Source organism: Opisthocomus hoazin, chromosome 6 (genome assembly GCF_030867145.1).
Source record: "Opisthocomus hoazin isolate bOpiHoa1 chromosome 6, bOpiHoa1.hap1, whole genome shotgun sequence".
In the NCBI taxonomy this organism is placed as follows: Eukaryota; Metazoa; Chordata; class Aves; order Opisthocomiformes; family Opisthocomidae; genus Opisthocomus; species Opisthocomus hoazin.
In genome coordinates this window covers 61,057,921-61,114,226 of record NC_134419.1, presented here as the reverse complement: position 1 = coordinate 61,114,226, position 56,306 = coordinate 61,057,921, and the positions used below count along the sequence as shown (strand labels likewise).

General features: G+C 43.3%; 2 protein-coding genes across 2 annotated transcripts; one reads left to right on the top strand and one right to left on the bottom strand.

Moving 5' to 3' along the window:
* The first annotated feature begins 20,786 nt into the window (after positions 1-20,786).
* On the top strand, positions 20,787-29,522 carry ANKRD1 (ankyrin repeat domain 1). Its single transcript, XM_075423412.1, has 9 exons — positions 20,787-20,985; positions 22,556-22,735; positions 24,510-24,647; positions 24,738-24,845; positions 25,513-25,611; positions 26,748-26,846; positions 26,991-27,089; positions 27,243-27,341; positions 28,611-29,522. The coding sequence occupies exons 1-9, from the start codon at positions 20,959-20,961 to the stop codon at positions 28,719-28,721; spliced, it is 960 nt and encodes a 319-aa protein (XP_075279527.1). The 5' UTR covers positions 20,787-20,958; the 3' UTR covers positions 28,722-29,522.
* On the bottom strand, positions 29,473-50,325 carry RPP30 (ribonuclease P/MRP subunit p30). Its single transcript, XM_075423413.1, has 11 exons — positions 50,194-50,325; positions 49,251-49,306; positions 48,855-48,911; positions 48,105-48,179; positions 47,476-47,547; positions 41,684-41,773; positions 39,513-39,629; positions 35,926-35,955; positions 35,467-35,504; positions 34,267-34,346; positions 29,473-32,320 (listed from the first exon to the last, which is right to left on the bottom strand). Exons 1-11 carry the CDS (start codon positions 50,273-50,275, stop codon positions 32,205-32,207), a joined length of 813 nt encoding a protein of 270 aa, XP_075279528.1. The 5' UTR covers positions 50,276-50,325; the 3' UTR covers positions 29,473-32,204.
* Positions 50,326-56,306: the final 5,981 nt, after the last annotated feature.

Here is a 56,306-nt window from a genome sequence, read left to right as displayed (position 1 = left end):
AGCGCTTGGTAGTACTTTTCATAGTAAGTAGTATGTCCCAGAGCAGCTCCCATGCCTTGGTGGTTTCCTAGTTCAGTGTCCTACACGCCTCTGGCAGCCTGGGGGGAAGCTGGGATCAAGGAGGGAACATGCGGTATAAGGCTCTCCGGTTTACAGTAGGCTTTTAAGAGGAGTGGGGGTTGTTTGACAAATTTTAGAGTGGCCATCTGAAGGTTCAGGTTTTTTTCTGGTTGTTTTTTTCTTTTCTTCAAAGGAGCAACTAGAAGGCAGCAGAGAAAGACAGATTCATCAAAAAAAGCAAACATGGGATTTGTCCTCCACCTCACTGAAAGAACGGCTCCTGCAGAAGATCAGCAAGTGGTCCATCACACAAACTGAAGGTTTCTATTCACATCTTATCCCCTCTCACACTGCTCCTAAGGAAACACAGGTATCATACCCATCCTCTCTTCTTATTTATCTTCTGTTCTAGGCATTAGGGAGTGCTTAAAAGCATAGCAAGTAGCTTAGAGTTACAGATTCACAGAAGTTAGTGAAATTTTTACCTGACTTTTTTTTTGTGTGTATGTCAGTCACCTGGGGCAAAAGGCAGCTAGTTGAAGAACAGAATACAAACAAAACTTGAATATCTACACAACATCTCAGATCACACAGGCAATAATCTCAAAGCACAACTCCTTTGAGGCACCATTATATATGACAATTAAACACAAACACAGTGAACAGGCTACAGCATATTACTGTGAACAAAGCAAACAGATCTCCCTCAACCATAGCCCCAAATAAAGATCGCACTTACTTCAGTTCAGGGCTAAAGTACTATCACCCAGAGCTGCTCTGCTCCATCCCAGCTTGCTTTCCCACGTGGGGCTGGGCTGGTCTCCTCTCTTCTCTTGTTAGCTGCCTGCCAGGAGGTCAGCCGGCCGGTGGTCCTTAGCAGAAACACCTGCTAGTTCAGTACAGCTTGTCAGCAGTGTGCAGCAATGGCTGGGATTTAGAACAAAAGGATACAGTTAATGATTCTTTATAAAGTTAGTTGTAATTCTAACTATCCATGAGCTATAATGGGCTTTTTTATGTTGTCTTTCTGGTTGAAACCAGCTGCATTCACACTTGATCAATACCATCCTAGTATTCTAATAAACTGTTACACCGTTTCATGAAAATACAATAATATGCAAATAGCAGTGTTTCCAATTGCTTTAAGAAGATACGGTGTGAATGTGAATAAATTACATTCAATCATGCTGTCATAGAGAAGTGTCTTGTGATTTATAAGTACCTACCTTATGCAAATCAATGCCACACAATTCTGCAGCCCTGGGGACAGATGTCTTTTGTCATGATATGAACATGTATACTATTCCTCAAATGCTTCCAAACATGTGGGTGGGAGTTGGAGAATACAAATGACAAAAGAAACTAAAGGGTTTTACTTCAGGAACAGTTTAGAATGTTAGAATATGGTATCAGAGATTAGAGGTTACGGATTAGAGATTCCCTTTCACTGTCTTGTTAGAAAGGGTGTAAAAGAAATGGTGAAGGAATAGCAGAGGAACAGCAGAGAGCAATGTATATGTTTGCGTTTATTATAATTAATCACCATTCCTTTTATTTTTGGTATAATGTATTCATGATGAATCATGTTGTGAGTGTAAATGTAAGAAGTGTAATTGTGAATGGATTTAGTACAATCTTTTTATTACATTCATAAATGCAGACACAATGCTACCATCAGAGGGACTGGGAAGGATTCTTCTCATGTGCATACAAGCCAAAACCTCAGATCCGCCATAAGTTTAAACTCTGAACAAGTTCCTGCATTTGTTAATCCATTAGAGTAATTTCTTCCTTCCCAGCTGCATCATTTAATGTAAACTGCTTGTTTGTTGGCATCCGATTCAAACGGTCAGTTTGAGCTAAAACACTCCTTAAAAACATTTGATACTCTTCTTTAAAAGGTGTGAGTTTAGAAATCTAGATCAATTGGCTTCAACAGTTTTCTAAGATCGTTTCTTCAACAACAGAAACTCAAACTGAAACCCAAGTCAAACTCAGAGATTAAATTCTTGCCAATGTTAAGAAACCTTACCCTTTGCAAGGATTGCTTCACTGTGAAATGAAAGATTAAACTAGTACATGAAGAGAGGATGCACATCTGAGAAGAGCATCAGAGAGAGGGGAAGAGGCATTACTGACTCAAAGTTGTGCTAACTGTCAGTCTTCGCTTGGGACAGACACTGTTCTTCCGCTTTGCATCAGAAAAGGCTCGTTCAGCTATGGCAAAATTACACAAAAAGGACTTCTAACTCTCATCTCTCAATAACAATTGCACCTTAATCTATATGTGTGACTACAGGGAGACACAAAATATACATGCCAGTGTCAAGTTCTAAGCATTAAACTGCAGGGAAGAAGGAGGGTTTGTCAGCACCTGAGAAGCAGGATCCTGTACATCACTCTCCATATGGGGTGCACCCTAAGGTAGCAACAGCTCTCAGCTCCCATTGCAGTGCCTCTTTATACTGATTTTATACACATATATACACTCTAGTAAATCTCGTCATCAACACATCAGACCAAAATTGGTGCTCTCCTGGCTGAGCGTTACGCAGCTTGGCTTCGCTTGAACAGCAACACACCCTGAGATACAGGTACAGGAAGGGTATTTTCATCCGACTAGACTGTTAGTGAAACCAAACGCTACTTGGCTTTCCCTGCCACTCCCCTTTGTTGCTGGATTTATTTTGTGAGAACATTTGTCCTGTAAACAAGAAAGAAATAATGTGGTTGTTCTTGTCATTTAAAAACTGATCCCCGAAGCTTTTAAAGGTTGATAGTGTATAATGCAACGAGTTCTGTCCTTTCACAGGAGCAGAACTGGGCTCTAGTGTTTTTTCTACTACAAACAAGAGAAAGCAAGTGCTATTTCCTCCTCTTCTGTATGTGCCTTGGGCCCTGAGCTCAAATCTCTGACCATCAAATATAGACTTAGAGCTGGTGAAAGACATTCATATATAATTATCAGATGAACCAATTCTACTGATTTTGGATGGCAATATGCAATCAACCACTTCAAGAGGAAACCTCCCAATTATTTGGCTGCTGAACGTTAGGAAATCCCAGCCGTGCACACAACAGAATTGTTCCAGATACTTTCACAAAGTCCAGCACATCCAGGATGCGTCTGAATGTGATACGTGATCAGGTTAACTGTGACACCCACTTGTGTTTGGACTGAAGTGACCTGAAGGCACTGGGGCCCATGTGGCGTTAGAAGGATGCATTCGCTGCATCAGTCTGTGTCCCCAGCAGGGCTGATGTGTGGGACACATTGCACTTTCTGATCACTGGTCTGCACTGGCATCGCTACACACTGTCGTAGTTTCTCTGTGTGCTTTACAGCTCATCAGGCTGTTTGTGGCATCTCGCTGTATCTTAACAAAACTATGTCTAACAAAAATCAGATTTTTGTAAGATTTCCAAACTCTGGGATTTGGAAAACCGATTGATTCATGGAAATATGTTTCAGATTAGTTCCACAGTGTTAATCAGTAGAAAGGCATGTTTTTCCCAGAAGACTGATTCAGGATTACTTGAAGAAAAGCATTTCAGAATAACCCAGCAGAAACTTCACTTCGGTCAGCAGCACCTCAGCTCCCTTCATTCATCAACAGAATAAATCCTCCTCGTGTTTTCTCCAGATGATCCCAAACATCAGAACAAAAGACGTGCTGCGTTAGGAAGCACAGACCTGCAGGGACCTGGAACAGGACATGCCTGTCCGTTGTCCTGCTGTAACCTGGAATCAAACCCGATCTGAATGCAAGTCATAGACAGGGCTATCACAGTTACACTTCCGCTCTTGCAGTGGGACACCAGCAGCAGCTACCTGGTTCTGGTATAGCTATAATGTTAGAAAACAGTAACTTGATACAAAGCCGGCATCAGCGGGGGCCAGAGCTTACTGCTCCATGAGAGCAGTTCCTGGCCTAGGAGTATGGCTCCACACGATGTTAGGATGACAGCTTGGTATCCCAACTGCAGTGGGGAACACACAATTGTCCCCACGTGACATGAAAGATGACATTGTCCACAGCACACAATTTTAGCCATTAGATATTTGTTATGAATACCTAGCAGCTGCAGCTGGGAATAGTTTCTAGTGTGAAGGGCCTGCATTCCCTTTATAGACAGAGTAGAAGGGAGAGTCAGCAGCTGCTGAGGTTATTAGTCCTCAGCCAAAACTCTGCAAGCTTCTGACCCCACATGTTTTGCCTGGGCTCAGTGGCTCCACAAACGGGCAGCTGCAGAGGGTGCAGCGGTGGTGTCGCACGTGCTCTGACAGGCAAGTGTGTTCACAGCTCCGCGTTCAGCTCCTCGGAGCAGTGGAGTTTGTCTGCTTCTGATGCTGCTAGCTAGCGGTTACTTGACTCCTCTTTCTCACTTGGGACTATTATGACTAATAAATACCTCATGTAATTTTTTCAAAGATACTATTAGCAGCTATTCCCTATCATCCCTCATGCTCGAGCCATCTTAATGAGGTAGTAAGCATGCTAAGCTCGAAGAGTTCACTATACTAGCTCAGCTTAGCAATAACCTTGCAGGTAACTGTCCTTGCAAGCTGGGAAGGGATGGCTGGGGAAACTCATCTGTGCTTAGAACAAGCAGCATTTCATTAATTTTTTAAAGAAGCTCTTTTCATTTCTCTCCTGTGAGCAGAACTGGTATTAATAACATCTTCCAGTCAGATGGGAAGTCCTGTGGTTGAGTTTTTGTGTTTAGTTGACTTTGGACAAATATTGTCCTGAAAGAGAGGTGAAAAGCCTTGACACAGAGACAAGCTGTGCACTTCAACATGGTGATGTTTGTGGTCATTTTATTGCATCTAGCAATGCCTTCCATGTGAATGCTTTGATTCATGTGACAGTTCTTCCTGAGCCATCTCACTGGCTGACAGCACACAGCCAGCAGGACATAAGTGAGATAAATTTGCTGTGTGCTGATCAAAGAGAAGGTAAAATGGTTGTTTGTCATCTTAAGGGAACTGGGGCTACCAAGGTCAAGTCCAGTATAACTATGGCACAACCTCCTGCGAAGATGCTGACGGTAGCACCTATTTTGTGGTTAGTGGGTTTTCAAAAGGCATTGTAGACTAAATTAAGATTTAGGGATTTCTGCTTTTAACTGATGGCACTCTTACATAGCAGTAGAATAGCTCAAGGGCTTCTTTTGTTAGCATCGTCTGTTTTGGACATATTAGCTTCAGCCAGCTGGTTTTTAGCCAGTTTTTTAGCTGATTTTTAGTTTGAGGTAAGGGGGGGGGGAAGCTTCAAACTCATCTATCACATCTCAGGAGACTATGGCTTTTTATACCATAGCCTTCAACTCATGTAAGTTATGGACTGAAGAGCTGACTACCCGGAAAGAGAAATAGAGAGAATATTCTGAAATACAGATAATCCATGGGTAAAATTTACTAGTTCATTCCAAAAAACTTTGAATTATTTGCTTGAATGAAATGCTGGAAGTACAACAATTTAAAATTAGTTGAAACATCCAGTCAAATGTGTTTGTATATTATGGGTTTGAAGTAACTTTTAAACAAGATGTTTTTGACTGCTCTGACAAGTACAGAATTATAACTCCTTCTAACAGGTCTAAAGCCATTAGACATTCAGTATCTATAGCATAATAATGCAAAAACACCACACAGGTTATGCCTGGGATAACACTTCTCTCCGTGGTGAATAGTTCATTAGGTCTTGTTATGTTTAAATAACCTATATCCCATTAATTCACTTACTTACATTTTATAGACTCTATACATAGATTGAATCAATTTGTGCTTGTGGCTATTTCAGTCAAGACAAAATTGGCAAGTGCTTACGCTGTGATTAGCGCTATGTATTTCAAATGTCTGTCAGCAGGTGGTCAAAACCATCAGCTCACAAAGGAACTGGTCTGCTTCTGTTACTGCCTCTTGCACAAGGACATGACTTGTGATTTGCAACACAAAATTCATGATAGCCATAGAAACAATGCAATTCCCATGTGCAGAGAGGCTTGTCCCCTGCTTACCTCCCTCAGCTAGTGGCAAGCATGTGTATCCTATCCTTACACATTCTCAAGGCCTCTCTGGGCGTGGTTACACTGCCCGTTGGTGCAGCAAGCGTGGGGAAGGCCTGGGGTACGATGTGCTGCAAGGTGTTATGTCTCTGGGGCTGTATGAACACATCATGCAGTAATGAGGGTCCCCGTCTTAAGCTCCCAGCGTGCATGGCCAGTGTGGTGACTGCTGGAGGACCCCGCATCCACACGGGCAGGGAGCCCGTCTCCAGGGCACCCTGGTGTGGGGTGTGGCTTTGATCCCACCAAGGGAGGGACTGCAGGACTCCGAGTATACAAGCAGGGCAAATGTACCAAAAAGAACCCCCCCAGCACATTAAATAACTCATGTAAACAAATCCCAAGAGAGGCATGTTGTGGACTGTCTGAGAGTATGCTTGTAAAGGAAGACTACAAAAGAATTAGGAACTGACACCTGACAGAACAACAAACTTCTAGCAGGAATTGTTAAAAAAACATCTCTCAAAATAGATTCTATCTCTTAGCAGTTTTGGGGAGAACATGAGTCCAGATTTGAGTTCAGCCCAGAAGTAAACATATGATCATTTAATGATGAATAGTGCATGTTTTGACATCAAGACTCAACAGAACATAGCATAAGCTTGTATTAGTCCCCAGTCTGATGTCAAGAAGTCCTGTGATCACTGAAGTAACTGCTTTAAAGACAATGCATGCCTAAGACAAATTATGTATTAAGCTATTCATTGTTGGTGGTTTTTTTTCTTTTTTTTCAAAAAAAGATTATTTCTGCTGAGGCCAGATCTTCCATCCACTACCTCACTCTGTTTTCTCAAGCTCTATTTTCTTGTCAGCCATGTCCCATGTTGCCTGCTTTCATACGTGTGGAAAAGTCAACCAGTCACGCTCACCTCCTCATATAAGTGCCTGCGCTGAAAGAACAGGATGAGGCTGATAATCCAGAATATGTGGAGTGGCACTTGGCCTTTAAATCCAAAAAGGCAGTCTTTAACACAGAGCAAATGAGAAGTGATCTTTCTGCGAGACTTGAAGAACATCTCTTCCTCTGGCTCTTAACTGCTAATGTGATCTGAATCCACATGTAAGTGCTTTCCATGGAGAAGCCACCTGAGTGAAAAGCAGGTGAACAAGGTGAGTCACCTGCTGTCATGTGTTCCAGCCTTGACTAAGCCTCCACTGTCTAGCACTGACAAGACACAGGAACAATCACATGAGATAAAAGTGCCAAAGATGAAACCCAAGTTCAGATGCTATTTTTTTACAATATCGGGACACCACCACCTATTTCTTGAAGTTTTTATTGATTCACCTGCAATGATGCAATAACAGTTTAAAATAACTTCTTAAATGTAAGCACTGACTTGTCACTAGGATAGCAAGGAGACTTCACTGGATTTTGAAATCTGCTGTGTATACTTTGTCAGTCACCTGTATGTCGTATCTGTGGAAAGAATCTATGTTGCCATGGAAAGGGTGAAATAAGAAAAACTCCTGCACAGCAATGCTTCTTTAAGCTAAGCCAACGTGCACATCTTTGCATGGTGATTCACAGTGGGAACCTGAGAAGCAAGGAGAGGTCAGAGTCCAAAACAACACATCGGTCTGCCCAACACCGATGTCCTAGGGATAGCTATGCACATCATGACTAGTCTAATATGGTGCAGTAGTTTAGCTCAGTCACAGATTGCTCGACAATTCCTCTGTTCAGTTATATATCTGTAGATTTATGCTTTAAAAAGAATCTATAGACACCACATGGACTGATTGCACCCGTCACTTTGTTATGAACATGAAGGTGCACTCAGGCCAAGAACCTGCAAGTTACCTGATTCTGTTTCCAAGTTGACACCCAAGTCCCTTGTGATTTCTGACAGCTAAACAATTGTTACAACCCACTGTGCTTGGTTTTGTTTTCAGTAAGAAACGGGTACATTAGTCTCTGAATGTGTCATGTATCGTTTTCAGACGTGTACGTTTCACTGGAGTACTTCTGTGCCAAGTCAATGGCTTTGGGACAGTCCATCAATGCAAAATGCCTTACGTGTGTAAGGAGGACCGGCACGTCACTTGCAAGTGCAGAACAGCTACGGGATTGCTTCAGAATTGCCCAGCCCACTTGCACTGGTATTTACAGGTGGCAGAGGTTACACCATTTTCCAGCTCTTGGTCTGAGGTAAAAACTTTCCCATTTAATCTTTTTTTTTTTTTTTAAATAAAAATGTCACACAGATGTCAATGAAACACTGTCACTCTGCAGAAGCTGCTACCACATGTCCCTGCTATTATTCTTAGACAACAACCACCAAGAAAATGTTTATCTTTTCCCCACATTCTAAAAGCTCCATTAATATAGACAACTGAGATCTTCCAGGGTAGCAAATAATCATATTAGTTAATGAACGTGTGAAACAAAATGCAAAGAAAGCATACACTTGAAGGGCCTGTTCCTGTGTATGGGAGTGCCTGTAGCTCCAATGGAAACAAGTGGGAGATGCACATACAAACAAAGGGAGAATACATTCACGATGCTGGATGGAAAAAGGCCAGCCTGGAACAGAGTGGAATGCACAGAGGGATTTAAAGCAGGATTACAGATGCCTGTGGCAACTGCTCTCCATAAATTAGAGTTAGATCAAAGAAAATCAGAATGCTCTGATAAGAGATTAACAAGTGCCATTCTCAAAAGTACAGTTGTAATTAAAAAAAAAAAAATTACATTTTAACCCCTTACTCAAGGTATTATGCTTTTTTTTTATTTTGTTTATGAATGACTTCTGGCACCCAGGGATAAAGACAGCTCGTTCAGTGTCTTCATTCTGTTACAACCAGCCACCAAATAAACACGCAATCATTGCTTTTATGCGTGCACTATGAGTTCTGACACAGGACATGGGCTTGGCGGGGGGGTGGTGTCAGTTTTAGAAAGACTAGGTGACTAGGTGACATATTGCAGCAAAACAGCAAAGAGATAATCAGGCAGCAAGACTGCGGCTTTCCTCGAGTTGCTAGCTAAGTATTTACCAACTTGTAATAAAGAAGGGGAAAGCAAACCTGGATATGCTTTCACCTGTTTTCTAGAACCACTTCTTTCCCTAGAACATAATGAACATACACACACAACTGCTTACGCAGCTCAGTAAAAAAAAGTGATTCTTTGAAAGGTCCACTTTGAAGTGGAAAATTAAGCAGTAAAGTCATAAGTTACTACAAATGTGAATATCTTTCCGTCACCTTACATGAAATGCGAAGGTTGCTTTTTTTTTTTTTTGTTCACTTACAGCTAGCGTGGGAAGAGGCATTCTGTCTGCTCCCTTTCAGCATCAGAAAAGCGGGCAACCCAACACATGTCCTTCAGTGGCTCTGGGACTGCAGAAGTATTTGCAGGTGCATGACGCTGCTCAGAGCAGAAAGGAGAGGACTTCTCCAAATCTGAGCATTTTAATGCTGCAGTTGTCTAGAAATTCTGTCTTTGGAAAAATCACCTTCACATGACTATCCCATATTTCTGAAAAATTTGTTCAGACAATAGAAGTAAAATCTGGCATTACAGCCTTATGATTTCATATCCATGAACTGCTTCATCTACACATTTGTCATCTGAAGGTAAAAACCTACCATTTTCTCCCACTAGTTCCTGATTGTACAAATCATAAGCAGAAAGTCCTCTGCACCTGCAGGGTGCATTTAGTAGGTGACATGGCTTTCTCAGTCAACTGGCACTGACAGTTCTAATATTTTACATGGAATTAGCTCACGTGGTTCAACAGGCTGGAGGTCTGCTTCATAGCTGTATGTGTTCTGTGAACGACACTGTAATGCCTTGAGAGCTCATTCTACCAAACAATCATTTCCAATGAGAAGATGCTTTCGTCCTCTTGTCAATGGTTTATGGTTGATACAGAATGTGGTGCTCCTCCTCCCTTAAAAATCCCTAGTGCAAGCAGCATCGTTTCCAACCTCATCAGCACTAAGCTATACAATTTCCTAGGAAATCTAAGGCATTAAGCCGAGGGAAGCATGGATGCATACTCTTGGGATTAATTTCTTCCAGTTTTACTAAATTTTTTTAAATTTGTGGTATCACAGATTCAGTGTTTGAAATCCCTGTGTTTGTGCTTCTAGTATAGAGGCTGCACATGGCAGCAGCCCTCAAAAATTAAACGACCATTGTAGAACGTAGCATACACAAATAGTATTCTTATTGCTGGGTAGATGTTCAAAGCACATGACAGTGCTTTATTTTTATTATTCTCACTATAGTTTTTTCTCTAGTTGCTGATTTATTGATTGACTGACTTTTGATCAAAGCAACAACTCCTATATCTTGCATCTGTGCAGGTCTCTGGGTCACCTAGTAGGGATTTCTTATAGGAGGTGACAAACGTCATATACCTCTCAAGTGAATCTTTTTTGTTCCCTCAAAAGAGAGGGAAAATATTTCTCCTGCTTTCTGTGATCAAACACTAAAAGAGGAAAGCCCAACAGGAAATTGTGAGGATAACCATAAATTCATCTGTGCCTGGCTACAAATTCAGCAGTCTGGTATGCCAAGCAAGCATGTGCACACTGGAGTCTGACTGTGACCATGAGTTTGACCTCTAACAAATAAGGCTCAAGAACTTTGGAAAGGAAAGGGAAAAGTTTTTCTAGACCTATTTGGGCTGGAAATCAGACAAAGTTGGTTGTCAGTCTGAGATGTCCTATACTTCCTTGCTTCAGGAAAGCTGAGAGCCCAGTGAGATTTAGACAGACATGCAACGTGTCAGTATTTCTCTTGCACTTTCTCCCAAAACTGAGAACTGCAGAGAGACTTTACAAAGAAAACAAAAACAACTAGCCAAAATGGTGCTATGCTTCATAAGCTGCAGTTTCTTGGCAGAGATCCGAGTGATTTCTTATTTTGCCCCAGACCAGTTCTCCCACTCGTGCTGCTAAGGGGGAAGCGTCGTCCTTTCCCCTCCTCACCATGCAACGTGATATGAAGGCACAAGGTTACTCAGCAAAATTCGGTGGCCACTCACTTGAAATGAAGACAACACAGGGGTCTGAATCAGAGTGTCAGAGAAGGCAGTGGCCTCTTCTTTCCATTCAGATGGGAACATCACTGAATGTATTCACTGCTGCGGTCACCTAAGCAAGAACCCTTGGCCTTCTAAAAGATGGGCGTAGATAGATGAGAATGCCCTTCAGAGCTCTCATTTTCTTGATCTTTTTTTCTTGTCTGCATCAGAAAAAGGAAAGTATGTGTCTGTTTTTACATTTCTTCACTATGAAATTCAGTGTTTCATTTGGATTCATGCTGTCCTGTATCCTCCCCTTCGATGCCCTGAGGGGAGGAGACAGAAGGCTCTCCCTGGTGTTTCTACCATGTTATAGCGGAAGCAGCCCACCCCTACAATGGCTTTGCCACACAGAAGGTCTAAAAAGACATGGAAAAAAAAAAAGCAAAGCTTATAAATTTCTGACAGGGTGTGTGAGTTAGATACGGGCAGAGTATAGGTTTAGTACAGCCTCAGCAAGAACTGGCTAGTCACAGCCTAGTGACCTTTCTAGCTCCTTAATTTGGATAACAACAGATGTTTTTGGGAAAAGGCCTACCCCATGGTCTCCTTATCCAACTGTCTCTGGTGTGAAGATGCCGTTGCAGAGACAAAATAGCTATGGGGGAAATTTTTGGTATTTTCTCTTGTGAAATAACAACTTACTAAAAATAGTGCCTGCAGATGAATACATTGCAGCTTGCAGGCCCAGAGAAACCAATTTAGATCATTCACTCCTCTTTCCTCTTTTCTCATGCATTCCCTACATTTTCTCCTGAAATAAACCAGAATACAGAAAGAAATCCCATGCCGAATTGCCGTAACAGACTCCTGTGAGGCTTCTGTGTGTTACAGAAGGGCACAAGGTTTTTTCCAAGTTCGTCATCAGACATAAGTTTGCCTCTGATTATGATACTTTACAGGAAAAGGTGGGTTTGGGGTTTTTTGTTTGGTTGGTTTTGTTTGGTTGGTTCTCTAAAATTAAACTCAAATTGCATTTTTAGTATACACACTGTACCTGTAACAAATTGATAAAAAAGAGAAAATTGATCTTTCCATCTGTGTTTGCAGTTACAGAAATACTTACCCTCTAGCCAAAAGAGGATGACGAACATAATACGATGTGATATAATGTAATTCCAGAGTTGCATCAGTGCTTTTCCACCCTCACTGGTATTCTGGCAATCAAGGGAGATATTTGTTAAAAATAGCTTGGATACAAATCCAATATGTATCTCACTGCCACTGAAGCCCCATCTCATGAAAGGTGGGGAAAAAGCTTTTCAGCAAATGTAATGTGAAGCAGATTTATGCATTTACGTTTTAACTGCAATATGTTAAAAGCAAAAAAAAAAAAACAAACGGTTGTTTTTTCCAGGTAACAGCAATTTTCAAAATCTCCTCAATCTGTTTCTAATACTATAAAGGATCTGTTTTCAATAAATGAGAAAGAGAAAGGCTGCTATGCCTGAGTGCGTGTATTATGCCAGTGTTGTGACATACTATTGTTTTGCTAAGAAATTACAAAATCAATATTCTGTGAAGACATTCTCACATTTTTAAGCAAAATCCATCTGATTCTTTCTCATCTTGATTCCCTGAGCTCCCTTTTATTATTCACAGGATGCAGGAACCTCCCTGAGGCTGCATCCAAGGATCTCGCAGGCCAGCATCAGTAAAGCAGAGAAGCTCCTTTTTCTTTTTCCTTAGCTCCCAAGATATTTCGACTGGCTGAAAATGCTGAAAGAGAACAACAGGAAGGCTGACCTGACTCGGTTCCAGGAAAATGGGGGGAAAGGTTAACCAAAGCTTTATCAAGAAAGAATTGGACACGTTAGATGCAGTGAATGCCAGTCCATGAGGCTGGATGCAAAGCAGATCTCAAACAAGCCTATTTCTACAGGATGAAAGGTCTGTGTGAGAGTAGCAGTCACATTAATGCAGTTTACCTGGGTCTTGCCAAAGCATTTCCTTTCGTGGCATATGTTAGTACGATTAAAAAGCATGCATTATATGGAATTAAAAGGATGCACTTTGGAAGAACTAAAAGCTGGCTCACTGACAGATCGCAAAGTGGTGAGAGTAACGAGTGGAACTATTTCCAGCAGATTCCCACAAGGATCATCTCCTGGTACAACATCATTTAGTATTTTCATCATGTGTCCAAACAATGATGTAAAATCAGTCCCAGGATGGTCAGGGGCTGGAGCACTTACTGTGCGAGAAACGGCTAGGTGAACTGGACTTGTTCAGCCTGGAGAAGACCAGGTTTCAGGGGAACTATGAGCAGACTATGAGGATGTTGCAAAGAAAGCAGAGCTAGGCTCATTACAGAGGTTTGTGGGAAAAGAATGAGAGACCATGATCATAAATTGAAACAGGGAAAGTTCCAACTGTATACAAGGAAAAAAATCACTGTGAAGAAAAGGGAACTGCACAGGCAGTGGAAGCAGGGACTGGCTTCCTGGGAAGAGTATAGGGAAGCTGCCCGGTTGTGTAGGGATGGGGTCAGGAAGACCAAGGCACAGCTGGAGCTGAACTTGGCAAGGGAAGCAAAAAATAACAAGAAGGGCTTCTACAGGTATGTCAGCCGGAAAAAGATGGTCAAAGAAAGCGTACCCCCGCTCATGAGCGAGACCGACAAACTGGCAACAGCAGATGAGGAGAAAGCTGAGGTACTCAACAAATTTTTTGCCTCAGTCTTCACTGGCAACCTCTCTCCTCACCCCTCCCGAGTCGATGCATGGCATGAAGGAGACCAGGAGGGTAAAATCCCTCCAGCTGTAAGTGAAGATCAGGTTCGGGACCTCCTGAGGAACCTAAACGTACAGAAATCCATGGGACCTGATGAGATGCATCCCAGAGTCCTGAGGGAACTGGCTGATGTAGTTGCCAAGCCACTCTCCATGATATTTGAAAATTCCTGGCAGTCAGGGGAAGTCCCCAGTGACTGGAAAAAGGGAAACATTGTGCCGCTTTTCAAAAAGGGTAGAAAGGAAGACCCTGGGAACTACCGCCCTGTCAGCCTCACCTCTGTGCCTGGGAAGATCATGGAACAGATCCTCCTAGAAGATATGCTAAGGCACATGGAGGCCAGGGAGGTGATTCAAGACAGCCAGCACGGCTTCACCAAGGGCAAGTCCTGCCTGACCAACCTAGTGGCTTTCTGTGATGGTGTAACAACAAGAGTGGACAAGGGAAAACCAATGGACGTCATCTAGCTGGATTTTTGTAAAGCCTTTGACACGGTCCCCCACAACATCCTTCTCTCTAAATTGGAGAGCCATGGATTTGATGGGTGGATTGTTCGGTGGATAAGGAATTGGTTGGATGGTCGCAGCCAAAGTGTAGTGGTCAACGGCTCAATGTCCGGATGGAGACCAGTGACGAGTGGAGCCCCTCAGAGGTCTGTACTGGGACCAGTGCTGTTCAATATATTTATCAATGACATGGACAGTGACATCGAGCGTACCCTCAGCAAGTTTGCAGATGACACCAAGCTGAGTGGTACGGTTGAGACACCAGAAGGACGGGATGCCATCCAGAGGGACCTGGACAAGCTGGAGAGGTGGGCCTGTGTGAACCTCATGAGGTTCAACAAGGCCAAGTGCAAGGTCCTACACCTGGGTCAGGGTAATCCCCGGTATCAATACAGGCTGGGGCATGAAAGGATCGAGAGCACCTCTGCTGAGAGGGACTTGGGGGTACTGATCGACGAAAGGCTGGACATGAGCCGACAGTGTGCGCTGGCAGCCCAGAGGGCCAACCGTGTCCTGGGCTGCATCAAGAGAAGCGTGTCCAGCAGGTCGAGGGAGGGGATTCTGCCCCTCTACTCTGCTCTGGTGAGACCTCACCTGGAGTACTGCGTTCAGCTCTGGAGCCCTCAGCACAAGAAGGACATGGAACTGTTGGAGCGGGTCCAAAGGAGGGCTACAAAAATGATCCGAGGGCTGGAGCACCTCTCCTATGAGGACAGGCTGAGAGAGTTGGGCTTGTTCAGCCTGGAGAAGAGAAGGCTGCGGGGAGACCTGATTGCAGCCTTTCAGTACTTAAAGGGAGCCTATAGGAAAGATGGGGACAATCTTTTTAGTAGAGACAGCAGTGACAGCACGAGGGGTAATGGTTTTAAACTAAAACAGGGTAGGTTTAGGCTGGATATAAGGAAGAAATTCTTTACAATGAGGGTGGTGAAACACTGGAACGGGTTGCCCAGAGAGGTAGTGGAGGCCCCACCCCTGGAAACATTCAAGACCAGGTTGGACAGGGCTCTGAGCAACCTGATCTAGTTAGCGGTGTCCCTTCTCACTGCGGGGGCGTTGGACTAGATGACCCCTAGGGGTCCCTTCTGACCCAAAACTTTCTATGATTCTATGATACTTACTTAGGCATTGGATCAGGATGGCCAGGGAGGTTATGAAATCTCTGTCCATGGAGGTTTGCAAGATTTGAGTGGATAAAGCCCTGAGCAACCTTACCTGAATTCAATTTTGACCTTGTTTTGCACAAAAACTTCGATTAGACAACCCCTCAAGGTCCTCCTTGTTATCGCATGTTATGACTTATTTGTCGATTCTGCCTGGAGAGCAATTTGGGAATCCAGTTTGATAACTACTTCAACATGTGCTGTAATGTAACACTATAGCAAAAAGCAACAGCTGGATGTTATTTGGCCACTGCTGGTAAGCAGCCCCACACAAAACTTGCCACCTTTGTGGAGTGGAATTCCCAAAACTGAAGCAGCCAATTGCAAGTGACCATTGCTGCCTCATGAACAGCCCATGAAGTCTGGCACTGCTGCCCAACGGAGCCCTCCTGTGTCTCCTGGGCTGCGATTTTCGTTGTGTAAGTGGGAAGAAGAGCAGCTAGGACAAGGAGTAATGGCTTTAAACTAAGGGAGGGTAGATTTAAACTGGATATAAGGAAGAAATTTTTTAGAATGAGGGTGGTGAAACACTGGAATGGATTGTCCAGAGAGGTGGTAGATGCCCCATTCCTGGAAACATTCAAGGCCAGGTTGGACGGGGCTCTGAGCAACCTGGTCTAATTGAAGACATCCCTGCTCTTAACAGGGGGGCTGGGCTAGATGACCTCTAAAGGTCCCTTCCAGCCCAAAGCATTCTATGATTCTATGACCTGGATTTTTTCTGCATAAACAAGGAACAGTCCTGCGCATGCTATGCAGCACTTCAGAGGGATGTTTTATCACCCAAAACTATAGCGTCCCCTTACATTTACACAGCAAAAAGGCTTTGCACTACTGGGCTGAGAGGGAGCACATAAGAGTTTTCAGGCAAAAGTATAGCAAGATTCAATAACTGAAGGCTCTAAATGAGACAATGTGAAATTCAAAATAAAAATAAAATTTCAAAATGTCACAGCTTCTCTGGAGTGAAGCTGAATTCTCCCCTGCTGCCAGTCAAAAGCACTGGCTGGGCTTTCCTGCAGAGCAGCTGGCCAGCCTAGGTATGTGTTGGATCATGACTCAAGTGACTGGGTTTTGCAGGCATGCTTTCACTGCAGGGAAAACTTCTTCTGCAGTTCTCTACTTTAAGCACTTTTCCTTTCCTGACTGACTTGGAGTTGTTCTGGAGTATTTGTGAATGGCAGAAACCTTTTAGATGACTCCACATTGATACAGAAAAGCCTTTTTGAAGCAGCTGAGGGAATATTGTACAAAAATGTAGTCAGAGTTTACATGAACAGAGCATCTGCACAGGTGTGCTGGAGCAGCAGGACCCTGGCTTATATTGCTGACTAGGAAGGCCAGGTAGCCAGCAGATAAACCCATTTGACCCCAGATAACAACGCTTTGGTGTGTTTTACTGCACTTGCTTGTTAACTGAGATCTGCTAGGGTGAACTAGCCAGATTCACGTGTCATACAAATGCCATCGTGATAAAGCTCAAGGCCTCAGATAAATTAAAATCTCTTGTTTTTAAATAGAAATCACAGTTTGGGTTTTTTTTTTTCTACTATGTGAAATTCCCAGCCCCAGCGTCATTTGAGGAGGGTTTTTTTTAAGCCCTATAGTAAGTGATGCAACTATTGACTCATTGCTGGTTTGGGTTTTGACATCAGAAGACCATGATGGCCAGACCAGCAACCTACCAGACTATGACTTCTTTGTTTCTTTGATAACAACTGATCTGAAGAAATGGAATTATAGCCTCATCCCTTATTATAATAATTTGTCATATTCTAATTTTGTACTTAAAACTAACTTTATATTCCTAGGTGAAACAGTCTGGGTTTTTTTTCCCCTGAGGAGACAATCTGTTTCTCTTTAGCAGTTTTATACACAAAAATATACACTGATAAGAAGTCTCCAAGTTGTTTTAAACAGATGACGTAGAAATTCCATGATCGATCTGGAAAAAGCAGACAGACATAGATATCACTATGTTGAAAAAGTTACAGCATGAGTGGTATAATTTGTATACTGTATTTAACGCATACCCAAACTGCTTTTTGACAATAAATATCAAAGAGTATATGTTAGACAAATAAAAATGTTTCCTGCCTTTTATGGAAAACAAACAGCTAAAAAAGAGGAAGAAAAAAATACAGTTCTTTCAATATACTATTATTTACTGCTCTGTTGCATGTGGATATGTGTAAGGCATGCTGGATGCTCACACATACTGAGAAATAAACAAGCCACTACACACCAACCAGTCACTAATCCAGGAGGAGTAAGCTATGGGTTACTGCTTCTTATGTGTACTTTGGGTATGAATTTATCCTTGACTGCACATACACGGAACACAGCTTACTGCATTAATACCCTGTTAGGTGCATAACCACTCCCCAGCAACTGATTTTTTCATACCTTTACTTATTTAGCAGCAGGAGATGGACAGAAACAGCCAGGCACAATGGCATTCCAAAGGGCAACATCTTCGGATGCAAGGACAGAGCCAAGGGCAGAGTGCTGGAAAATGTAAGATAGCTGAGTACAGCAGTGACGGCACTGAAAACATGATGGTAATACACTTGACAGGAGGTCAATATCATCTGTATCATACATAATGCTTTCACTTTACCATTAACCTCTTTAAAAAAATAATTACAAAAATTCTTTACACTATTCAGACAACTTCTCTTTTGACAGCAGGGAACAGGGTGTGCCATATAGTTTTCTGTCATGCTGAGCCTACTGCCCTTTTGTGTTTTTCTCTGTGAAGTTTTTTTGTGACAATATCCGATTGCTTTACACCTTGCAGATCATTGCTCTGCACGTATCCTTTAGCAGAGTGGCAAGAATTTTTCAGATTCCCCTTACACGTCTCCCACCAACCATCTGCTATTACCACCTTAACGAGAAGTCACTTGTTGAAAGGTGATTAGGTGGTCACAGTCCAGCACAAGGTTGCAAGCTCATTATACTACTGCCCCCTCCAATACTGAGCAACAGCGATAAGCATCCGGCCTAGAGTCTTACCTGATATGAGTCAGTGCATTTCTACTGTTTCAAGAAGGTTACCCTGGTTTACAGGGCATTTAGGTTAAAAGCTAGCCTTTGGTTAATGTGGGTTTCTGTGTGCCACCCTTTTCACACAGAAACTCCAGATAATCAAGGAAGATTCTTTTCTACTCTTTATTATTCTTTTAGTCATCAGGGATGGGATGTTTTAAAGATAATTACTTAATTATCTCTAAATAAGCTGAGTATTTTTGGTAGCAGTCACGATGTGAGAAGTGGGTTTCCCCTCAGAGCACTAAGGTTTACCGTAAAGCTACTCTGGCTCTGGATTTATGTACCATTTGCAGAGGAAGATCTATCCACTTAAACCTTCCAGTTTAGGTTTTGCTGAGTCAGTTTCATATATCGGGCTGTTTAAAAGAAAAAAAAAAGGAAGCAAAAAAAGAGCTTCAAAGTAAGCTTCAAACACAATGGGGCCAGAGGTAGTTCACAGCTTCTTAAACAGTTTTTGTTCTGAAAGCAACCCCCTACATTTCTCTTCCAGCATCAGGGCTCTGCTGTGGTCTGTTTCCACTAAACCAGAAGCGGCCTTTGCAGCCATCCTCTTAGGATGTGGATTTCAAGACAATCTGCCAAATAAATGTCACAAAACAAAACACACTGAGAGAAGCCATTACAGCACATTTGTATACAAGAAAAAAACCAAACCGAGCTGCCTCTTATAGAGACATATAGCAGGAGTGCAAAACTGCTGTGAAAAAATGCCTAGCTGTGCGATCAGGATGTGCCACTCTGGGGGAATGATATCCTGGCTGTGCTTAGGTTTGGAAAAAAATGTTCTGAAAGGTTCTCTTGCTGCCACATACTCTATTTTAGTTCTGGGGCTCATCCTCGAATGTCATATATATTCTGAGTAGTAAAGGAACCACCTGATGTCCAGCTTCATTTCAGGGAAAGGGAGGGCATAGGTATGATGGGCACTAGAAGACAAGTTTTGGTGTACTCAGATTACTGGGAGATAGTTCAGAGGAGAGACACCTTGAAAGGTCAGTGTCAGGAACACAGCATGCTAATGATGCTAATGATATAAACAACACCCAAGATAGTTAGGTCTTGATCTGGTGAAGCACTCATGTACATGTCGTACTTGAAGCACCTGAACAGTTGTATTTGTTTCAGCCAGGTGACCTGGATGCCTGCAGCCAGGCTTATACCTCACAAGACAGGAGCTCCAAGCATCGCAGAACGACAGAACTGATTTTTCTTGGCATTTATCCACACTCTTTAAATGCAAAGAGAGATTAGTGCATCTTCCCTTTATAAAGTTGCCTTCTCCTGGTGTTCGTTCTCCTGCTTCCAGGTTACTCTGATTCATGGCACAAGAAAAGCTTTTCCAAAGGACTCTATAACTCCTTTTCCCCAAAACACACAGATCATCTGTATGTATTTGTCTGTATCCCATCTTATCTCCAAAAAGAACAAATGATTTCTGTGTCCCTATTCTCTCATATCTAAAAGCAAAATATTGCCTGAGAAAACAGCATTCGTTTTCCTCCTTTTTGGCATAATAGGGCATCATTTAATATTCTGCTTACAATCACTGACAAAGTCCCAGAAAAATTCAAAGCTTGCTGTTTTGAGATCTTACACTGATTGTAACTTATCATGTCACAGGCTCTTTTAGCACCAGAGACATCATTCTGGCTTAGTAATCCCTTCAGATAATTCCTTCCAACAAATATAGAAGACTGCCATCATGATGAGAAAAATCCTTTCCCCTAAAACTGTTTATCATCCATGAATAAATAGCAATGAAAAGAATGGCTTTCCGAGACTGAAGGGGTCATAATCCATTTATCAGGAAGATATTACTATGAGTATTGTACATAAGCCACTTACCCTTTCCAGTGTCTTACAGTCATCAGAACGTCAGTTTTAAAAAAAATCTTAAAAAAAAAAAGATGATGAAGTTATAATGCTATATCAACAGACAGCTGTCCTAGTGGGCACCGGGAACACAGAATGACTCGCATTGCTGAGCTCTGCAGTCATTGCCAAAGGAATGATGAGCTCACATTTCATTCCGATTCACACAGGCGGTGTGGTCAGACTGTGAGGCTCACCCTCCCTCGCCCAACTGACGCCCCCCGCCCTGCCGCGACACCAGATCTGGCTCGTTAACGTGTCTGGAATGAGCGCCAGCCTACCTCTCAGCTGGCAAGCCCAAGGGGCATACTTGGATTCCCAGGTTGGAAGATTATCTCATTCAAGCACAGTTCTCCCAAAGATATATAAGCAAAGCCAGCGTGGTGGTGCCTGCAGAGCTGGCCTGAGCACTTGGGAGCTTCAGCCATACAGGAGTACAACCTTCAAACACCGGCAAACATGATGATGATGAAAGTAGAAGAGCTGGTAGGTACAACCTTCTTTCATTTATTCATAATTACTTTTCTTTCTAGACTGTCATTTTACCAGGCAGAGAGAGACAAACTTTGTGGATCATCGAGGTGATTTAGCAGATTACCAGCACTGCAAACCCTGTATATATTGTATGTTATCCTATTCTATTTCCTCTTTAACTTTTCCTTGGAAGGGGGCTCACCACTGATACAACTACACAGCTGTTTGGATTTTGCATCAGAACATAGTTCACCAGGAAGAATAAATAGCTATGTATTTTCCTTTGACCTTGATTTTCATTTTTATTTTTTCAGAAGCTATTAAGTTTATGATCATACTGAGTAATTCCAATCTAGTAACGGACTGGGAGGAGGTATCAATGCAGAGAAATGAAAGTATTTTCTAGTACTAAATGAATAGTTTAGTAATAGTATTATTTTCTAACAATAAACTAGCAGTTCCTACACCCACTACTGTTCATGGTGTAACAAGCCTTTGAAAAATAACTTCTGAACCAGACCACAAGCAATAGGACATTCCACTGCAGAGTTCAGACTAAGAATGCCTGATTTGATCAATAAACTGGGAAAACAGGAATGATCCAGTAAAACACCATAACATCATGCAGAAACTGCTTTTTTTTCCCAGATGGCTGTGTTAAGACACAACTGCCATGCAGCATAACTAGTCAAATACTTTGCCGAGGCCCTGGCAGTTTCTCTCGTGTTGAACTCTACAACAAACATAGTTTTACAAGGTGATTGAATGGAAAAGCAGTCTAGGCCACATGAATTTACTAAACCGCTCTCCAAATACACAACAGCCTCTACTAAGTCTAAGAAGTTATCTCTTTGTACATACTTAATATTTCTGAAAGCTATTGAAAGCTGTGCTGCTGCACAGCATCACGTAGCTTCTGCATGGGAATTACCTTCTGCTATTTCACTGAGTGCTCTCAACAGGGACTTTGGTACTGACAGCAATGGGTAAAACCAGCCCTGAAATTACTCAGTAACCTGATTTAACTGCATTGGATGTGTTTCAATAAAACTGTAAGGTCCCAAAGGAGAAAGCCTCTCCTCCCACTCTACCTGCTCAGTTCCCCTGCTCAACACTAGCAGGATGCTGGTGGCTGGTCGGGTGGCTCTTTCCACCACAGCCTTTTACAGCCTCCTGAAGACTCTGACCCATGCTGGAGAGTGAACAAACAAGGAAACCCCGAATAAAAATGCTGCTCTTCTCAACTCACTGGCTTTTGTCAGCCCAGCAGCACCTTGGCTCCAGCCAGGCAGGGAGCTAGACTGAGAGTTGGCCTCAGGGACCTTGATCCAAGCCCTGAAAAGGCCAAGGGGTGGTTGCTGTGCGGATGTGGGAGATCTGCCTGCACGCGAGATTGCTCTAGCCATGCATCTACACAGTTAATCCCGGCACAGGCTGAGTGAGGTCTGCACTCTGTCTGTCACACAGTCTGGAGCAGGAGAGGAACGACACGCAGTTAGACTCTAGGTAATCCATGTTCCCAGGGGATGGCTACTGCAGTCATGAAACTGCTGCTTATATTATATCACGTTTGCTTTTACAGGTGACTGGGAAGAAAGTGGATGATAAAGAGACTGGCAGCTTCCTCCCTGAGGACTTCAAAAACGGAGAGTATGAAGCTGCTGTAAGATTAGAGAAGCAGGAGGACCTAAAGACAGTCTCTGCACACTCACTGACCCGAGGTGATCTGGCTTATGAGAAGGAGAAAAAACTAGAAGCAGAGGTAGGCTCTTGATGTTGTGCTTGGCTTTCTGTCATCCCGTGTGCACTTTCTGCTGCAGTTGTTAAAGTTTTGCCTCTTAAGTTAGAAATACATACATGGTGAGCTAGAGAAACTCTTGGGAGGTCACCACCAAAGGAGGTTCGTGTAAAGTCCATTGAAGACCATGGAGATCTGCTGAGTCTTGTAGCCTGTGGAGGCAGGCAGTAACACTGTGAAGCAGAACCCAGAACTCCCCCCCTATTGTCTGATGGAAAGCCTGGGGGGTCCCTCCTGCCAGCTGTCAGTAAGGGGGGGAGCAATCATAGCCAGTAAGACACCTTCAGCTGTCACCAAAAAAACTAACCCAAGAAGGATGTAAGAATGCATTTCTGAAGCCAGAAGCCTTATCAACCATGAAAACGTTCTTTTTATGAAAACACTGTATTATGTTTACTAGCACATTTGGGAAAAACAATTACAAATGGATGTGATACTGGGCTACAGAAAAGGACTATTTTTTATTCCTGGAGCATGACAATTCTCTCCCTAAGAACTGATGCTTTTTTTCCCCCAAAATACAGTAGCTGTACCATCTTGAATTCTTTGATGAATAAGGAACCAACTGGCCTAAAAATTTTAAACGATTTAGGAATGAAAAAGCTTAACTCACAGGGGGCATAAGACTTTGTTCTGAAAAAAGAAGGGTGGGAAAGTGAGCCTCAGAAATGTTAACACTTTTGACCTTCACCTTCAACAGAGAGATCATTGTTTGCTACAGAGGTTTCTTGAGTTCCTCCAAAACAGGGTCCTAAGAACTTTTTGGGTATCCAGTTGAACGACAGTCCACTCAGCAACATAATTATCTTCCATTAGGTCAATGATCTACAGATCAAACCTAAATGCAGAGAACAATAAAAAGAAGAGGTGGAAATAACTCAGATAAGAATTCAGTTGAAAAAAATGCATACCATATGACAGGGTCTTACCGATGTATTTACCCTTAATGATACCGTGGGACAGAATCTCATCTGCATTCACCCTGAGCTACCCTGTGTGAATCCCTCTTCTGAAGTCAAGGACACCTCATGGTACCTGGAATCTCAGTTCAGGCAACACGATGCAAATGCCCACAATGTTAGCAGTGCCCCACACTGACTTCATACAGGGATGCTTTTTACAAGCGGACTTAAAGTCTTAAGCATTCATTGAACTGCCCCTCCAAGGATACGGGGGATATTCTTTGTAGCTTACCAAAATGTAACACTTGTGGATTGAAATGAGAAGATCGGCATAAACCTTGCTCTTCACTTAAGAGTATATTTCTCATCAAAGAGGATTAAATTACAATAAATCAGGGGCTGCATCATAAAAGCGGTTGAAGAAAAAAACACTTGGTGGAAGTCAGCTAAAATTGCAGGGGCTTCCCACGTCTCGTAAGCTGCACATGAGATTTCTTAAATTGTTGGGCCAGAAGGGATTGCAGTGGTGCTCTGACTCCTGGCCTGACACAGACCAAAAATGCATGCTTTATATACCACAACATATGGCTGAAGCAGCATCTAGGAAGAAGTCCAATGGTGTATGAAAAACTATAGATGACGTAGAATTTCTCACATACTCAGTAACTTATTCTAATGGTCAGTTAACCCTAGCAGTAAAAAAAAGACAACTTCTTTCAAAGTTCATCTGGTCTTAACTGAATTCAGCTCAATAATATCACACACAGTCCAGCCACCCTGAGAAGGAGAGGTGGTCACACTCAGCTCAACTTGTGGGCTTCTCTGATTTGTTTCAGCTGAAGAAGAAGAAATTAGAGCAGAGGTCAAAACTTGAAAACTTGGAGGACCTTGAAAAAATTATTCAGCTGAAGAAGAAGAAAAAATGCAAGAAAGTGAAAGCACCCATTTTAAAGGAGCCTGAACCAGAAGTTATTGTAAGTTATTTCAAAGTACCTTCTTCTGGGGAAGCATTGATGGGGTGTTGCACCACATGCATTTATGCCCTGTGTATTTCTTTACATCAGACAGGACCAGTGGATATACCCACATTCTTCAGAGCTGCACTGGAGAATAAGTTGCCAGTAATTGAAAAATACCTGTCAGACAAAGGGGATCCAAACATCTGTGATGAGGTACAATCTTCCTTCTTACTGCAAAGCCTGCTACAGAAGAGAGGTTATTACAGAGCAAAAATGACTTTTACCACTAGGTTTTGTAGCTTCCATGCTTTCGAGGAGAAAGAAGAGTAGAGGGAAAGTAAGTAAATTCTGGGAGTTTGGTATATCAAGTCTTCTAGTGATAAAGGGGCCACTGGGAACCTTCAAAGTAACATTACCTTGAAAGAGTCTTTACATTTAAAAGAAAGTTGTTGGTGACCAGGAGACCCTGATTTTCTGTAACAGGTGGTCTTCCAATGCTACAGATAAACAGACAAAAAATGTGTCTGCAGAGCGACAAAACAAAAGTGATGCTGCCTGCCCTCCTCCTCCATAAGACATAAGCTGCACTTGCAAAGCACAGCATAGCATGTTGGATGGGGGAAGTCAACAGGCATCATTTTAAATCTGGATGTTACAGCAGATATTTCTCACACCCTTGAAAATGCTGGGTAGGCAGCTCTCAGCTATCAGGATGCTATAAAAATTTAGCAGATTTCAGGTCTCAAAAGTATTAGCTCTTGAAAATGAATCAGCATAAAGTATGTATTTACCATCATCCTAGGGAGGCGGGGAGAAAAGATTTAAAGATAACTCTTTGTACCATATCTAATATCTGACTTTGCACTGTTTTAATTGCCAGTACAAACGCACTGCATTGCACAGGGCATGCTCTGAAGGACATCTAGAGGTGGTGAAAAAACTGGTGGAAGCTGGAGCCAGGCTTGAACAGAAAGACATGGTATGTGCATCAACTCACATTTCTTTCAAAAAACTGCTCATTGTTTTATAAACGCCAAGAGAAGCACTTCTACAAGGGCTTCTTACAGAGGAGGAGCATCAAAAGGCCTTACAGCTTCTTGTAAGTTTATCCTTAAAATAGCAGTGTGGAGGAGAGATTGTCTGCCTCGCTTTGCCAAGGCAGTTGCAGAAACGCAGGAGGCGGAGGGACACACTGGCCGGTGGACTGCCCCACACAGCAGAGCCTAGCGCAGGCTACAAGAGCCGAGGACAGGCCACCCCTTCAGCCTGCTAGCAGGTGGTGGAGATACCGCTGTCCCACGCACGTATCCAGGGCTCGGTGCAATGCATCACATTCTCCACCGGGATTTCAAGGCTTGTGCTTGGGAGAGAGCCCTGCTCCTCCGGAACGCCAGCCACGAGGGCAGCCGAGTATCAACCGCTTCGGCAGCTGTTTTTTTGCTTCCCTGCTCCCAGCTCTTCGTCCCTTTGCTAAACGGTAGGAACCAGCCAGCCCTGCTCCCCCTTGCTTAACCCAGCAGTGCTCGTGGGTAGTGTAAGAAACGGGAGGAATAACGGGCAGAGCGAGACCTTCAAGGGACATTCCACCCCTCCCAGCATCACTGAGGGCAGAGAAACTGAACCTTGTAGAGAAAAGGGTTCTAATTCACTTCATGGACCTGCATAACTTTGTTGTGTTTTTTTTTTCTTTTTTTTTTTTTTAAAGAGTACTATTCTTTCCCTTGAGCTTTGTTTTCTATGCATTTTAGAACCCAAAAGGCATCGAATAAAAAATATTAACTAGCACTTACCAGCCACATACCTGGCTAAAGATAATTTCTAAGTTCACAGAACAGACAAAACACATCCTCTCTCGCACCAGAGTTGCCAAAATCTCCGTCTTTAAGAGCAATATGCAGCAAGTATGAAAAGTGAGAATCTCACAGTACTAAAGAAATTAGGGCAAAATAAGAAAAGCTGTTACTAGAAACAACTCCGTGATCACACTGAAGTGCTTTAGGTTAAACTGCATGAAAATTATTTTGGATTAATTTAGAAGTTGGATCAAAATGGTTTAATTTTTTAAAAAATACAACGATGAATTAAATAACTTTCCATTTGTTTTTCCTGCTGCAGCTTGAATCTACAGCCCTGCACTGGGCGTGCCGGGGGGGGAACCTGGATGTTCTGAAATTTTTGCTGGACAAAGGGATAAACAGAAACGCGAGAGACAAGGTATGTGCTTTTGGGATGCAGCAGCTTTTTTAACTGGAGAGGAAATGCTGACCCTTACTCCAAGTTGATAATTTTTGGCGGCCGTTGTCGAAGCGGTCTTTACCTGTTCCATGCCACTGACTGCTCCCTCCTGCCACCTCTCAGCTGCTCAGCACCCCCCTGCACGTGGCTGTGAGAACGGGTCAGTACGACTGCGGGGAGCACCTCATCGCTTGTGAAGCGGATCTCAATGCCAGAGACAGGGTAAGTGCCGACAACTCCTACCAGGTAGCATCGAGCTGCTGACTGCTGCCACAGCTCCACTTGCCTGTAAAAATCCCTCGCTGCGCAGCTGGGGCTGGACCGTGGCGCTGGACCAGCGGGACTGACGCTGAGGTCCGTGTCTCGTGCCTCTAGGAAGGAGACACACCGATGCACGACGCCGTGAGGCTGAACCGCTACAAGATGATCAGGCTTCTGATTCTGTATGGAGCAGATCTGACTATAAAGAACTGCGTAAGTAATCGCAAAAAATGCAGTAATTCAAAACACTTTAGAGTAAGTTTCCCTTCAGAGCAGTTTCACAGGTTTCAAGGCCAGGAGAGACTATTGTGAACAGACTTAATTAGGTCTCTTCAGAGTTAATTAAAGCAGAGCTGACACAGGGAAAGTATAACTTGTGGGCAGTCACAGAGAAGAGAAAAAAACAGTATCCCTTCTAAAACCAGAACCCATCAGCTGCAACTTAAACCATCAAATCTTGCTGTGATTTACTGTAATTACACATATCATGTATTGAAAATATCTAAACATACAAGACGCTTGCTTTCCAGACAGCTCCTAGGCTTCAACCACCACTGAGGCAACAAAGAATATCTGAGCTTGTTGGAGAAATGTCCATTCTGTTAAGCCCTCAGCCGCTGGTGAGCCCAAGCACAACAGCTGGATGACTGGCTGTGAACCTGACTGCTGGGCAACAAATCCCCACAGCCCAGCGAAGCCTCAATTTAAGAACCCCACACCTGACTTTCTGCTCACAGCCACCACAGCAGCTGCAGATGTGTCGCCAGATCTGTGACCACTTGTTAAACAACAAAACACATCACAGCCCCCTTTCCCTCAAAACTTAAACCAAGCAGCAGTGGGTTTTACGAACGACTGTCAATGTTTTTGATTGGCAATCAATCAAAACTTAAGGGGGCAAGGAAGAAACGAGTCGCTGCAGCCTTTGCAGTCTCCCTACTCTCTGCCCACACTCTCTGAAGCAGGACCACTCCTGGCATAATCCCCCATCAGGGTATGGACACAAGGAAAGACACAGCTCCAAAGGCCAAAGACCTGCTCTCTCTCAGGCTTTGCCTGCACACAAAGGATGCTCCTGTTCAGTTTAGATGTGGTTCATAATGTAATTAAACCAGTAAGAACTCTTATCTGAATTCCCACTGAAACAGAAGAGCAGCTTATTGAGGTTTCATCCAAATGTATTTGTAATCAGTTTGAACTCGATCAGAAGAACCACCTGCATGCTCTACTAGCTGCGGTATTTGCTAACATGGCTTAGACCCACTGGAACCCAGGGAAATTTCATCACGAGTCTGACCAGGACTGGGACTAGATCTGTACAGCAAAAGGACTCTGATCTCAGGGAGCCGAGAGTAAGCCTGACCTGTGCGTGCAGAAGATCTCCCAGCAGGCAGTCGCACTGCACAAATACATAGGGAAGAACAAAGGACTCTGTATGCACAGGCTGAAATTAAATCTTGCTTCCTCTGCTTTTTTAACCAGCAAGGGAAAACTCCTGTGGATCTTGTTCTTCAGTGGCAGAACGGCACCAAAGAGATATTCAACAGCCTGAAAGACAATTCCTATAAGAGCGTCCATCTAGGCAAGTTCTGAAGAGAGGAACCAGACCACTCTGTTTTTGCTGCTTTTAAATGCTTCATAGGAACCTGGAGGAAAATAGCCATGAAAATATTTATGGTACTGGATTGCTTGAGGTACCTTCACTGAAACTGCAAAACAAACATGCAAAGAAATTATTTTAAACCGCAGGTTGAGTGCTAAAATTCCAGTGGTTCTAAAATGGCTTTATTTATTACTATTTATTATTTATTTATTTAAAAAGTAATTTTTAATGATTCTTAATACTAATGTAGCTTTTTAAATAGATCTTTAGATCCTAATGCAATCTTTGACAGCAACATAAATCATTTTTGGTTTAGAGGCAGTATTTTCAACTACATTAGCAACTTCCCTCAAACCGTCCAACAGCTCTCAACAGCAAATGCTTTCAACAGTTGTCTTGTCTCTGCCAAATGCTCACTATTAAAATAATATGTTAAATGAGTGGCGGTATGTGGAAGAGCAATGGAAGAAGGTGTACTGAGGTGCCAAGTGGATTTAAAGCAGTTGAGTAATGGGGTTTACATAGGGTTTGGCAATCGTGGTTGATAAAGAGCTCAAGGACAGAGCTCCAACCATCACGTAACCGTTTGGACTGCAGGATTCAGATGTAATGTTATGAAGGTGACAGGAGATAGCATCAGGAACGTGAATTTTTTTTAAGCTGGACTACTATGAAGTCTGATGGTTGAAGAATGCAGAACCAGATTATGTATTTTTGTAAATTTGTACGGTTTTTGGTGTACATTTTGTACTGATCTATTTCAGATTAAATAAACAGAGTGATTATTTTTATTTGCTGGAGTGGATTATGGAGTGGTGAGCATGCACAGGGTAATTCTGTCTCTCTTTGAAGAAAGTTTACATCTTGGCCTCTGTGAAATTCTTAAACTCAAAAGTCTCAGCTGCCTAGAACAGCTAGCCCTTCAGCTACCTCCTTGCCACTGTTAGATAAATGCCATCTCTTACTTGTGCTGTTAAATGGAAACACAAGAGCAGAAATACAGTACTTAAGTAGCCAGTAAAACAAGCTTATCATTTTATTACTGAGTTTGACTTAAAATCTGTTTCCCAGCAAGTCCGCACATACTATGTTGAGCATGAGACAGCTTCAGTTGTCCAAGCCAAGGAAGACACCGAGCCTTGCTAGGAAAGGCAGGCACCTTTCCCTTGGCTTTAGCAGAAGCAGAACAATCTTACCAGTACCGCCAGCAGGAGCACCATTGTCCAGTTCCACTGGGACACTGCACGCTGCATTCAGTTAAAATCCTAACGCCGCACAGCGTGGCCTCCCAGAGACACAGGCCGCAGGCTCCCACACGCCTTCCCACCCCAGGCCAGCTGGCGTCCAGCCGGCAGGCTTTGCAGTCTGGCCAGAACCATGTCCTGGGCAATGAGGTGGGGTCAGGAGTGGGCAGCAATGAATAGTTGTTACTGGAGGGCCAACTTTGGAGACTAAGTGAATTTACAGAAACCACACAGAGAAGCAAGCAGAAGAAAACACCTATTTTGACTGCAGCCAGCTATCCTAGACGGAAGCCAACAGCTTGAGACAGATGAGGCTTTTCTCACACAAGCACCGTAACTCGTGAGTGTCACCTTGCCAGCTGCACGCTTTATTTGCAAACACACTCTTCTCCATAAAAATTACAGCACGCCTCCACTCGCTGCCCTTCTCTGCAAGCCGCTATTTCGCTACTTGTTTCTGCACAATTACCTGGTCACTGGGAGCATGCCTTGCAGGACATGGAAATGACACCAGTGCTGGCTACCACCATTTATCATCCCAGCCGAGAAGCACTTCCATTGTTCAGGCACCAAAGTGGCCAGAACAACATGCTTCAGGAAACTGAGGGAGAAGAAACTTCTCAATCTGCTCCTGAAGCACTGCATCTACTTAAACGGCATAGATGCAGACTGTAAACTTTTTAAATCAAGCGAAACAAGTAGCAAGAAGGATCTCTAACATTCAATAGCCTCTTTCCATGTGCTAGTTACCAAACAACTACTCTCATGGCTGAGGCAGGTTATTCTCTGGCCAAGGCAAGATAATCTGTCATTCAGAAAACTGCACCGGACAAACACATTTCTGCTGCTTCTCTGGTTAGAGCATCACTTTGGAGGTAAGTCCACAAATTATGAACTACAGCATATATATATATATTTTATACCCCAATACCTATAATAAAATAGAATCAGATCAGAAAGTCAGTAATACAATAATGTAAAGATATGTCATTGTTCATTGAATAAAGCAAAAGCTGTTGTGACTTACACGAGCATTATATAGAACTGTTAGTCTACCGAGAACTACATCCATTCTCCTCAGTCATTACTATGAGCTCAGAGATGACCCACTGCAATATTTCTGCAATATTTTGCATGCTAGAACTTCCACTTCTTATCTTACAGTGAGATGCAAATAGAGGACTAGAATACTCACAGTAAAGCTGGCTCAAGAGTATCTTGAGTACAGCAGCTTACATAATTTTTATATCAGTTTAATCAAAAGAAAAACTTCAGTCAACATTTGGAAGAGCTCTGAAAATGCTCTGCTGATTGTAAATCTGTTACGATTGTTTTTTTGGCAGCCAGATTAGGTTTACTGAGGCATTAACAGCAAGGAAAACCGAAAGGCAGGAGGTAGCAAAATGAACACTGTCATAGGCAACACTGCCAGACGAGGACATAAAGAAGGAAATGATGCAGTAAAAATGATGTGACGTGGAGACTGCTCAGGCCAAGCTGAGACAGCTGTTACGCTGCAACTGCAACATTGCACGCTGAGCACACGCTCAGTGTGACCTTGGGCTCTCCCTTCCCAGCTGTGGCAACCAGCTCATATTACTGTTTGGTTTCAAAAGCTGCAGGGCAGTGAGGACCTTTGGGATGTGTGTCTAGCAGGTCAGGTCAGTCAGTTCTACTGTGACACAAATCCAAGACATCTCTTAGCAAGTGACAGATGATGGGATCTTCTTTATAGCCATTGATCACGAAACAGAATGGGAAGCAGATTTTTTTTTTACTGCATCATTATTCTTCATGGGCCACTGAAGGTAAACTTCATCTACTGGCTTGCGGTTATAAGGTTTAGTGCAGAGATGTGTCTAAAACTTGAGAAACGATAAGCGTTAGAGTTTGTGTTCTTAGAAGCATTTTTAATAAAAAAAGGAATGCACTTGTACAACTGAAAATTTCTGTACGTCAGAAATGTTGAGTTTGCACTAACTCCAGAAGACCTAAGACAGGGTGGGGAGATGGTCTCCTGATCTTGGCCACAAGCCCAGAATGACCTTTCACATGTGGTGAACTGCCACTCAGCAGACTCATTCCCACAGCTTTTCTCACTTGAACACCAGAATAATAATCCTTCTCCAGGCTAAATACAGTAGTAAGGGAGGAACTGGACTGGCTGGAGGGTGGGGGAAGACTCAGCACTTGGTAGAGCTGGGCTGGAGGCTCCTGCTGACATTTGGTTCAGTCCTCAAGCTTGAGTCTTAGCTTTTTGCAGGCTGGCAGCGTTGTTTCTTCCTCCTCAACCTTGCGAGGCTTCTTCAGCGTGTACACTACCCCACAGGCACTCTTCCGAGTTTCTGGAATATGCAAGCAGAAGCTGTAGTACCTCAAATAAATGGTACTTATGACACTAATGCACTTAATTCATACTCATTGCAGATGTCCATGCCCCAAAGCACAGTTCTACATGTTTAACAGCCAGCCAGCACACATAGCAGGTAAGCAGCCTGCATGGGCAGGAGCTAGAGATAGGCTGCCTTATGGAGTTAGGAAACTTCTGCAGGCATTGAGGGGCTGCATACACACAAAACCATAGGAAACCAGGTTTAATCAGTTCAATAGTCACAGAAGGACACATTCTTGAAGCACTGTCAAAAGCGTTTCTGCATTTCCAAGCAAAACATACTATTCTTAAAAAAAAATATTTAAAAAATATTCACATACCCCAGGATTCTTAGACTACGCTGGCACAGCTATATTGGCAGAGGCTCCCCTATACATACCAAGTATGTGGCTTTATGGTATTCAAGAATATTTTATTTACAGAACCCTCAGCATTACCATAAAATACTACTGTGTGATGTTATCAAACTCCTCATGTTTGCCAAATAACCCACTGAGCCCAATCGAATGTCAAAACTACTGGTGGGAGGCTTCCCTGCAACATTTGAGGTAGAAGAGATTCCCTGCAAATACTCTGTTAGCAAAGAGGCTCTGCAAGAAGCTTGGCAAAATATATCGACTTATTCTGGGCCAGTATTCTTTGGGGGACAAGGAAATGACAACTGTTATTTAATCTCACAGATAAGATAGATGATGGTCTTGATAAATTCCACATAAACTTGACAAAAATTCTTCCAACACATTGTCTTCATGTAGATGAGTAGCAGGCTGGAGGACGACTCTGTTCACAGAAATGCCCCCTCTAAGAGATCAAAGCTACCTGCTGTGAATCACAGCAGGTTCAAGCCCCACCTCTACTGAAACAAGAGATGCAAATCAAATCTCACTGTGTGTTTGAAACTTAGAACAACTCAAGCTGTTGGGACGGTGACTAGAAATCATACCTACTCAGACAGAGGCAGCAATTAAGAGCTACATGCGACTACTCAGTCACAAAGTTAAACTGCCATCAGAATAAACAACAAAAATCAAGAAACACTAAGAACCAACAAATAAACATGTGAAAGGGAGGGGAGAGATGGAGAAATTGGTGCTACAGTGGAAAGCAAGGGTCTAAATTGATTGCTGGAACACAACCTGTGGCAACTCTGCTGCAGTGACACCAGGACACAAATACAACTGGAAACCTTTTGATTTCCAGTGTAGAGCGCCAGAAGCTACATTTCTCCTTTCTTAATATTAAAAATGGGCTACTGTGAGCTGCCTCTGCTGAGAGCATAAGGAAGCAAGTCTTGTTTCACTAGAACACTTCAAGTGAGCATACACTAAATGAAACATTTTTCTACACAGCAAGCAGTCAGTGTATTTGATTTTGCATCAAGTTTGAAATGGTCCACACTGAAGAGCAAGTCAGAAATAGACCACATCATGAAGCATCAGAAAAGGACCATGACGAAGGTTGCTTCTGCACTTATGCTGCAGGAGGGGAAACGCAAAACACATGCATCCCCATTTTCCTGAAGTCAATGCTGTAGTTTCTGCTGGAGTCACCAACATCAGCATTCATCCCTTTCTGAAACAAGGGATAGTTTCACTATGAAGCACAACAGGCAGATCTGTGTTTTGCCTAAACAGTTTATGACCCGTTAATGTGGTTACGCGAGTACTCCAGTACAGACAGCACCACCAACTCAGTCACTGATCTGCTAACATGGCAACAAGGGAAAATGAAATGCCCTTGTGGCACAAGCTCCTCCTCACACATTGGACAAGGGAGCCAAAAGCCCAAGCTGACTTACTCTGTTAGGTCTCGGACCTTTTAGAAAATATGCATTAACAGGAACTTGGTTTAACAAACGCAAGCGTTACTTAGTTAAGATTGCACGCGCTTTTCACTTACCTCCATGAAGCATGGTGGCTCTGCAGTTGGTAGACACGGCTGCCTTGGCTTCGCTTTCTGACAGGCCAAACAGCAAACCTCTGTCACCTTTGTTCAGGATCAAAATGCACAGCAAGGAACGAACAGAATAGGGAAGTCTGTCTGCTTGACACGTTTGCTTATTTTACAAATAACTGGGAATTAGCAAAGCTGTAACTTAAAGTGACATTTTGCATAAGGTTACCCAGAGGCAGGGAACTGAGTCACCCAATTCTCCTGGCTGCAGTTCCCCAGCAGCCCTCCCGGAAAGCTCCGGGCAACATTGCTTTTTTCCAGTCAAGAAGCTGTACTTTTGAAAAGTCTGTCAACACAAGAACATTTTTGTATGCATAATTAAGTAAAAAAATATACCCCACTGAAAAGTTCACTTCTGGGGAAAGTGTATTGTCTGATACAAAAGCACTGTGCTGAAAAGTTCCCAGCCACCTTGAGCAGGGATGACACCAGATTAGGTATGTTAATTCGTGTTGAGCCTGACTGCTCTTAAAAAGAGGGAAGGAAATGCTGCACATAAAATCCTTCCAGGCCACACACCCTCCCACACGGTTCTCATGACTCAGAGCACGCTCCTCCCTTCGAGGGACAGTCCATATACACGCTTTGGGGTGGGGAGTAGTAAAAATGCATGTGAATTCCTAAAAGAGGAGGAGAAAAGACACTCTCCTTGGTTTCTAGAACACATCCACTTATTTAACAGCACATATGTAATTAAGGACTGGAAAATTCAGTACAGAATTAACTAGTACTCAGATAGGAACTTTTTCTTTCTTAATATAAATATAATTTTATAGCTTCTTCTACCAAAGATGTGGCACCTTAGAGGTCACAAGTAATAATTTCTGGTTTGGTTCATAGTATCCATAGATTTTTATGGGTTTTATTCATTTCTCCACTGACACCCCCACAATATCAACGCATATCACAACAAAACATACCTGTAGCTGAACATGGACACTACTATTCACAGTGACTGCTCGTGCCAGCCCACAACCAAGGTCTGTTGTTCCTACCACACCCACTCAGAGCCCTGATTCACTGAATTGGTGATGAACAGGCATCACTGTGTAAAGTTCAAGGAGTGTAAAGGGTGGAAATATTTCAAAACCACTTTGAACTTTCTGGTTACTATTAGCTGCCATCTTTCACTTGGAAAAAGGATACAGATTAGCCACGTCATAAGGACCTCGTAGTTCTAGAGGCTAAAACAAAACAAAGAAGGTTGGATATGTGCATGAACTCTCTTGCAGGCTGATAGAGTTTGAGCAGGCAGGCCAGGGCTATCAGGAAGGCAAGATTAAATTCTACATAATAGCAAGCTGCTGAAGATGCACTAGGAAATCAAGCCAATACTATTATTTCGGAAAACAGAGTCCCCATCTGGGAGAAAACTGTCATGGAAAATACCACAGCAGCAAAAAAACCCTCAACTAACCAAACAAAAAAACCCCAAATCCCAAAATACAATTCTTTGGTAAAAGAGACTGATTAAAAAAAACAAACCATGAGATGGAAATCATATTTAAAATTACAATTTTTATATGTTTAATATATAATTAAAGCTGTCCTTTCAGTCACAAATAAATCCTCAATTGTTCTGACCTACAAAAATCTGGGACTTACCCTTTCAGCTGCACTAGATATAACAATGTTCTGGAAAACAAAAGAGAACAAACATTCAACTGTCAGACAGCATCATGAAAAAAAAAAAAAAATCAGCAAGCAGCAAAGACTTTATGAGCATTAGCTAAGTTCAGCCTCAGAGCTGAATTAACCATCAGAGTATCCCACGCCCTCAGATGGAGTGAACTCCAGCAGGGTATGGATCTTAATTTGGAGACATGAACAAACCCAGGTTATCTCCCTGTCCCCTACGGAGAGAGGGCACGGAGACAAGCCCTCCCTTGCAGTCACAAACCTCTCTCAGACAGATGTGAGCTGAATAAGTACCGCACCTTTTAGATGGATAGGCTAAGCTGCATAAATGTCAGAGTGACAGCATTAAGCAAGCGCCCACCAGCCTGTACGTCTCATAGTGGACTTTAAAGGGACCTTAAGGGGACAGAAGTAATGAAGAGTTGCACACATGGCGTTAAGAATTGCCCCCTTTGGTTTACACTAGCTGAAACAGGCCCCACAAAAATGACAACCCAGCTTGAGCTGTAAGAGAAACGGACTTAGGAGTACAGGAACCCCCAGAAGCAGCTCACAGATAGTGCCTTTAGACAGTTTGGTACTCCCGAATTTTCAGCCTACTCTGTGTTGCGGTACAGTTCAATCCTAACCTCAGCATTCACATTGGCCTTAATCAAACTCACACTGGTTGAGGAGACCTGTCTGCAGCTAGGCAGCAACTGCCAATTCATGCCACATACTCACTTCCCTCAACACTGGCATCCCCTTGAAAATCACAGCGCAGAGAGATGTCCTTCTGTCTCTGCCAAAGTGTTTCTGCACAACAGGTACATGATTGCTCGGGGGCTGGCAGGTACCACAGCTCAGCTCCCAGTGCTCTTCTGATGTTAAACCTCCAAGGATGCTCACACAGGGGGAGACTGTTTTGCACACGTGGAAACTGCAGGAGCAAAAAAATTCCTCACACCTTTTATTACACTTTATTACACTGGCTTTGGGAATTCCTGCTTGAGTGGGTGGTAATGAGAGTTGTACTGAGTGAGGCAGCAAAAGACTTTCCCTCTCTGACGTCAGTACCACCAACACATCACACCACCTCCTCCAGTTACAAGGTGGGGCTTTTGATCCCTACCCCACACTGCTTTGCTTGTCCTGTCACCTCCCCAGAACAAAGAGGAGGGCAGATGCTGAAGAAAATGCTCTGTGAGGCGCTGGAACTCAACCCTGGAACTCAAATGACTGCATTTCACACTGTGAAATGTTCACACTGTGCCCAAGGTTTCCCTGTGTGCTGATGATGAAAGGATGGGACAGACAACTCTGCCTTAGCATACGGAAAGCCAGAAGCATAAGCAATACAAACATCAAAGTGATTTAATAGCATACATCACGATGGAGCCTAGGACATTTCCTTCTGCATAGTTCACCTTTAAAATGACTGTACTATGGATCCCAAGGGTGCTTTTGAGCTTCAGTGGTGCTGACTGCAAGAGTTTGCTGGGAAAATTCAAGTCTCCTGTTCCGAGCTGTAGCAACCAACGCCTGTCTCCCAGGCTCAGAGGAACTCCCAGAGCGGCTGTGCAAGCCACCTTAAACCAGCAGGGGATCGTGGTTCACTGCTGTGCACTGGAGATGTGCTCCACCTGTTTTAAAGGCAACTGGCTTCCAGTTAGGGGATGGGCAAGATGGGAGAAGGAGACAAGAGCAGACAAGAAAAGCACTGCTAGCGAGTGAAGGAAAGGCAGGCAAAGGCAAATCCAAGTGACAGGCTAAAGCAAGGAACTCAAAGGCAAAACATTACCTCCCCAGGTAAAGGAGACAGCAGCTGTTCCGTACACTGCTCCAGGCACAGTACCCACAGTCAGTTACCAAAACACGGGAGGTGATGGACTGTGGCTATGCACACCTTCTGTCTGGCAAGGCAGGCGAGTCCCTCCCGCATTTTCTGCACATTTTAACATGTTTTAAGGACTCTGCTCAACATCAGCTCTGAGGACACCAATAAATTTCTGTAAGTTTCTCTACCCTACTGCAACAGAGGAGGATCAAAAGGATCCAAAAACTGCTACAAGTTCAGCCACTATAGGTTACAGAATGTGAGAGCTGCGTGCCAGGTGCCAATGCAAGCAGCACATGGACCAGCCATCCCATGTCCCGTTAAAAAAAGGCCTTTACATAATGGATGGAGACAAGCTGCCAGTGAGCGCTAATAACCATCCCTGCTGGCCCATCATGTACTGAGCCTGGAGGCAAAAAAAACCAGACAAACTAGCAGTCCTCTCCCAGCTCTTCCAGCATCTAACAACAACTTGTCATGTGCAGCTCCAGCTGATTTACCTTCCAGACACAGACGATGCACTAGACTGACAGATGTAGAAAGAAAGGGCAATGTGCACAGACCGAGCGCCCGAACATCTCACTTGCTCTGTTTGTGACACCAACTCAACAGGTGCTCTCCAAATCAACAACCACGTGAGAAGCGCATCTTTAACTGCACAGGGGAAAGAGGAACACTGGCAAACAGGAATCCCAAAGGAAAGGCGGTTTGTGTGTACGTACCTCATCTCCGAGTCAGTATTTTGTGCAATTAACTCCCAGAGCTGGGCTTCTCAGGGAAGGCTGTGCAAATACTCACTTTCTTCTGTATCACCAAGGGAATTAATCTGTTTGACCCCCTCTGCTGTCCTATAGAATAGGCTACTACGCCTGAGGGGAACTGAGGCAATGATGGATCTGCTTTTAATTTGCCTTCCAAGCTGTATAACCCACTTCAGACTAGATCTGCAGGGTAATGCCAACTTTGCCCTCACTGGACTAGCTAAATGTGACAAATGCCATTTCCAATAAAGCTGGTGGGACCTACAATCTCTTTTAACTGGATATATGTTATGATAAGCTTCCCTGTTAAAAAAAAACATGGCCTGAGAGGACCCAGCATGACAGGCAGCTTAGCCTGGTAGTCTGGGAGGAAATAAAGTACGAAAGGATTACAGACGTCTCAGCTGCAAGTGTAACTTCTTCCTTGGGTTTCAGTAGCAGGGAAGAATGCAGCTGATCTGACTGCAGCAAAGCCCTGGCTGATAGCCAGCTAGCTGTTGGGTCTGTTTTGTACACTGGGATTTTACTAACCATTTAATAGAACAAGATTTCTACTTTTTTCTTATGATTTTCTACCCCCCATATTCAAGGTATACTATCAAAAAAGAGCTTTTGGTCAATTAGAAATATGAAATGGGGGATTTTAAAGAGATGCCTGGATTTCAGTTCTGCTGAAAACCTTAGATCTCTGGCGCTTTGTTTTTTTCCCCTTTTGTTTTGGGTATTGCATACAATAACAACAGACAGGTTGCTCTGAAAAACGAATCTAACGGTTGGACAACTTAAGAAGCAAGCACGCAGTGGCGCATGGCTGGAAGTATCTGGAGCTAGCATAATTGTGTCCTTGATCAGCAGGCAAAGATTCAGTCACAGCTTCAGCAACTCCAGCATCAAACTCATTTAAAATGGCTCAGTCTGTACAAGTCCAGAAGAATCTGAACTGAATTAATTAGCTGGCTTTCACTTTCAGAGCTTACCTTTCCTTTGCAGATCTGCATCAGGCTGATCGCATTTGAAATTGTGTATCTTCTCATTGTGGAGTCTTTGATGGCAGGCGTGTAAAGAAGTTCAAAGTAAATGCCTCGATCTATTGCCTTCACATGAAAGAGAGTGATCAAAAATCAAAAGGAGAGAAGCATAACAATCTAACAACTGCTGTCTGTTATTGATGCAGCTTATTCTCAGTTTAATCGTGTTATATATGAAAAAATAAGGCAGAATTGTTCCAGCAAGAGCACAGCATAGCATTGGGGGGTGGGGTGGAGACGGAAGGTTTCACTGTACACCAGATATGCGTACTTGAATCTTGGGATGACAGGTAAGTGAGGTTTAACAAACAAATAAATACCAGCCACTTAGTTGTAATTGACTTTTCACTATCACAGAGTTGATGAGACAGGTAACCACTGCTGGTCAGAAACAAGTCTGGAAATTTTGAGGGCCCTCCTCCAGCCACCACTTCCCACACCTTGCAGATAAGAAATTTTTCCTTGCATAAAAGCAGCAATGAGGACCCCTCTCTTGTGTCTCACAACATTGTATTTGTGACAATGTTAAAGAACAGTGAGTCACAGGAGATGTTCCAAATAGTAATATTCAATATATTTTCAGGTGCTTTAAAATCCCTTGCTGTCTATCAAAGTACCTCACCAAAAGCCTAGTCGTCTTTTGCAAACACACAGAGAAAGGTTAAGCAACTTGCTATGGGATACAGTGAGTTAGTGATAAAGACACAGTTCAAAGCTGGGAGTTCCTTGTTCCCTGGCCTATACTGTTTTTGCCTGAAATGTTGCTCTATGATTTATACCCGTATTATTAAAAAAATGCTGCAATGCTAATACTGTGAGTCCAGTAACTGAATACAGATGGAATTAATCCAGCTCCCATCCATGCATGACCTCTGAATGCGAGCGCAACAGAAGCTATGTACACATCAAATCTTTAACATAGAGCTGGTCCAACATTTGCAAACAAGAAGAAAAACCTGAATTTATCAAAACCAAAACAGGTGATGGCAATACACCAATTTCCAGCCAAGCAGATTTTTAACCTCATCCCCAGCTCTTCAGCTGCCTGACAATCTGTCTGTCTGGCATCACAACCACCGAAACTGCCTGCCCAAGGATGCCCCAAACCAGTCTGACAGACAGACTACCTTCAAGCTGGGAGTGTGGAAGCTGAGGAGCAGCTCTTAAGGAAAATGTTTCCAAGTATAGGGCTCCAAGAGCCACCCAGCTCCTCATCTGGGTCAGCTGCTGGAGTTTAAGGCAGCTAGGGTACTTTCAAACAACATTTCATGCAAAATTTTTATTCCAAATGGAATGTTGAAACTCCCAGTCTGTAGTAAATTCCAAGTTATTACTTTTGTTCTATTTCAGAATTTTTAGTCTAGGTCAAACTTCCTGTAGAAGAGGAAGTAGGATTTCTAGCCAACTCCAAATTAAAATTTTTAAGCGTAAGGACTACATCAGTCAAGAATGCCCGTGTGGAATGAACCCTGACATACGCTCAGACGAAAAACTAGTTCACGTAAGAGCATGTGAAGATTATGCTTTCTGGTAAACCACCAACAGTAGGTAGAATACTATTAACAAAATATTTCATCCATACTGATAGCCATCTTTTGTCCCACAGCAGATATTTACCAATTCCACTTCTGGTTCATTTGCCAATACATTCTTTTGTCAATGTATGGATTCAATACAGTTGTCCTCCAAATAATTGGCACAACATCCTTCTCCCAAATTAACACTGTCATTCACATTCTCCTGTCTTTTACAGGGCTGTTTATCTATTCTGACACAGCTGTACCACTTCTGGTTTGGGAGGCAGCTTAGTCAGCAATCACACCACATCTCACTGCTTCGCATAGCAGTGGCCTTAAGGCTCTGTTTCCATTTCTTGGGAACACCACTTCTGCCTTCTTAAGTGGGGTACAGGAAGAAGAAAGAACATATATCACTGTGTATTAAATGCTGCAGTGGAGGCCTTGAAGTGAAGGACATCTGAAACTACACTATACATTATGCAAGAAAATAAAACAACCACTTGGATGGGAATGGTGGGAGGGAAACGGTAGGGAATTCAACTCAGATTGACATTAAATACAGCATTTAACAGCACGAAAACAATTTAGATGTAAATTTACCATATTCACAGGGGGCCTTCGGAAGTAGAATGGCAGCTTTTCTGTTACATTTATGCATACCAGATCCACATCTAGAGTTGTGCAAGCGATCTACGGCAATGAAGTAGGAACAGATTATCAGATAATTCAAACAATGTGTAATGAACTTTTGGTGCTCTGATATTCTCTTTCATTTCTTAATGCAAGAAATCTCTCTCCAGGGTGAGTTCAGTTTTAAAATGAAGAGGTACTATGCGTTGCAGGTATGCCAATGAAACAGCAGGGCTACAGGTGCACAGCTTGCGGATTTTGGGCTTAAAACCCAAGCCTTCCCTCACTTACAGAACTACTTTTCCAATAAATAATGACCAACCCAAAGGCAAGACTTACTGCTTTGTTCTTATCTGACAAAGGACATGCAGACGCAATGCTGGCTTTTGATAAAAGAACTCACAGCTAGTGAAGGACTACCCCTGTTTACGCAGGGAGCAGCCCAGGAACTGCCCCTTATCCCATCACTCTCTAATTCCGGTGTAGCAACTGTTACGGATTAAGTGTTTTCACCAGAAGCAACCAAAAGCCTGAAACAGAAGCAGAATGTTAGACAGTGACTGGTGGTGCCCCATGCCCAGTACTGGAAGATGATCCACAGGGCCTCACTTTCCTGGCTGGGTGGGGAACGCGCAGTCCTCCCTGAAAGCCACATCTCCAGAAAAGTCTCAAGATGGCACTGGAGGTCAGAATTTAAAAGCTTAGCTTTGAACTCACACCATAATTTATAGCCTGTATTAAATGGGGAAAGGAATGAAAAAAGGCTAGAGAATCTCCACGCTGACATACAGAGAAAATTAAGTGCACATAAAAGGGAGCTCTTGATTTACATATAACCTCATGCACACAAGACATGTAGGAATTATATATGCCTAGCCCATAAAGGCAGGGCCAGATTAATGTCTGTAAGCAGCATTGTAACAAAGAAGATCAAACAGGCTGAAGATGTTGCAAAGGAATTTTCTAGGCATAGGGGAACTCTCTGCTTTCAGAAACGGGCCAGCAACTGCTCCAAATACACCTGGGCCAGGCGCCAACCATTCATCCCTCCTCGCACTGGCATGAAAGCGGTGGGGGTTGCGAGGAGTCCCAGGGCTGGGCTGCGGGGTAGCCACACTCTGCTCCAATGCAGTGCAGGCTATTGCTTTTGAAAACCACTCTTCTACCAGTTTACATGAAATTCGGAAGGAGATGAGAGCAGAGGCCCAGCTTTAGGAATGTTTCTTAGCTGTTGATAGCACTCTCCCCTAGGCATGAGAGCCACAGCACACATGCAGGCAATCCAAAGATCCAGCAAATCACAAGGTTTTTGATGTTATTAATGTCTCTACCAGGCCATCCACACTAAACTTCATCTTCATGCCCTACCTGTACCAACTCTATTAGTAAAGACACAGTTGGAATCCATCGCATCTAATTAGACTTGCGTATGTAAGTTTAGCCCTACCACAGCCAGTTTTAATCCTTTTCTTATGGGGAGTACAAACTACCATCCAGACAGGGGTGATTTCTGGGAACATGCATAGAGCAAGCAGCTCTGAATCATGTCCTAGAAAAGATGTCAGTGAGGCCATAGGAAATTCAGGAGGAGAGAAAGCTGAAAATGAAGGAAAGCAAGAACACGCATCAGAAACATGCAAGCTGCCCTATGTGATGAGAAAACAAGCCTTCCTAATCAGCTCCAGAAACACTGGAAAACTCTTTTCCACTTTGCAAATTAAGCACAGCGGGAAAGGGAGTGACCCAAATGCCAGTATATCTACAGGATTCCAGCGACAAGAACATTTCAGAAAATACCACCAAGGAAAAACAAATTTAAGAGCCATACTTCCCCTTAAGGAGGAATTCCTGCACTGCATGGAAAGTTGGAGAGGAACTTTCTCTAAAAACTCCAATGTTCAACCTAGCTTTGGCTCCTGGACAAGTCACACACAGAGGCAAGTTAAGGTTACCCTGCCTGCTGAAAGGATCCAAAGTGCAAGAACTTCATAAAGAAAATGACAGGCAGCAGTCACGCAGCCAGGCGCTTTCTTGGCTGCACCGCAGGCAAGAGCCCCATCTGCTGGGAAACTCCAGACAGCGAGAAATAAATAATTTCCCTGTTGCTTGGATGGCCTGAAGAAAGCTTTGGCAAACATTTTAGGAATAAACATTGAAATTTGGCTTTGCACTACATCCTTTAGACTTTTATAAGCAAGTTTTTTTTAGACACTCATGATCTGCTAATTTCTTACAAACAGCAGGCAGAACTAACTAATACGATTAAAATAGCCAAAATTCTTAAAAAGCAAACTTTTGAAAAGCAACAGGCACAGACCTTATTACTGGCACAGAGTCAGCATTCCTGTTGCAGCCCAAAACAATCCGCTTGGGAGACACAAAGAAGGAGCATGTTCTACAATTATCCTGGCAAACACAGCTTCCTCATACGCCTGAGGATATAAATTATTTGGAGAATCTGAGCACATCTTTCAGTACATATACTGCCACACTCAGTCACAGAAAAGCTTCCTTGGCTTGTGACAAGAGAGCTGAGACTGGCTTTGGGCCATGCTAAAATTAGAGCACATCTCCAATGGTCATGTATTTCTTTTACAAAAACATGGAAAATCCTGTTCTGTGGAGAATAATTCAAGTGCCAAGTTGCTGGGGAGAAAGATGATGCTCCCGAGATACTGTTGAGTTACCAACAGCCAATTTTAAAATATAAAGTTAATTTGTGGTGCAAGACATGCCCTAGAAGGCTTTATCCTTAATGGTGAAAGACCCATGAGTATCACAAGCCAGAGGTATATGCTGAAACTCCATGCGTAACGTCACTTGCGCCAGACTCCCTGTTGAGCCCTCTACAAAATTGACACTCCATACACAGTAAGAAAATCTAAAATCTTTAAACAAAAGACAAACATACAAATCTGCCCTGAACATGAAAACGTAAGGATGAAGTCTTTCACCTCATGCAGTTTGCAAGAAACATGCTTGAGTTCCCTCCCCAGCTCAATGTGCTGCCAGCATGGAAGCAATGAAAATGGTCTCATCAGCAATCCTGCTTCCTTCCTAGCACACTGTTGAGTCACCTGCGAGAGTGTCAGCTTAAACAGTCGCTAGCTGCATTGGCCTGCCCAGAGCACAGCCATCCTCTTTGTGCCGGCACAACTATCCACATGGCTGAACGCTGAATTGGAGCAGGAAAGTGGATCTGCCTGCAGAATAACTCTGGTTACTTTTCAGCCAAAAGCATGTTCCTCAAACCAAACTGCCATGCAGCTAAGCAAGCAGCTCCACCAGCAGAGCAGACGGCGACCCACAGAAATGAGGGGCTGTTTATGACAGCTTAAACACTGCTGCAGCTGGGCATCCAACTGCAGCAGAACTCCTGATATGGCTGAAACTAAAAAATATCCACCCTTACATGAGAGTGCCATTTTCCTCCAAAGAAACACAGCATGCTCCTGCTAATACCTGGCTTCAGGTGCTTGTTTAAACTCATGATAAATTGATTGAGCTAACTTGAGAAGTGAGATTTTACATTGTTGCCAGAAAGCAAAAGAGGTGGAGAGTGGGCTTCAAAAGTATTTTACAACTATTTGCCTCTCTCATGCTCCCAAGAGACCCAAAATCTTGCAAGGGAAGTAAAAGCAGTCAGAAATCAGTTTCATTAAGCTGTAACTGTTTTAATTAATGCTTGAATTCTTCTGCTGAAAGATTCTTTGAAGTTCACCTTCTTCTACAGCCTCTTGCTTTGTACTTTACTTGGACAAATTTTCAAAAAGGAGGGGTAATAATTTAGAAAAACAAAACACAAGAATATAATTTTAATTTGTCAAAACAGGTACTCCACAGTACTAGAAAGCAGCTTTAGCTTACTTAGAAAAAAAAAAAGAAAAAACAAAACAGACTCAGTTTTGTACTGACAAGCTCTCTCGGAAAGTAAATTCTGGCATCCTCCAAAGAGATTCACATTTGCTTTTGGTGTCCCTGTGTCTTCTTCATACAGCTTTAAACTGCACACCTGCTTGCTGCCTGCCAAGGCTAACGGAGACGGGATGCTTCCATGTACTCTTCCAGTTCAGAGTTAATATTATTTATGAGCTTGCAACAGGTCAGATGTCACAATTTTGGGTTTTGTAAGAAAAACATTCTGACAAAAAGAGGACTTGCTTCCAGATGCTCCACTCGATCAGTCCACTCACATCAGCTGTTACTGAGTATTTGAGAACAATTTAATTAAAAATATGACAGACGGAGATAACAAACACCTATCACCCAACAAGTCAAGCTCAGATTGTTCTGCTTGGACGTGTTTTAACACTTATTTCTGGTAGGAAGGGTCTATTCAAGATGGAGCAGCTATGGATAGAAGTTGGAAGACGACATGATGCTTGGTGCTGTTAGCAATGGCTGAAGAATTACTGCACGCCACTGAATCTGGGTATCACCTCTAAATTGTAAATATCTTCTTCAGTCAAACACCAGAAATGGACCGAACTAATCTGTGGTCAAACACACTTGCAACACCTTGTTTTTCTAATAGAAGCGGCCGAGTATTGGGGTTTTTGTTCAAAATACTTGCACTTCTATTAACACAAACCAATGTGAGAAACAACAGTTTTGGGCTAAGGTCACAAATTAGTCCTAAGTAGTATTTTGAAAATGATTCACACCCACTATTTTCTCTCACTAGCACACCTGGAGCGCTATCACTGCTACAAATGCCAGCATCTGTTTGGTAACACTGATACAGCAACACCTTCAAAGACTCATAAATTTTGTGAAGGCAGTTTTCAGTTGCAAGTTTGCTCTGAACAGCCAGGATAAAATCTGAGTGAGAAAATGACTGTCAGCCCTTCAAGTATTTCCCCTGAGGCTGCTCTACTTTTGTACGGCCTCAGTGGTCTTCTTGGCAGGCAAAGTAACAAACATATCATGAAGTCACAGAACTGAAGCCTGTCTCACTCTGCTTGAGCATTCAAAACACTCAAAACAAAACAAATCCAGAAATCTCAGTCTGGCAATGGAGCAAGGGTTGTTCTGTTTCATCAAGCATGCTTACTTTTGGAAATTTTATTTTGTCTGTTCGTAAGACACTATGACAACTGGAACCGGCTCCATTTCATAAACTCTTGCTCCTCTTTTGATGTAAAATAAATTAATAAATAAAAGGAAAAAATAAAGAAAAAGAGATCAGCTACTCATTCAGACAAACTTCCAAGAGAAGACGTAAGACTAAAAGGAAGAACTTAACTCTCAGAACCACATTAGTTCCGCTTTAAAATCCTCCCACTTCTCCCTGGCATTTCAGAGACCAGGAACAATTAGTGCTAACAAAAGATAGCAAATGTGTTTTGGGGAAGCTGTCAGAGTTTAAGAAGTTAAAGTTCAAAACGAAGTTTTCTACTTGCTGACAGTATATCTATCAATCTCAGAAAAAAAGGAGGATGTTATCTCTCCTCACTACAAAGGAGTACTCAGTAGAGTACAAGACACACAAAGGAAACCATGGTACAGAAGCATACAAGTCCATTCATCAGGTCAGTGTTTCAGATGACAGTCAGTCACCTCAAGGCCTTGCAGCCTCCTGCAATGCCCCCCAACCTTCTCAGTCTATCAACTGACCAGGCAGCCTACGTGGCTTCATTCGCCCCGTGACATGCAGGCCTGTATAAAACAGAAAGTAAAATCAAAACAAAGCACATACTGAAACTAGACCAAGGCACTAAAAGTTATTGAATGGGCATTACCAATCAGATGATTGTACTTACATGGAACAGTTTCTCAGTCTTCGGAAATACTGCTATGATGTCATATAACCTTATATTTGCAGATGTTGATCTCTACAAAGGGAGGAAACAATTACTACCCTGAATTCTGGCAGATGCCAAAGCTATGCACAATGATTACGACCAAAATAATGGCAAGAAAAACCTTTTTTCACTTTCAAGTACTAAACCAAAACAAATAATCACCCAATTACACAATAGGTCTCTGCTGTGAGCCATACTGTGAAGTCATTCATTCTCATTTTGAGGCTTGTCCTACCCACCTAGTAAGGCACTTACACCTTTTGCTTCAATCATGTAGCAGTAAAACCTAGAGACACAGGGCTTGCTCATGGTCTTCTAGTTTATGCATACAAGTCCAGGAATCAAAGAAGAGAACTGAGGAACAGAACTGTTGTCCCATGTTGACAAACGATCAACAAAAGCCATATCCAGTCTTTTAAGACTGCATCTTTTCATGATCACATTATTTGCTAAAGATGCGATCTGAAAAAATCACTGCTGAGCATTCTAGAAAATGCACGAAGTTCTCCCCACAACTGCCAAAGTTTCATTCACTCATTGACAAAAAGAAATAAAAACTAGCAAATTAATATACTGAATATGCTTACCAAGAGATTACAGTGGGAAGGATCAGAAACAACAAGCGTTAGCCGGGTTAAAACTTTAATTCTTTTAGAGGTCCCCTACAAAAAAGAAATAATACAGAAAAGTTAAAAAGCTACACAGCAAAAATTTGTGGTGACTTTCACCCTGCCCTACAAAAAGAAAATGGTGCCTTCCTCATATTAATTTTCTAAAGCCTGTAGTTACACTTCTCTATTTTATATTGATCTGTTTGATACTTACTTTGTATCTTTACTAAGAAAGACTTACTGTGTTTCTCTGAGGAAGGGTCAATAGAAAGTAGAAAGAAAGAAACAAAAAAAATTGAAATCATGAAGAAAAACTGCATATGTTTTAAAACTGCTACAGTTCCCCAGGTAGGCCACAACTACCAGCAAAAGTAGTTCCTGAACTAATGTACGTCAGTGATTTGAAATACAGACTTGGTTCATTACATTTTGCTCCATCAAAACCAGGAAGTTATTTCCAAAGCTCAAATTTCAAGAACTATACTGTAATTACTCAACTACAAGAAGATTAAAAATTCACACGAAGCAATTTCTTCAGCAATTTCGAAAACAATGAATGGAGACTACTCTAACGTGAGTGTATCATTCTTCCAATGCTGGGAGGTTTAACAATCAAGCAATGGACAAATTTATCTTTTTGATCAACATGTAATAGACAAAATCACATATACAAACACACCAAGGTAAAAAACTTAATAATAATACATAGAAAGTAACTTGACATACTTGTACAATAGGCAAAGATGGAAACAACTCTGAAGGAGATACTGGCTTGACAATTTCCTTAAAAGAGAAGAAAACAAAGTTATTCAAAATGTCATGGGTTAAGTTTACAATGTAAACTTCACAACAACATAAACACAAAAGCTGTACTCCAATCCTAAAAAGAAGTTTGCCATGCTAACAAAACTACTTCCCAGGGAATATGCACAGACCATACTGAAAGTTAACTACAGGGCAATGACACTCAATTATAAAATGGGAGTTGTGTCACAAATGCAGACATTTGTACTTGTGCGTAGATGTGCATTCTGCAGGTAAATCTATTTGGGGACATGTAATAAGGCATGTAAGCTTACAAGAGAAAACACACTAAGAACAAATAACCCCAACAAAAATTACCTGTTTCTTTTCTTTAAAATCGATGACATGATTAAGAGCAACTGCAGAGTATCCCACTGAAAAAGTAAACACATAGTAAGAATATTTTTCCCAGTAAGCTAATGGACACAAATCCGAACAGAAACCTGTTAAAACACTCATCACTTAAATATCTCAAAATTAATGATCACATATTTATTTTTCACGTTATTTTTTCTGAAGATTAATTCACCCCAAGAGTGCCTTTAAATAAATAAACAAAGTTGTTTGCCTTCTAATACACCCCAGCCCTGACAACGCTTACTTAATGGCAGTGCTTTACGAACATGAATAACGGGGTTGGCGTCCCCACAGATTTTGCCTTAGTTCTGCCCCGTTGGTGACTTTCTTTAGGGAAAATGGTTATGGTCATTCAGGAGGGCTGTTAATACCGCAGACAACGCAGAGCTGGCAGAGAGATACAGCGACAGGAGCAGGCAAGGCGACCACTCCAAGCGCTGCTGACGAAGCTGACGCCAGCGTCTCGCTGGCAGGGATGAGAGGCAGGAGGCACGCTTGCCAAAGGCAAACCAGCCCCAAACACCGGGCAGGCAGCGCCCGGCTCCACACGGACGCTGCAGAAAAAAGACTCGGGCCGCAAGAACCCACAGGGGCACAACGGGTCCGGGCCGGGACAGAACCAGCGGGAGCACCGCGACGGCCGGGCCGACAGGGCCTTGAGGCACCGCGCGAGCCCGCCTGGCTGCGCAGCACCGCGGAGGCCGCAGCCCCGCTCACCCCACCGGCGGGACACCGCGAGCGGTCAGCCTCAGAGAGGGGCACTCGGCCCGGAGACCCACGCTGCGCCCGCTCCAGCCTGGCGGGGCTGCCGCCCGCCTCCTCCCGCCCTCCCCAGCTCAGGCCCACCGGCGCCAAGCCCCGGACAGGCCCCGCCACCCGCCCCGCTCCCGCGCCGCTGACTCACAGTGCGCGGCGGCCTCCAGCAGGCTCTGCAGGGACTTCTTGTCCGGCCCCTGCGGGAGGTTCAGGTCGGCGAAGCCGGCCATGCTGCGCGCAGCAGCGGCGGGACGGGCCGGGGCGGGCCGCAGCCGGGCACTGCCCCGGGCACCGCCCCCGGCGGCCCGCGGCAGCATGGGGCTTGTAGTCCCTTCCGGTCCCGGGCCGGCGGGACGGGGTTAGGCGGGCGGTGCTCGCCAGCTGCGTTCACAAAACCGCCGCAGCAAACGAAGGGGGTGTTTCACCTCACGGGTCGGAGGTGCTCCACCAAGGGGCTGCCGTCACCCGGGGAGAGCCTGTGCGGGGAATTCCTCCGGCCTCAGGCGGGGCTCTGAGGGAGATGGTCCCGCCTGGCGCTGAGGGAGGGCGGGCACCCAGGCTGGCCCCTCGCCACCCCGGCCCGCCGCCCGCCGCCCTCCCCGGAGCCCTGCCTGGCACCCAGCAGGTGGAGCAGTCGCCTCGCGCCGCTGAAGTGTTGCCGGTTAAACTAGTTGAGCTCCATCTGGACAGTCTAATAATAATAATAGTAGGAATAATTTCTAGGTATTGGAAGGTCTTCTCTTCCCTCTGTTAGCTAAAAACCCATGAAATAAAGCCCCAAGCTGCCACGCCAAGAGATATCCCCTAACATGCAAAAGGACCGGGGAATTGCAATAGAACAGTAACCAATTACACGTCCACTACGTAGCACAGTTACAAAAAGCATAACTATCACCCTACCACTGATAAGTGGCACGGGATGTGTAAAACACAGGTGGCAGTTACCGCTAGGCGTTTTTTCGTTTGGGGACTTGCAGCGGCTGCTGACGACAGCAGCTCTGCAACGCCCGCCCAGCTCCAGGGCCTTGGCCGGGCCGGCAGGCCTCGGCTTTCTCCGTCTTCAGGTTGGGCTAAATGTGCACGAAGGGAAGTCTGCAGGGTATCTGGAGCTCTGGATGCTTAACGAGGTAAAAATGCTTCTAACCAAGGCCAAGGCAGTGATGCTGCCGACTCCTAGTACGTCCCTGCTTAGGGGCCTGTCCTTGGTGCAGCTTGCGCCAGCTGTGCCAGGGGGCCGGGGGCTCATTCCTGCTGAAGAGATCGCACAGTTTACAAGCGATGGCTGCAGAATGCTGGTGCCAGCTTGGCACGTTTCTGGCCTTGCTGTCTGATGAGTGACAAAGACTCGGGTTGGTGGTAGCAGAGAAGCTACCTGCGGGCTGCAGAGTCGGGACTAGGAGCTCCGGGCAGCTTTGGGGGTCGGTAGGCAGCAGCCTGACGCATCTCTGTGACAGGAAGAAGACACGTCTCTGAAACGGAAAAAAAACCAGCCAGTAAACTGTCTTTGTTCTTGGCACATCTATGGCAGCGTTTTGTTCTTGGCAATATTAGGTCAAGGTATTTCAGTAAAGGAGCTCTGGCTTGGCCCATCTGCATCCGCAAGGCGCTTGCCTGTTGTGTTGGATCAGCCTGTCCTGCGTCTCTGCCAGTCATTCGAACAAGCAGCACAGCCTCAACAGTATTGTCAAGGCTTTTCTTTGATACGTGTGGAAATGGAAGAGCTCAAGGTGTTATTCCAGGTTTTCTTTGAGCGTATGATGGAACTTGATTTAATTTGCCTTAAGAAATGTAAGAAGCAATCCACAAACATGTATCAATTATTTTTGAATGGCCCTACTGCAGCAGCGTTCAGAGACACTGAACAGGATTAAGCAGCTTTTGTGTCTGGCAATAAACAAGCAAAACAAACCTTTCCTCATGGCACTTAAAATGGTGAACACTTAAACAGATCTTCGTCCAGAAGATGTGCAGAACACTATTTGCTGTAATGGCATAAAAATCTGAGTATGAAGCACTTCAAGGTTCATGAAACATGATTCAGGTATCACGAATCATGTACTCAGCCCAGTGTGCAGCCTTATTTCCTACTCAGATCTTAACACACTTGTTTAGGCCAGCCCCAGTAGTCTACTTAAAACATCTTTGTGGTCCTCACTGTTAAGCCACAAGCTTCTAACGTGCTTTGTTTCATCAGTGTCCTGAAGCCCTCCTGGTGGAGCCAGGTCTTCTTCCTCCAGGTGTTTTCTTTCTCAATATACTTAGATCTCATGGGAGTCTTTTCAGTAAACTTTTATGCAGAAACCCTAACTATTCTTCCAATACGTTTTCAACGGGCAGCCCACGGTAGCAACTGTCAGACTTCATTGCTTTAGTTCTGCGTTTTGCACTTTTAGGGAGCTAAGATATTAGTTGGTGATGGCTATCTCAGCAACTCAGTAACATGAATGTCATGCTCGCTTTTATCATAACCTTGTAACCTCAACAACCTCCTTTCTAAAGGTGCAGACTGAATTTTCAGTGATGGGAGCTCTGTTTTTCTGAGCAACAAAGAATTTTTAGCATAAATTTCACCTTAATCATTTGTTTTCTTTTCAGACAACAGCTTGCTGTTGTTCATATTTGCTAGTTCCAAAAAGGGAACACACATTTAAGTTGCACAGATGCAAGTATTTATTTTGACAATGATAAAAAATGCCAAAGATGAGAACTGTTACCTCTCTGTTTTACTGCCACAGAGTGGTGATGATGTATTTTCACAAAGACAAGAAAAGGCAGAAAAGAAAACTGCAGCTGCAACATCTTTGCTAGAAGTTGGACAAGAATGTTATTTGCTAAACGGTACATGCTGGGAATAAAAATTGAGGTTTCAGTAATATTTGTCCATGGAATTCTAACCAGTCTCCAATGAAATATTTTAAACATTTTGACAACATATTTCCCCAAGGCAGAAGAAACATATACCTATACTTTATTTATTGTTCCAAACAGCAGGTCCTCACCAGCCTTATATTGGTTTCCAAGAAAAGAAGATGAAAAAAAAAAAGGAAAGAAAAAAATTACAACCGACAAATGAAAACAACAGTTTATGAAGATAGACTGGCTCAGGCAAGGAAGGACAAAAAAGGGGATGATAAGAAAGGGAAAAAAAGCAAGAAAAATTTTTTCCCTGTTTATAATATTGCATACTCGTGTAATCTTCTTGTCATGCATCCAGAATTGAATTGTTTAGGAAGGGGAATGTAGCAGCCCCTTTAAGCTTTTATGTAAGGTGAGCACAGCTGTTGTTTTCTAGAGGTGGCTGTGCGGGGGAAAGAGTTACCATGCTGGGCTGTCAATGCTTTCTCCTCCGCTGGTGAAGTTCTTGTGCTGCACTCCTTGACCCGTTTCAGTCAGGATGCTCCAAGTTAGCGAAGACCTGCTGTGTCAACAGACTCTGCAAGCGTGAAGTTCTCCGGAGAGGGACAGAGGATCCAGGATTTAGTGCAAGTTCTTTCAATACAAACACTTTGATAGATACAGTCTGGCCTCACTAAATCAACATGTGCTGGGGAAACTCTATTTCCTTAGCTAGCTGTGACGATGTCTGCCCTACCTTACCTTACTAACACTGGGGCAAAGAATTGATACCGATCATCACTGGTATATTATGCACTTAGTATGAATCACAAATGCAGAAGATGTTACATGATTAACACTATTTCTGGAGGAGGGGAAAACATCAAAGAAAGAAGTTAATTATTTTTGGAGGGGAAAAAAAATAAAAGAAAAAGTTTCCCTTGCCTTTTTTTTTAATCTGGAACATTTCTACATAAAAAAAAAAAAAGAAATATCAATGATCAGATTTGCAAATAAAGTACATTATCAGGTGTGAACAAAATAATTTAACTTCAATAAGTGCATGAAGAATGAGGGATGAGTGCTTGAGAACAGTCAGCAGTATACAGAAACATGAAGAGGCTTTTATACACGGAGAACTGAAATTACTCAAAGGACAGGACTCAGCTCAGCCAGAAAACTGACCTGATCATATTTACAGAAGCCTAATGGCAGGTGAAAAAGTAATATCTTGGGGGGCGGGGGGAGAGCAAATGTCATCTTGTTATTCTTGACACCCAATCAGCCATTTGTTTAATTTCTGTATGCTGTCTGGAACAGCACATTAGAATTTGTAAATAGGGTCACTGAAGACAAAAGCGGGATGTACACTTGGAAGGATCAACTCCTACATTCACTATTTTAAATACATAGAATAGATATAGTCTCGTGGAGTGGTGGATGCTCTCTGCTTTCCCAGACACTGGGGATATGCAAGCCTCTTAAAGCCCTCAAGTAAAGCACCTCACCAGATTCAGCCTAGCCCTGGAAACAGGAATGTTATTCTAGGTGTGTCCTAGTGAAAAGCTTTCAAGGAAAAGATTTTAGAGAGGTTATCAGCAGCTTCATCTTGTCAAGGTTTCACATTTTCTCTGCAATAGTATGTAAACCCCTTTCTATAATGGTACGTAAATCGACTCAAATTGGTTCGCCTCTTCAAGATAAGATTATGAGAGTAACTACAGCTAATGGTAACGTACGACCTCTGAGAAGGAAAGAAATCAGGTGATGAACTTCTAATGAATTGTATGGGAATTTAAGGTATAGAACAAAAGATGAGGCGACCATCCTCCTTTCAGGTTGGAATGGGTAAGAGTAACACACAAATGATCCTGCGTATAATCCACTGAGAAGAATCCACTCAGAGAATCACTTTCCAGAAATGTATTGAAGAGCTGTCAGGAAGAATGACTGATTTAATGAACTGTGTCAACACATTTGCAGGAAGCACCAGATTATAATTTGCTCTGCCTTAGTGACACTTTAAGCAACTGAAAAATTGCTTTTACAGTGGGTATTAAATTGTACAATGTTATCAGCTTTTATGATATTAATCTATTTTGAACAAAATTTACTCAGTTCCTATCTCCTCAGCTGTACTTCAGACACTATTTTTAAAAAATGTATTCCCACAACAAGGAAATATTCTCCCTTCTCCATGTTTTGCCTTAATGCTTTAACTTATTTTAATGTAGCCTTGCCATTTCCAAAAATCTTTTTCTTCTCAATATTTGCTTAGCTGGGGAGGAGGGACAAAGGACTTGCCTTATCACCCTGGAGTCGTAAGTCACCTGAAGCTCCAGGCTCATGAACACATTCTGGGTGCTTAAACAGGGCAAGCTTTTACTGTGAATGGGCACAGCGAGGCAGCTGACATGAAAGTCTAGGAAAGTACACGACTGAATAGGAAAACACTTTCAGCTTGATAAGGGTCAAAGAGCTGCCCAACTAGATCTCGTACTTAACACGTGAAATTTGCTTATTTTATTATCTTAGTCAAATCAAGATGTGGGGGTGGAAATGAAAGCAAGCAGCAGAACTCCCAAACCTGCTCACTGCCTGCTGCATGATCTGACCATGGAAGACTACCTGCATTCAGACTGTCACCCACATCTGGTCCCAACCCCTCAGTCCTGTGCGTGCTCACATGGGAGCTGGGCCAGTGCAGAGTTACGTACGATGGAAAGTCTGCTTTCAACAGCAGGTGATGCTGACAGAATGGCAAATTTCATTAAAACCAAGAAATTCTGTGAGCCAAGTATTGAAATCTCAATTGCTATGGATTTATGTTTCAGTGGTGCCTAGGAGTGTCAGGTGAGTTTTTTCCCAATAGCTGGGTACTTGTTACGTCTCTCTTCAGAGCAGATTTTTATGTCTGCATGATGTGAGCTCACACTGCAGTCTCTCTTACTGCTGGGCCACACACACAGTTCTTCCTTCTATCTGGTACATACTGAAATAAAACTTGTTATAGTGTGGCTACCTGCCAGACCTCCGCTTGTTCAGGTATCACTGACACTGGTCAATGGTTACCGATCCATCCAGGGTCAACGGTCCTGCTTTCGTTTCCTCTCTTTCTCTAGTTCACCTGGCTTCTGTCTCTTGCTGGAAAGACCAGCAGCACTCAGCAGCAAGTGCTTCCTGCTTTTAACCCTTGCTGTCTAGCATGCCATCATACCGAGAGGCGTGATCTTCTGCTGGCATCCCAGGAGTAACTGGCAATCCTGTTTGTTTTCACCCCGCGTGGAGGCAGGACTATGACTTAAAGAACGGAGAAAGCTAGTGAGTCCCAGAAAGGGGCTGCTATCCGAGTTCAGGGAATCTCTGCGGGAAAAGCAGGTGCTTCAAAGCAATGGGGCTTTGTTGTTGCTTTTAACATTACTGAAA

What these genes read in the sequence shown, in the direction of transcription:
- RPP30 (XM_075423413.1), bottom strand. Translation starts at nt 50,275, where the DNA reads ATGGCCGGCTTCGCCGACCTGAACCTCCCGCAGGGGCCGGACAAGAAG. An exon ending in CTTCCCACTGTAATCTCTTG is followed by an intron (nt 47,548 to 48,104) that starts GTAAGCATATTC and finishes CTCCCTTTGTAG; the next exon opens with AGATCAACATCTGCAAATAT. An exon ending in AGCCACCATGCTTCATGGAG is followed by an intron (nt 32,321 to 34,266) that starts GTAAGTGAAAAG and finishes TGCATATTCCAG; the next exon opens with AAACTCGGAAGAGTGCCTGT.
- ANKRD1 (XM_075423412.1), top strand. Translation starts at nt 20,959, where the DNA reads ATGATGATGATGAAAGTAGAAGAGCTG. An exon ending in GGCTTGAACAGAAAGACATG is followed by an intron (nt 25,612 to 26,747) that starts GTATGTGCATCA and finishes TTCCTGCTGCAG; the next exon opens with CTTGAATCTACAGCCCTGCA. An exon ending in ATCTGACTATAAAGAACTGC is followed by an intron (nt 27,342 to 28,610) that starts GTAAGTAATCGC and finishes TTTTTTAACCAG; the next exon opens with CAAGGGAAAACTCCTGTGGA.